General features: G+C 49.2%; 2 protein-coding genes across 2 annotated transcripts in view; one reads left to right on the top strand and one right to left on the bottom strand.

The window, feature by feature from the left end:
* The window catches only part of ZNF286A (zinc finger protein 286A), an 18,963-nt gene extending 8,249 nt beyond the window's left edge, over positions 1-10,714 (bottom strand). Inside the window, exons 1-5 of the mRNA XM_031467568.2 lie at positions 10,665-10,714; positions 10,162-10,337; positions 9,133-9,221; positions 5,393-5,507; positions 4,198-4,290 (exon numbers count right to left, since the gene is read on the bottom strand). Coding sequence (XP_031323428.2) covers positions 4,198-4,290; positions 5,393-5,507; positions 9,133-9,221; positions 10,162-10,198 — 334 coding nt within the window. The 5' untranslated portion in view covers positions 10,199-10,337; positions 10,665-10,714. The remainder of the gene's footprint in view (positions 1-4,197; positions 4,291-5,392; positions 5,508-9,132; positions 9,222-10,161; positions 10,338-10,664) is intronic.
* Positions 10,715-26,308: 15,594 nt separating this feature from the next.
* Positions 26,309-69,891, top strand: LOC105085101 (F-box/WD repeat-containing protein 10). The gene is made up of 20 exons (XM_064494939.1): positions 26,309-28,696; positions 34,759-34,854; positions 36,534-36,767; positions 38,950-39,115; positions 39,568-39,663; positions 42,529-43,110; positions 47,080-47,601; positions 49,390-49,575; positions 50,870-51,070; positions 51,155-51,282; positions 51,955-52,077; positions 52,993-53,102; positions 54,702-54,902; positions 57,589-57,710; positions 60,116-60,264; positions 61,049-61,191; positions 63,605-63,763; positions 65,392-65,657; positions 66,381-66,551; positions 68,736-69,891. The coding sequence occupies exons 1-20, from the start codon at positions 28,145-28,147 to the stop codon at positions 69,563-69,565; spliced, it is 5,037 nt and encodes a 1,678-aa protein (XP_064351009.1). The 5' UTR covers positions 26,309-28,144; the 3' UTR covers positions 69,566-69,891.
* Positions 69,892-70,663: the final 772 nt, after the last annotated feature.

Genomic DNA, 70,663 nt, shown 5'->3' with positions numbered 1-70,663 from the left:
AAATATTGGTGTGAGGCTGGATGTTCTTCACACAGGTCAATGAAAACGCCACATCACAAGAAACTGCGTCAGAAGCAGATGAGAATACAGCTGTCTCCCACCGAGCCATCCATCAGAGACACCTGCAAAACTGCAGAAAGGAGCCCTTCTTTTCAGTACCCTTTTTTTGTCGTTGGAGAAAAGTTGCTTTTTATTAGAATTGTGTTGTGTTAACATGTAATGGGTTTATAATTGTTTAAAAATTAATTATCCAGTAGTTTAAAATCTTTCTCACTTTTAATTTCTAATATAGTGACTATTGGTACATACAACACACATAAACAGTAGCTCTTCAGGGTCCTCAATGATTTTGGGAGTTAAATTACGTCCTGCGATGCTAAAACCATTAAGAGTTGCTAAGAAAGGGTATAAAAATATGGAGGGAGACTAGGTATGAGATAATGCTGGAATAATGAGTAAAGGACAGATTTTTGCAAGGTGGTGTAGGCCTCAAAGATTTTGGCTGTTATCCTAAGAGCAATGAGAAGCCACTGACATGTAAGCAAAAGGGTGATAGCATCTGACCTGTATTTTGAAAACATCACTCACTGCGACGTAAAGAATGGAGCTTAGGGACGAGGGTATGGCTCAGCGGTAGAGCGCCTGCCTAGCGTGCAGGAGGTTCGGGTTCAATCCCCAGTACCTCCATCAAAAAATAAATAAGCCTAATTACCTGCCCCTCAACAAAATTTTTAAAAAAGTAAATTAAAAAAAAAAAGGAGTTTATGGGGGTAAAGGTGGAATCAGGGAGATTATCATAGGAGTCCAGGCAAAGGAAAGGGAGATGGAGGGATGTTAACAGTGAAGAAATATTTAGACCTTGAGCAGATGAACACAGTGATGAACTGGATAAACGAGGGAGGGGCAGTTGAAGGACTGTCCATAGATTTCTGGCTTATGCAGTCTGATAAGGTGGTGAGTGTCATTAAGACAATTACTAGAAAAAGATCCTGTTGGGGGGGATGGAGAATGTGGGCATATATCTGGCATTCAGTTTTAAACATGCTGAGAACAGGAGCCCCAAGGGGAGGTCTGGGGTGGAAACACCGACCTGGGATTCACCCAGGGAGAGAGGGTAATTGGGTTGTGGGAGTGGACGAGTCGCCCACGGAGGAGGCAGAGGCTGCACACAGCTGACCAGCTGGACTAAATGACCCTCAGGTGTGTCTTGACTGGCCCACACTGTTTATACAATTTTTGAGACCAACTGCCAACACTTAAAAATAGCAAGATTTCACACAGAAATTCAAATTTTGAGCCTCTTAAAAAAAAAACAAAACTGGAAGCATGCAGAGTGATGACCAATTAGAGCAGAGGCTGCCAACTACTGCCCACTACCCAGGTCTAAATAAAGTTTTATTGGAACACAGCCACGCTCCCCACAGAGCCCACAGGACTTACTGCCTCTGCTTTCTGTGGCTGCCCCGGGCAGTGGGGACCCCTTTCCGTCGAGGCACGCGCTATTCCAGCTTCCGAGGCCCCACCTCCCCGTCCTCCTCCACCCCAGTCCTGTTACCTCCTGACCTGGGCAGCCACTCAAGGCCATGGTTCCAGGTACTGAGGGGAGGGGGATTCCAACCAAAGCTTGAGTAGCTCAAACATTTAATGGTTCAGAAGAGACAGCCAAGCAGATAGAACCAGAGAAGTAAGAGGCAATTCCAAATGGATTAAAGGTTTAAAAGGGGGAAAGAAAATGAAAGGACAAAAGAAGAGAACGGAAGCAAGTATTTTTGTAATCGTGGCATGAGAAAGGACTTTCTAAGCGCTAACAAAAGACAGGAAACACAAGACTGTGATACATTAAGTCTGTATGTTAAGAAGCACAGCCAGATGGAAAGGCAAAAACTACAAGGCGCATCTGTAACAGAAAGGTTAACGACCTCATACATGACGAGTTATTGTAGATCACTAAGAAAATGACAGTATTTCCCACAAAAAAAAGAAGGGTGGCGAACACGCAAGTCACGAAACAGACAGGCCTCCAAGGGGAAACAGACATCTCTGTCCGCAGGGGCGGATGTAATAACTCTGTATTCAAAAGGACACGAAGATTTAAAAAACAGAGTATTAAGGGAAGATTTTCTTTATGAGAGACACATACTACAAAGTGTAGTAATTACAACAATAGGTTATCACAGCACAGAGAGCCAGGTAACCAGGGACTCCAGAAACAGACCCAAGTATGCATGGGACCTGGGTTTACCTAAGAGTTAGCACAAATCAGTGATGAAAGATACATTTTTCAATAAATGACATTGGACTATTGGCTTTAAGTAGGAAAAACAGATAAAATTAGTTCCCTATTTCACATCATATACAAAAAAAAATACTATCTTTAAAACAAAGCTCAAGCATTTTAGAATAAAGTACAGATTATCTTCCTGACATTGGAATAAGGAAGACAATTCACAAAAAGCAAAAACTATTAAAAAAAAGATAAATCTTCTAACATTAAAAATGTTAAATTACGCTTGTATAATATACCATAAAATAAAATAAGCCACAGACTAAGAGAACCAATTTTTTCTCACTGATTTGTAATGGTACCTTTGCCATCTATTAGTATTTAAAATATATAAAGAACTCTAAGAAATCAAGAAAAAGATGTGGATGGCCCACTTTCTAAAGCACGCAAAGGGTAACTGCAGGTAATTTATAAAAGAGGAAATGTGAATAGCTAATAAACACAGGAGATACTCAAACCCACTCGTAACCAGAGAAATGTAAATTAAAGAAACATGAAACGTCATTTCATATCCATCAGATTGACAAAAATTTCTAAATCTAAGAGCATCAATTATTGGCCAGGACTGTGGTGGGGCCTTGGCTGATCATGTGATACTTCAAGGTCCAGTGCTGCGTATTCTGGTTATCTACCCTAACCCAGCTCTCGAGGTGAACGTAAGGAGTCAGTAAAAGGATGATCATTGCAATTCTTTTACTAATTAATGGCAAAGAAGTGAAAATAAACTTCACAGTTTACTCACACAATTGGACTTATTTCATAGTAGTTAAAATGCATAAACACAAATTATATGTGTTAATAGAGATTAATATCAAAATACAATGTGAGGTTTAAAAAATTGGGTTGTAAAAGAAAAAGTACACTGTATGTACATATTGTTTTTGGCGTGTGTGTGTCCACACACACACAGACATTAGAATGACTCACACCAACTGCACCAACCAGTTATTTCCAGGGGGGAAAGAGAATGTAAGGACTCTAAATCTGTAACCTTTCTTTATTTCTTAAAAACTGGAAAACAGACATTTGTAAGAATGGCTAAAATGTAGAAGCCAATCAAGTGCTGGCGAGGATGCAGAGTAAGGGGAACGCACCCGCTCCTCCCTCCTGCTAGTGGGAACGTGGTTGGCACAGTGACTCTGGAAATCTGTTTGGTGAGATTTACCAGAAGTGAACAGCACCTGCCCCGATCCAACAATCCTACTCGTACGCACGTGTCCGACAGACGGGCGCGCCCGCGTCCACCGAGGGACGCGGGAAACAGCGCACACAGCAGCGCTACTCAGACAGCCCAAACCCGGAGACGCCCGCGAGCCGCCTCGGGAGAAGGGATAAACAAGTGGGCAGGGTGACGCGACGGAAGACTGGACGACACTGAAAATGGACAGACTGCAGCCACACGCGACAGCACGGACGGACGTTTCAGCAACGTTCCGGGAAGGAGGCCAGACACACGAGCACACACAACGTGACTGTCTAAATAATAAAGGTCAAGAACAGGTAAAACTGATCTGGCATCAGAAGTTAAGCAAACCTTGGAAGGAGGGAGGTAACTTAAAGGGGCCACAGGGATGCTTTCTGGGGTGCTGGGAAGTTTGTTTCTTGATCTGGGTGATAGTTTCATGAATGTGTTCAATTTGTGAAAATTCACAGAACTGTACATCTATTTCACATTACAAAAAAGGACGAAAAAAGAGAAAAGGCAAAAAGAAGCAAACATTAGCATGTGTGTGATCTGGTGTTATTTCCTTGACTTTTGTATGTATTTAAAACGCGACACAATTTACCATAAGACATTTAGAAAATAAAAGCACGTCGGCACTCCCAGCGTTCTCTCTCAGGCACTGAGAAGTGCCACTTCCTCAGTGTCCCGCGGGGCTCTTCCTCCTGAAGCCCCCGTCTACCTGACTCACCTGAACAGCTGCTTTTGGGCGCTTTTCTCTCAAGCACCAAGGGATCTTTTCCATTCTCCAAATCGTAGTGCTCAGCTTTGGAAACTGGAAGCCCTGCTCGTTAAAAAGAAAGAGAGAGAGAGAAAAAAAGGGACTTAGCTATGTGTGATGGGCACCAAGGTCGATCCTAGAGCGCAGTCCCACGTCCTGGAGCTACAGAGAAGACAGGCTGTTACAGAAACACCTGGGACGAGGGAGGGCAGGCCTCTGAGTGAAGCTTCAAACAGGTGTGGCCAGAGTCTGGGCCTAGTAAGGAAGCCTACATGCACTTGAGTAGACAAATCTTTGCACCTGTAGAAATAGAAGAGACTTTCTCTTTATTTCTTTATTGCAGGAGTTCCAGCGAGACCTTGCAGATTAGACCTCAGCTTGGACTGAGGAAGAAGTTGGGCAAAGGGGGACTTCAGTGGTACCACCACGTGGCCGGGACTGTGGAAACCAGTGGTTGTCTTCTGATGGTTTTCCCTTCTTCCTTCTCAGTTACTGGAACCCACGTTCGTAGGGAATGTATTACATGAGGTTTGGGAGGAGCCAACTTCGCTCTCTCCACCCCTCATGTGAACACATACATGTACCTGCACATGTGCTATGCACGCACGCCCACATGCACACGCGTGCGTGTACACACACACACGTGGGCAAAGGATCCAAACTGGCCAGAGCATACTCCACCTCCCCGATTCAAGTAATTGTTTCACTGATGGACACGTGGCCCAATTTCCTGAATCTCCAGAACAGAAGCACTAGCTTTTTTGCCTCAGTGCTCTAACTGGAAGAATCATGGAATCCCAGAGTGGCCAGGGGCCATCTAGCCATCCGGGGAGATCCCCAAGAATAAAGCCAACAAGGGGCAAAGCCAGCCATGTGACTGAAAAATAAATAAACAAAAGAGATTCCTGACAGTATCCCTGGGTCCCTTTTCAACTAGTGTGAGTCTGGTTTCTGCCACTTGAATCCAAAGACTCCTGACCCAAAGCAAGCACAGGCATTTCACCAAGAACCTAGAGCAGAAAGAGATTTCCTCTGGGCCCAAAGGGATCAACACCTTCCGACCCCCGGATGCCAGAGTGAAGGCTCTGTTCAGCTACTTCACTTTCAATAAAGCGCTGATGCCCTCCCCAGCGGGTTGCAGGTCGCGGGGAGAGCCCGTCCTTACACAGCGAGACCAGGCTCCTGTAGTTCTCCAGCATCACGTCCCTGTGCGCCGGGTCCAGCCTCCCCCACTCCTCTGGGGTAAAGTCCATGGCCACATCCTTGAACGTCACAGGTGCCTAGGACACAAAACATGCTTTTGTTCACCGTCTCTCACTCAGTCATCCTCCTCTCACCCCCTTGTTTCTCTTGGCCCTGGAGCAGAGGCACAGATAGATTCAAACAGGAGAGATGACTGTGATAAATGACAAGCATCCGAACTTGTTCAGATTCTGAACATTCTGCATAAAGTCACTGGGTATCAATTATGTGCCACGTCCACTGTCAACATGAGGACTGTAAGAAGGAAGAGCAGGGTTTCTCCATGGAGAGACTGCAATTTTTCTGGGGAATAAAGACTTAAAACATGAACCACTGGGTCAACAACGTAGTCTGGCAAAGTAAGCAAAATGTAGGCAGAGGGGAAAAAAGGCATGCATGAATCATTCTCCTTGCGAGTCCTCAAGAAAAATCAATCTCTACAGAACCTGTGACTGGAGAAGTCATGGAATGAACAGACTGACAGCGGGCATCTCTGGTGAAGCGCGGAATCAGGTCAAGGCACAGAGCATTAAATCGGAAAATGACAGCAACAAATTAATTAAGGGTACAGATAGACCAAATAAATGTTTACATGTAAATACCACAGAATTAAGTTTATATAACACAAAAAGTACAAAAACTATATGGACATAGATACATGTCAGCACTGAACGTTTCTCTTTCCATAAAGCCAAAGAGAATGGGAACAACATTCCAGGTTGTTGAAATAAATATACACCAAATGCTACAGCTGGATAGAAAACATCTTCTATTTAAATATTCATGAAGCATTTGCAAAAGTGACAAAGTAAATGTTAATAAATTCTAAAACAGAAAGGGAACAGAGCAGTAACTGATACTGAAAAAAATATATCAAAATTTCAAAATAATAATGAAATAAAATACAAAAATCAAAGCCAAATGGCTGAAATTGTACTCAAAGGAAATGTTTCCATTTCATTAAAAAAATGTGATTAAATGAACAAAGCACACAAGTCAAATTAGAGAAAGAACCTAACAACTAAGGAAAGCAGAAAGAATTATAGGGTAAAAGCAGAAATTAAGGGGAAGAAAAACAAGAAACTATGACACCTGGGAAATCTGAATAAGAGCAGTAGGTTATAGCACTGTGCTAATGATAACTTCCTGATTTGGGGGAAAAAAATAATAAAGCGAGGTAAAATGCTAAATTTTGGAGAATTTGAATGGAGAGCATATGAGAAATCTTTCCACCATTTGCTACATTTCTATAAGTCTAAAATTATTTCAAAGTAAAGTTTCCAAAAATGGAAATAATCTGAGATTTAAAAAATAAGAATTATCCTTGTAAAATAACATAAAATGTAAAAATCAGTAAGTAGCAACTAAGTAGACAAGATATTATGAGAAAAAATGACTTTGATCCTACAAGCTGCATATCTAGAACTAAACCGACACTCAGTGGGAATCAGCTTCCAAATCATCAAAAAAAACAGAATAACAAAAATACAAGCTACTGCACAAAAGGCTGACAAAAATACAAAAGAATAAACAAAGCATAATAAGCAGAATTATAAAAATCACATGACAAGAAAAATGTGAAACATACACAGAATCATATTAATGTGAATAAATTAATTTCCCTTATAAAAAGGCTTCTTAAAATAGCCACGTCCTCTTTACAGAAAGGAGACCCAAACAAAATCTCCAAAGTTGGGGCTGGGGGAATGGAAGGAAATACAGTATACCACATGTCTAAATATAGTAGTACAAACTCAACAAAAACATGTGGAAAAATATACACCCAACTGTCATCCTCAGTAGGCAGAGGGGACTGAATTTGGGGAGGTAAGTATGAGTAATACACTTTTATATTTATAGGTGTCTATGCCATTTACCTGGTTACAATGAGAAAGAATTAAAACTTTAATATTTTAAAAAATCTAGTAAGTAAAAGATAAATAGCCCAGGCAAATTCGAGTAAGAAAAAAGTTGGAATATTAGCAAAAACAAAATCTAATGCAATGCAAAAAGGACAGTTTTAAAAATTTCTGTAAAAGGTTTAACCCATCCTGAAGCTGTGACAAGTCTTGAATCTAATACCAAAGTGCTGAAATGCATAAAGCATTCCCCCTTCTTCTGGGACCTGCACCTTGATTTTCCTGGGGCTGCTGCGCCTGGCCACCTTTAGTCCACGCAGTTCAGGGAGCACTAACTCCAACTCTGACCCACGGGTGGGATGTGCATGTGTCTGCAGGTTATTTCCCTACTCTGACCATTACACCCAGATTCGGCCAACAATGGTCCAAGAACGGGGCTAATGCCTGTTAAAGAGCTAACCTCAGGGCTTCTGAAACGACCAGGAGCAAAGATACTCTTTCTCCCTGATCTTCAGTATGGGAAGACGTGAGCCTAAATTTGTCTGGGGCCAGCCGGCACTAGGAGAAAAGCCTGCTTGAGAGCAAAACTCACAGGGAGAAAAGGAAAGGTCCGTGAGACGGGGAGAACAGGCTGTTAGGTTGCTGCTGGAGCTCAGTTTTAGCCAGACCTGGAGTTTTCAGTTATATTAGTCCATAAATACCTCCTTAAAATTTTATTTTATTTTATTTTATTATTTTTTGGGGGAGGGCAGGTAATTCGGTTTGTTTGTTTATTTATTTATTTTTAATGGAGGTACTGGGGATTGAGTCCAGGACCTCATGCATGCTAAGTACATGCTCTACCACTGAGCTACACCCTTTCCCAGTAAATACCTCTTTTTGCTTAAGCTAGTCTGAGTTGAGTTTCCATCAGCTGCAGCTTAAAGCTTCCCGACTAATGAAGTCTTCAATATTAACATATGGCCTTCGAGAATCCAGTGGAGGCACATAAGAACAGAAGCATCCTGAGAAACCACTTTTACAAACAGTAGCAATGTGCAATGCCTACTTTTTACACTTTCGGTTAAACTGTAGCGAAGAGAGAGGCCAGCTGAGGAAGCTTTGGGTTGTGATGACACACACATCACAGGGAGCTCTTTCCTCCTACCCAGCTTCGTTTAATAAAAATATTCAGACATACAAAAAGTGGAAAGACAAATGTACTAATCACCCACAGACTACAACTACCGCTTCAATTCAACAATCCTTAATACTTGCCCTGGGGGAAGGGGGAGTTTGCAAAGTAAAGCTGCAATCTGGTAACAGTCCACCTCTTAAATACTTCAGCATTCATCATCTCAGAGGGCTGGATTCTAGCTCTTTAAATTAAGCCTTGCCTAGGCTTCCTTTTCCAGCATGTCTTTGAACCACCTGAGCACTGAGTATGTTCATAATTCACTCCAGTACTTAAGGCACTTTCTTAAACCCCTACTTAACAGTCATGTGCACGCTGTTTCCCCAACTGAAAAATAAATTCTAAGGGGTATGAACCACACTGTCTTTTAAATTAGTTTCCCAAGATACCAAGCACAGAAACTAGCTTCCATGCCTGTTTAGTGACAGTAAATACTAGATGGAGAAGGTACCAAGAGGAAGTAGAAAACATTTTCCACTGAGTCCATTATTCACTTGCGTGGTCTCTTAGCAGCAGAACTCAGCTCTCTCGATGGGCTCCAGCAGACACAGAAGCTCTGCATCAGAAAGCAGGGAGCCCGCCTGTACTCCAGAAACGAGGCGTTTCAATAATCAGCAGAGACTCTCTCACCTGGGACCTGGCTGTGAGGTGCAGAGCTGCCACTTCTCCTTCTTCTGTGCTCTTCTCTTGGGAGAATGGAGACTCCTGGGAAGACAGAGCTAAGGGCAAGAAAGCAGTAATGATGGGGCTTGGATCTATCTTGTGACTCAGATTTACACATTTAAAATTGCCGCCACCACACTAATGGTGCTCCCTACAAACACTGCGACTGCAAGGAGCCTGAAACAACCCAGGATCATGGAGAACGTCCAGGAGTGTTGCTACCTGGGGCTTAAATTCATCTAGTTGCCAGAATCATAACACATCCTGGAAGACGGCGCTGTCTGGTCTGGACATTAAGTTTTTTTTCTGAGCTTAATTTACATTAAATTAAAACGGGAAAAACAGGCTAAATGATTCTGAAAAAAAATCACCCTGCATGCTTAGTTCCAGTGTAGGTTGCTGGATCCCAGTCACAGATAATTATCATTAGTTGAGCCTGGGGTACAATCTAGAAATCTAACAAGCCCAGGTCGGGGCAGGGTGTGGATTCTGGTGCAGGAGGTCACAGACCAAACTTCCAGAAAGGCTGGTCTAGGAGAGCCTGTGTCAGTCAGGGACTCCTCTGTCTGTTTTCTCCTACGGAAAACAAAAATATCTGCTCTACTGAAACCATAGGGTTATTGTGCAAAGGGGAATAACAGGTGGAAGATACTTTAGCCAACCAAAAAGCTAAATTCTCAGACCCACTGACAAAGGTTAAGATGGTTATAATCACCTGGGAGGAGAAAGGTGTGAGGAAAAGTGAGGCTATGCTCAAGTCTCGGAAGCTAAAGTTTCGCATACATTTTGGGAGTGGCTTTGGAGGGCCCACTGTGCACCCTGCTGGCGTGGAAAGGGAGGTGATCCCACACTAAGCCCTCCATTCTCTCTCAGAGAGCCCGGCCATCCCCAGACAAAGACGGCAGCGCTCTGCCCAGAGCCCTCTCCACCGACTCCCGCTCAGGAGGCAGAACCTGGTCCGGCCCACAGCTCAAGTTCGGCACCAGCACCTCTCACCTCTCTTCCCGGGCATTTCGGCCACATCTGTCTCCATGGTGACCACCTCCTTCCGGCCCCCCCGGGCAGACCTCTCCGGACAGAAGAGTGGAAAGCCCCGAGGCCTGGTGGTCCTCCTTCCTGCCTCCCCTCTGCGGGCTCCTCCGAAAGGCTTCGCTCCGGTCCCGAGCTTGAACCTGGAAACCCGGGACAGCATCCCTGAGGCCGGGTGCTCACACGCCCGGCGCTGCCGCGCGGAGCTGCTCGGGGACCGGGCGGCGGGAGAAGCCGGCGCCGGCGCTGCAGCCGAGGCGAGGGGCAGGCGCGCAGACGCAGCCCCCGGCCCGCGCCCACCCACCGCCCGGACCCGGACCCGCGCCGCCCGGGGCCTCGGGGGTGGGGCTCGTGTCTGCCCTCGACGCCCCTTCCTCCAGCGCGCACTCCAGCCCGGCTCGGCGCGGACTGACGCCCCGGGGCCGCCGCCGAGGCCGAGCGCAAGCAGTCGCACCGGAGCAACAACTCACCTCCCACCCCGGGCCTGACAAAGGCTGCCAACTTCTCGGGCCAGCGGAGCCGCGCATGCGCAAGAGCGGGGGCACGGCTGGCGGGCCGCGTCCGGCCCGGAACTACGCTTCCCAGAAGCCCCCGGGCGTGGCCCGACTCCGCTCCTCAGCAGGTGGGAGCGCGCGTGGCGCGCTTGGGAGACTCGGGGGAGCCGCGGTCTCCGTCCCTCTCGCGAGAGGAGCGGTCGCTTCGCTTGTGCGGGATCCCGCGGACAAGCGAGAGCGCGAGCCGCGGAACCGCGTCTTTGTCGGCGCCGCGCTTGGTCGGCACGTGGGGCTGTGAGGCGTCCTGCCCAAATCACTCCAGTGTAAGAGTTACAGCACATGGCTTTCCTCGTATCCTTGCCCTCCCCAAACTCATCCTTTGCCTTCAAACAATGTGAGAGGCGTGCTGTGCAAACCGATGTTCATGCGGCCGCAGACTACCCGGTGACACTGAAGATTCACGTGCGAGACAGGTGAGTTGAAGATTCAACCAGTTGCAACACATCTGAGCAACAGGTTCTTTGCAAACGTAAAACTTAAATTTATCAAGAGATACTCTCTCAAGGGAACGAGGTTACTCTAATTCTGTTTTGGACAAACGTACCCACTTCAAACTGAGTATGTTTAAACCGCCCCCTCGTCTCAGTGAATGATGTCATTGTCCACAAACGCATTTGTAAAAGCCAGAGCTGGAGTATCCTCAACCCTCACTGTCCATTTATCATCTAATCCTATTCATTGTGTTTCTTGAAAAACTCTCCAGTTTGTCCTTCTTTCTCTTTTCCCATCAGCATCACCTTAGTTCTAGCCACCAACATTTCACTAGGATTACAGAACCAGCCTCTTAACTGATTTCCCAGACTCAGATTTTCTTTCCCTCCAATTTCCACCCACATTTCTGGCCGGCAATCATTCTAAAGCAAGAATGAGATGTCACTTTACCGTTTAAAACTCTTCAATGGTTTTCACACACTTTGGGAAAAGACGATTTTTAGTTTCCAAAAGAAAGCACCCCTTATGCAGTTCCCATTATCCTATGTGGTATGCATACCTTTGTGTAACCCCCTCCCTCCCCTGGAGTGTGGGTAGGACCTGTGACTTACTTTTAACCAATAGAACACAACAAAGATGACATGATTCTAACGCTTGTTTTGATAGAGAAGTCCTCCTTGCTGGCATTGAGGAAGCAAGTATGATGTTGGGAAGACCCAGATGACAAGTAACTGTCAGTCAACAAGAACCTAACCCCTGCCAACAAGCCCCAGGTGCTTGGCAGTGGATCGTTCCTAGTGGAGTCTTCCTTCACATGAGAACCCAGTCCCAGCTGACACTCTGGCAGCCAGCTGCAGAGGACCTAGCTAACCTATACCCAGCCCTTCACCCACAGATACCGTGAGTTAATAGGTGTGTGCTGTTTTGAGCCAGCAAGTGTATAGTTATACTGTTACACAGAAAAAAGATAAATAACACAGCATCCTAACATAAATGGCCAGCTCCTTGCCCCAAACGCCGGATGCCTCTGGAAGGAGGGAGGTTGTTGGGTTGAGAACGTGCCGGAGCCAGCCGGCAGAACGAACAGGTCCGAAGACGCGGTCACCACAACTAGGAAAAAAGAACAGACACACACACAAAGAATGGGATCGAGAGGGACGGGTCTTGCAGCCTGCCGAGGCAAAGACCAGACACCGCCGCCGTGGTTTATCCAGCAATTCTTTTTATAATGCTTAAGAAGAAAAAACATTGCATACCAAGGAGGATTACATAGTGTGCCTCAAAATCTTTTACAATGCTGTTTTGGACATATTTATTGTAGTCATAAAGTTAAGATGTCAAGCTTTCCTTATCTTGTCTTCCTTGGGCAAGGAGCAAAGTCCAGATCCTCTTCCAGGACAGACACCTGTTAATCCACAATCTTTAAGGTGGGGTGGCGGGACAGGGAATCCTTGCAGAGCGAGTGTCCCAGGGCTGTGTCTTGCATACAGGGTTGTTAACCCCTGAGTGCTCGACCCTCAGTCTTTGAGGCAGCTCCCCGCAAGAAAGTATTGAAAAATTGATTGGAAACCCTCCGGGAGACAGATGACGACAGTGGGTCCTAGGGGGTGTGTGTGTGTAGGTGGGGAGGGAGTGGCAGCAGCGATGGAAGCCTCCAGATGCCACAAGGGGGCTGCAGGGGGGCGCTATAGGGAGTGGGGGTGCTTTCTGGTGCTTTGTGTGCTCCTTTCTGTTCACTGCCACATTCCCCCGGGGAAATCTTTGCCCATTCATTCACCTCTGCACTGGGTAGCCTCAGAGCTGGGCTGGGAGAGGAGTGGGTACTAACAGACACAAGAAGATGCATCTCAAGGGGTTTTATCCACCTTTCTCCCACCCTGATACACACAAACACCCAAACACACACATACACGTGCAGGTACACAGGCAGTGAGCCAGATGATTCCTGCAAAGAAGAGATGGAGGTAGAGAGGTTCCTTGTGGGATAAGATCACCTGGTAGGGAGGAAGGTGGTAAATGGACACTGATCTTGCCCCAATTTTAACACCATAGATTCTCTGCTTTGAAAATAACTCAAATTTCCCTAAGCCCCGCTCCCTTCCCCACATACATACAGATATTTCATCCACAGCTTGTGCCCTTCCTGGTGAGTTGAAGGAGGTATAGGAAATACCCCAGGATTTCGGTTCCCTTCCCTCCCTACATTACCAGCTTATAACCTGGGCTTGGGGAATATAGACCCACAGGGGGAAAATAAGATATCTGATGTATTCTATTGCTATAAAAGAGAAACGATGGTCTGAACGACCTGTAACAGATAACACAGAATTAGTGGGCTGCTTAGAATAAAAAAATTTTTTATACTGAAACTGCTTTACCGCTATTTATCAAGGGGTTCTCCCCTTTGTTTTTGAGTCTCTGTGTACAACTACCCTTAGTCAATCAAGACTCAAAGACAGGTGTTGTATCTCATTTTAATGGCTATTCTGAAAGCTTTTGCTCTTAAATCTGGCCATCTCTTCCATCACCGAGTATCCAGTAAGCACCTCCTTACTGTTTCATACTCCTCTATCCCAGAAAGCTCAAGATGTATGTATTTTAAAAAAGATACCCTAAAAGAGGTTAAAGGAGGATATAAGAAATATTAAGCAGGAACCCATCATAGTGGTCAATACTTGATTGGCTAACAGAATGTGTGAAACTGAACAGGGAATTGAAAGCTGGGCTATCAGGTTGAGGAACTCTACTCTTCCATAAGAGATCAGGAAGGGAGAGAACCTTGAAAAAATGTGAAAGAAACGTTAAGCAGTATGGAGACTGACTAGATATTCATATAATGAGAGTCCTAGGAAGAAAGAAGAAATAACCAGGGAGGGGAAAATATTTTAAGAAATAACAACCAAGAATTATGGAGAAATAAAAGTTACAGAACTTAGATTGACAGTGCTTGTAGAAAGTCAAACGGGAAAAGCATGAAAAGACACCACATGTTATAATAAAATCTAACAACATAAATGTGGGTTTGCAACCTCAGGAGTTCCTGATGAGCAGCAGTAGTCTCTAGGGATGAAGCAGCTGAAGGGGTCTCTCTGCACGAGTGGTAGCTCAGCCAGACTCAGTGGTTTGGTACATTAATAGTATGTATATTTCCCTCCAGCAGATGACAATCCCCTTCTCAATTAGACAGAATATAGTGAACGTATCATGGGATTTGTCAACTAAATGGTACTGGGCTCTTGGCTCAAACGTCACTTTTCCTTTGGTGTGACTTTGGGCTATTTACTGCAACTCTCTAAGCTGCCACTTGTTTGTCTTTAAAAAGAGATGATTCCACACGTGAGTGATGTCATATGGTATTTTTCTTTCTCTTTCTGGCTTACTTCACTTAGAATGATGATCTCTAGGTCCATTCATTTTGCTGCAAATGGCATTATTTTATTCTTTTTTTATGGCTGAGTAGTATTCCATTGTATAAATATACCACGACTTCTTTGTCCAGTCATCTGTCAATGGACATTTAGGTTGCTTCCATGGAACATCGTGTAGACTTTGCGTGAAAGTGGGAGTGCGTGAATGTCCAAGACCCATGCATCTGCATTGTGAGAAACTGGTCTTGCTCAGGAATGTGGCCATGGGCAACTTGCTGAACTCTGCACCTCCCGTTCCTTATCCGTTGAATGAAGTTTATTGTCCCTACCTTGAATGATGGTTGTGAGCATTAAGTGGAATTTTCATGTGGAACATCAGAAAACAGATATTGGAGAGAAGTCTTATGAAGATAGGAAAATGTGTAGCTGGAACTCATGCCATCAGAGTGTTCACAGCAGGAGGGATTATAAAGTGCATGAAGGAGCCTTAATTCGGAATACACCATTTACTCAACACCAGAGAATCCCAAACGCAGAGAAGCCTTATGAATGTGGTGACTGTAGAAAAATGTTCCATGATTATTTGGGTGATGCACAGCCCTTACAGTGCATCAGAGAATTCATGCTGGAGAGAAACCTACGAATGTCATGAATGTGGGAAAGCTTTTGTTCAGATAACTTCATTCAACCCCAGCTAATGCCGGCTGGAGAGAAACCTTATGAATGTCTTGAATGTGGCAAAGCCTTCAGTCACAATTCATCCCGTATAGAGCATCAGTTTGTTCACACTGGAGAGAAGCCCTGTGAACGTCACAAGTGCGGGAAGGCGTATAGTGACCCGTCAGTCTTCATTCAACATCAGAGAACTCATACTGGAGAAAAGCCTTACACATGCGGACAGTGTGGCAAAGCCGTCAGTCAGAGCTGAGCTCTCATAAAACATACACGAGGCCACACCAGAGAGAAACCCTACCCCTTCAGCCAGAGTTCGTCCCTTACTCCGCATCGGAGGGTCCATGCTGGAGAGAAACCATCTGAGTGTCGTGGGTGTGGGGGATCCTTCAGCTGAAGCGCCCGACCTCCTCCGCTTAGAGGATTCACACCCGACAGAAGCCCTGTGAGGTCAGGAAGGCGGCCGCCCCTTCCGGTGTAGCTCAGCCCTCATCAGGCATCAGAGACTTCACAGTGGAGACTTCCTCTGAATGTGTGGACGCTTCACTCTGTTAGATACCAAAGAAGCATCCTTCCAAGGTTGGTACAGTTGTGGTACTTTTATCCTGAGGACAAAATCTCTTTTGCTTTGTCATCTCCTCTTTCCTAGAATCTTCTTTCTTTATCCTTCCCCCAAGGCTGCAGTTATGACTGTCACATCTCAGAAAGTAAACATTATTTACCCTGGAATCTGGCAGCCTAATCCAGCTTCCTGTTTCATACAGTTCTGACAAGGGAGTTGGGGTGGTGGCGGGGGGAGGCAACTGAGCCAGTATTTTTAGAAAACATTTTAGGGAAAAATGTAGCCTATGAACTTGTACCATACCCTCATCAGATGAGATTACTTGGGGCTATCTGATGAAAATTATACGGCCTCAAGAAGTTTTACATGTACTTAATGAAAACATGTATTATTTGTTGGTCACACCGTGACTTTATGCATATGCGCAGCGTTTTTCTTTCTTTTGACCCTTCCTAAGCTTCAGTTGATCTTAAGGCCCCTTTTTAGGTTTCCATGAATTATTTCCTCTTCCTTTCTCCCCTCTGTTGGAGGCGTTTTTCAGTTACCCAAGAGGATTGTTGCATAGGATTGGAGTCTGTTGACTTCCCCATATCTTTACAGATTTACCAGCCAGAACTTGAGATTTCCCTGCTGTATGTTTTTCTCATGAAAAGGGCTATTCTGAACTCTCCATTCTCACTGAATTTCTAGCCTTTCCCTTCGATTTAAAGCACCTACAGTGTCAGATACCGCTTGAAGTTCAGCAGGGCTTGAGTTTCAAGCTGAAGAGCAGAACTGGAGGGAGAGGAGGATTTGTGTTCTGAAAATGAGCTGTGAGACAGAGGACTCTGAAGGAACGGGGACTTCTGGAAATAATCTCCGACATGCCTGGAATCCTTAGTAAGTTTTAGAAATGTAAAGGGGGCAAAAGAGTAATCTGAGTGTCCATCATTAGACTCAGACCTCTTAAAATACGTTTGTTAACTTAAGAAAGTCATGTCACAGATGTTTCTTCCTTGGAGCCCACTGGCTTCGTTTGTGGATAGACCTTTGCCCTGCCTTCAAGGCCCCGTCTGGCAGAGCCTGGTTTAGAGCTGAAAACTCAGGTCAGGTGTCCTTGAACAAAAGGCCTGTCCTAGAATGGGTGGATCGCATGAACTTGTGTGTTTAAACACACACACATGTGCACACACTGCATTAGCGTGGGCTGCCCCCCAGACGGACTCTGAGACAAGAGTTTGGGTGCACGCAGTTACTTTGCAGTTGATCCTAAGACGCGTGGTGAGGGAGTGGGGGAGTGAAACGGAGGGCAGGGGGAGAGTCATTAAGAGGCAGTTAATGAGCAGGTGACCACTGAGGCTCCGTGTCCCTGGGGACCCCCTGAGGCTCTGTAGGACTCATCCCTGACTTCTCCCAGTGAGGGCCCGGGAACCTGCGTATTTATTCACCACCTCCCTTTCTCTTGGTTGAGGTTTACTCTTGGAGCGTTAACTGCCTGGCACTTCAGTACATCTTTGATTGTATCTTTAAGACACAGTTGCAGAAGTGGAATTTCTGGGTCAAATAGTATGCATGTTTCAAATACACATCATCAAATTGCCCTCGCCCCCCGCCCCCGTTTGCCTTCCCCAGAGCGGGTGTTCCTCCCCCCGCAGTGGAAGGGCTGCTGTGACAAGGCGGCCTCCGAGCGTAAACCAGCAACCGTGAGGCCAGGGGGCTGTGCTGGGGTGGAGGAGAGGCTTTTCACCTCCTACTGTTTCTCAGAGGGCAGAGACGGTGAGCTGTGATAAAGTCAGTGGCAGTCCTCTTTCCCCTTATTTAGACACTGAAGGACAAACACCCGGATTTTTTAAAAGAACAATATGGCGAGTGTAATTCCCATTTAAAAGGGGATGTGACCTCTTTTTCCCTTGCAGGGATGCAGCCTCTCTCTGGGAGAGGCACAGGTGGAACTTGGGGTACCCAGTGGTGTGCTGGTGAATTTTCAGCAGCTGGCTCTCTGGGGCGGGGGCTCGGTTTGTAGTATTTGCCGTTGTCTGTGGTGTAAATACTCCCACCATGGCTGACTTCAGGCTGCCAGCAGCACTGACTGCAGACTGGGGAGGAAAGGGCACACCTGGCTCTCATGAGTGGTGAGGATCCTCCCACACACCACTGGGGACTTCTCTGTTTTATTGGAGAAATAGCTGTTAGTCCCGTTCTGTCCATTCCATCTATTTACCATGACGACAATAGGACACTTCGTAGGCATTTCAAGTACCTTGAAATTTTCCTGAGTGTCTCCATAACCCAGACTCTCAAAGATCAATTTTCCAGCTCCAGCTGATCCTGTTAGCAGGACCGCTATTAAAGGATTCCCAGTGACATGTGCACCGTAGTTTGTGTGAATAGCGCCCCGTGAAGTCACATGGAGGACAGCCTCCAAATAGCAGTGGAAAGATCTCCAGGGAACGTCTCTTTGGGCTCCCCGTTTGGAAAAGACTGTGGAGATAACTGGTTAGAAGTGCATAAGAACAGTCTAGGACAGATGCAGAGAAGTCTTGTCCAAGAGGCATGCTTCAGGTGATGGACAGTCCTCAAGAAAACCCCCAAGTTGGATACGTGCCAGGAATATAATTTTAACATTAAATTAAAAATCTCACAACATTGTAAAATGACTATAACTCAATTTTAAAAAATGAAAAAAAAGGCTGTTCCTCTCCTAAAAAATCAAATGTCACAACATTGTAAATCAACTATACTTTAATTAAAAAAAATCAGATACTACTGCTTAGCTCCTAAATAGGAGGGTGCACTCAGCCGTTATGTATTAAGGACATTACGTGTAACATTAAGTACGTGTGTGTGTGTGTAGAGATCTCAGGCATTTCATGTAAATGAGATATCTCAGCATCAGAACTTAAACTAGAGAGAAGCCATGCAATGCAGTAAGTGCGGGAGGGCCCTCAGTAATCCCTGACACTAATTTGATATAAAACAGTCTATACTGGAAAGAAACCCTCTGATTATCTTAAATGTGGGAGCACCTTGGCGGTGACAGGCCCCCTGCAATAAAAGATTATCCCTCCGCAAATGGCCACGGTGCGGAGGTTGGGAAACCCTCCGAGAGGCAGTCGGCCATGGCGGCATGTGACCACCAGGTGGCAGTCATGTCTGCTGCCGAGCTGTTAACCCAAAGGCGTTCACCAGCCGCACAGTTAACAGTCCATCACTCTTACGGCAACACACGTGCACACAAGTTATTTTTAAGTTGCCAAAGTGAAATATTCTTTGCAACAGATTCAAATAATATAGGAATGTATAAAATAAAATGGAAGGGTTCCTCAGTTCCCCCTTCAAGTCTTACTGTTAATTAAAGAATTAGGTTTGAATCTTTGTTATCAATCCAGATTCTTATGTATGTGTTTGTGTGTGTGTATATCTATGTATGTGTGTGTGTCTGTACACTCATGTAACTAGGATTGTACTGTTTCTTTTGTTTTGCAGCTCACTTTTAGTTCTCAATGTGATACAGTGGACGTCTTTACAAGGAATTTAGAGCCACCTGACTTTTTAAATGGATGCATAGTGTCGTGGTGTACGGATGTGCCATGATTTATTTATATATCTTTTTACTGATGGGCATTTGAGTTCATTCCAGTTTTCTTGCTGATTCAAGCAGCTCTGTGGTCATGCTGCTATTTCTGTAGGATAGATTCCTGGAAATGTGATGGGTCAGGGTGTATGAACATCAGAATTGTGGTGAATCGGCCATACTAACTCATGCTCTAACAGTTTCCCCACACTCTCAGCTACACCGGACACCATCAATATTTTACTATTTTTAGTTTATATCTTACTATATTTCATCCTTAATGGGGTTAGATGTCTTTTTGTATGTTTACATTTTCACATGCTTTTAAGTCCATGAATTGTCCATTCATTTCCCTTTCTCATTTTTATATTAGGTTTTCTTTTTATCAACTTGAAGTAGCTCTTTATATATTTTTCTTATTAATGCTTTGTCTGAATTTTGAGTTTGAATAAAGGATGAGTAAGGGATAAAACTTTATATTTTCTCAAATAGCTAGCCAATTGAACTAACAGCCTTTATTAAATAATTCCTTCCTTTCTCGTTGTAATGAAATGCATGCATACCCGGGCCCAGTGTTAGACACTGTTCTGTCTAATCTTGAGCTGGGTTCCCAGTGCTTTATTCACTGTCTTGTGGCTGGTGCAGAAGGAGGGGGGATGTTAGCCGTGTACTGAGATGTACAAAAGCCACGCGGGAGGAGAAAACACGGCAAGGGATTGGAAGAGCCAGAGACTAAAGGAGGAGTGTGGGTGAGAGGAGACGGGGTGGCGTCGGGTTGTGAGTGGGCTCAGAGTGGTCAAGGCACTGCAGGCTGCTTACAACTGGATCTTTATCCTTAGAGCCAGGGAGCCATGGAACGATTTTAACTAGAGGAATAATATGATCAGATTTATATCTTACTCTGCTTTCTCTGGGCTTCTGTTTCCACCCACGATGGAGTAACTGGTACCAGACTAGTCCTCCCACTGCAAACTTGTGTAAAATTTGACAAAACATAAGAGGTAACTATTTTCAGGCAGTGAGTGACAGGCAGCACGAAGGGCCTGATCCCTGACAGCAGGGGGAGCTCTCGCGGTGCGCCCCGTGGCCGCCCACCTGCCGTCAAGGAGCCATTCCCCAGCCATGACACACGGAGCTGGAGTCCGGCAGAGCCCGGTGGGCCTGCTAAGCTGAGCGTCCAGAAGAAATCAGGGTCCCAAGCAGCTGAGGCAGCTAGAAACTGTGGGGCGAGGCACACAGAGGAGGGAGTTGTGCTGAGGAACCCAGTGCCCCACCGCATGTGCATGACGGCTCAGTAAGGCTGATTCAAAAAAGCTTTCCCCGGATGCGCCGTGGAGGAAGGATTGGAGGGAACAGTTAGGGGGTGGATGCAGGAATTCCAATTTGGAGGCTGCTGCTGTAATGCAAGTGAGAGACAGTGGTGGCTCTGACTCCAGTCATGGGACACAAAGGGTGAAGGTTCCTGAGATCCTTGGGATGGAAGATGGTGATGGAATGGATATGGGGGTGAGGGAAAGGCACGCTGCCCGGGTTTCTGGTTTGTAATCTGGTTGGGTGCCAGCAGCAATCTCAGAGGAAAGAACCACGAAGAGGGCCAGATTTGTTGGGTCGGGATCCAGAAAGGTCGTAGGTTTAATTCTGGTTGTGTTCGGTTTGAGGTGACTGTGAAAGTGAAGTTTTAATATTTAGAATGTAGTTGCAGACAGAGCTCTGAAAGTCTGAGCTGGAGACATCAACGTGTGCCAGTGGTAACTGGAGTCCTGGGAAGGGAAGAGCTCATCTGGGGAGAGAGAATAGCTTGGGAAGAGGATGTGGTCTTGGCATGAGCTTCAAAGAGCATCTCATCTTTTCTTTTTTTTAATTTTTTCCAGGGGAGGGTAATTAGGTTTATTTATTTTAATAGAGGTACTGAGGACTGAACCCAGGACCTCGTACATGCCAAGCACGTGCTCTGCCACTGAGCTGTACCCTCCCCACAAAGAGCATCTCATCTTTACCAGCCAGAGACTTGTCCAGTTTCCCACTACATTATCTTGTTGTATAATGTAGAATCTTACAATAGCCCTGAAAGTGAGACAAAGCAAGTACTCTCTAATCTTATAGGTGGAGGAACTAGAGACTCGGAAGGCCAACGGCATCTGACAGTGGCTAATCGATGGCTGAGTGGAGGTGCAAACCCGCCTTCCGACTCCTGAACCCTGGGCGTCTCTGCTCGGAAGCCGACCACTGGGCTGCCTTAGGACTCCCGCCCACAAACACGTTTACTTTTTAAAGTTCCTGTTTTATGATTTTTGTACACTGTTAAGTTGTTATTTTAAAAAGTTGGAAAACGTGGGAAAGCACAAAAAAGTAACTACGTGCAGTAATTTTATGCAGCTGTCCTCCGGCTGTCTGCACGCATTCACAGCTGGACACCTAAAGCTGTTCCTTTTGACATAATTCGTCTTACAGTGTACAATCCATTTTATGCCCTGCTTTGAGAAGCTTAATATATGGTGACCCTTTCCTCATGCCATTAAATAATGAATAACTGGTTTTGAATGAGCTGTTGGGCAGAGTCTTAGAAAAGCAAATAGAATGACTTGCCAGAAGCAAACAAGTCTTGTTGGGTGGATGACTTTCAGTACCACCCAGTGGTCTTTGCTCTTTTTATACACTTTTCATTGACCATTTTTTCCCGCTTTTTGGAATGAATGGTGATGTAGGAACTAAAGTCTCGAGGTTTCCTGGCAATTTGCATTCCTTCCAGAAAAAAGGCCAGTAGCAGCTGGAGGTGCAGCTTGGCCTAAAGTTCTCGTGGCAGAAGAGTTCAAGCTGGTCTCAGGCATGTGACTTTGAAAGTATTCCTTTGTCAGGGAGGATGTTTCAAGTTACTTGCAGGCCAACCCAAACATTTTAAAATCACAATGAAACATACAGAAAGTGGACCAGCTGGATCCTGCAGCTCAGTGATGCCGAGGGCCAGGTCCTCTGGGTCTCTCTGCCTTGCCACGGTGAGGGCAGCATCCTAAGCTGGTCTCTTCATGTCATGGATGGTTGCCAGCAGCCATGCTTCATTGTCCACCTCCAGAGGGAAGGAGATCTGTTTCCCAAGTGTCTCTCTTAAGAGCCAGGAAGACCCCAGCAAACTAATTCTCGAATATCATTGGCCTCAATTTGCATAGACCCCCCCCATCCCTAGTGTGACCAACACCGGCCAACAGGCTGGAGCGACCAAGTCTGGTGTAGATGAACCCAATCAGGCGTAAGGAAATACAGAGCATTCTTCAACCTTCTAGTTTGCAACAGTGAGGTGGGAGTCAAAACCATATGAGCAAATGGGTGTCGGCGGTGGGGAAGTGGAAGTAAGACTGCAGCTTCCATGGTTCCTGTAACACGGCATCTTCCTTTGGCGGGGACTTCGATGAGGAAGAGAGTATATTGTGTATTGAGAAAATGACCCATTGTCCTCTGGCCTGGCCACAAATAATCCCTGGGGAGGGGGGCAGATTTTGGCTCTCAGATGGAAAATGTTTTTTCCTCCCTTTGTTCAGGAATCTAGGTCACTAGTCCATACTTATTATTAAAAAAAAAATAAGTAATTAACCAAGAGGAGCCCATTCCAAGATTGCTGGAGGAGCATTAACACCGTGCGGTGTGGTCACGCGCATTGTAATAGAACCTGTAGCCGTGTCCCGGTTAGCGTTGTTGAGGAGGAAGGTATTTCCCTCTACTCTTCCAGGTTCTTCGGGCTGGTCTAAGAATTAAACTGACGTGAGACAGATTAACAGGAGGAAGTTAAAAGTTTAATAACGTGCACGTGCAAGAGACTCAGGAAAACTGAGAAACTCACCCAAATGGTCAAAACCCTCTTCTTAAATACCACCTTCAGTAAAGACAAAAGAGGGTGTTGGGGGCAGTGATTTGGGACTTCAAAGGGGAGGAAGGCAGTTCACATAAAGATGGAAAAGCAAATGTTTGGTAAACAAATGTTTGCTGGGCCAGCAGAGACAATGGGACTCGGAGAGGACTCTTAACAGACAAACAAATGTTTGCTGGGTTCCTCCCTGTCTGTTACACCAGCTCGCACAATAGTTATATCTGGTGAGAGCGCCTTTCCTGGAGCAGGTCCTCATTCTACATTCTTTTAGGCAGTCTGGGGAGGTAAACAGAAAGACTTCCTGAGCCTTCTTAAAAATAATCAGCCTGAACTAATCCGCATGCCAAAGAGACACACTTTGGGGTCTAGTCTTGCTCCCCTACAGCATCAAGGGGTCTGAGTCAGCCTCCTGGGTTCAAACTCCAGCTGGTTCAGAACCCAGGATCTCTGGGCAAGGTATTTAACCTCGGAAGGCTTGTTTTCCCCATCTGCTGAACAGGAATAGTGACGGCACCTGTCTCAGGGTCATTGCGAAGACTCGCCCATAAAATGCATGCAGAGCCCTCAGCATTGGTGCTGGTGTTTGTGTTATCAGCCGTGCACCCCTTTGAGCTTCACCAAACTCCACGTGCAGAGATGCTCGAACCACAGTTACTCCACTTAGATTTTTTTTAAGATGCATTCTTTTCTTCCATGGCTAAAGCAGATAGATGTACAGTGTATGCTTGACAGGCCACAAAACCAGCTGTTCTGATTAGCACAAAGTTTAAGTCAAATCACGTATAAGCCAGAAATGACTTCCCCTTACCTCAGTATGTGAAAGTTTCCTCTGTCATCTTCTTTTGATTGCAAGTATTTTGATAAAAAATATTGGTGATCAAAATATTTGTCCCTCAATGCCAGAGTGGTTGCTGCCTGCCCTGGGTCCATCATGTCCCTTGGTGCTAGGCAGGACACCCTCGGACATAAATTGCAGCAATATGTTTTTGGATCTGTCTCCTAAGGCAAAAGAAATAAAAGCAAAAACAAACAAATGGGACGTAATTAAACTTAAAAGCTTTTACACAGCAACAGAAACCACTGACTAAATGAAAAGACAACCTACTAAATGGGAGAAAATATTTGCAAATGATGTGACTGATAAGGGGTTAATTTCCGAAATATGTTAACAGCTCATACAACTCAACATCAAAACAAACAAACCAAACAACCAACCGATTGAAAAATGGGCAGAAGACCTGAAAACAGCATGGAGTTTCCAGAAATCCTCCTCTGGGTTTTCGTACGCATAGTTCTTAGCGTTGTTACGGAGGTTGGACAGAGCACAGTTCCAGGGCTGTGTTAAGCACGGGCCACATGAAATGTCATGTCTTTGGGTCTGGAATTTTTGAGAGTAACTGGAGAGTTCAGTCGGGTTCCTGAGCTCTGCCTTTCCAGGGCGCGGAAGGACCCCCGGAGGTTCCTGGGAGGCCCAGCTGCTAGTTCTGGCCCTGGGAGCCTGGCTGGCTGGAGGAGGGCTGACTGAGGGTGGATCAGGGCCACACCTGTGGGCGAACAAGGGGGACTGGGGAACGAGCCAAAGCCAGACCTGCTGTGGCTCAGGGAGGAGATGACCCCGGGGGCTCCCTGCAGGTGCTGCTCACAGGTAAGGCAGACTCTATCGGAGCTCACAGTCTTGTTTTCTGAACCAGCGTGTGTGTCCCCAGTCTTTGTGAAGAGAAGGCTCGGGCAGCACCCGGGGACGGCCCCTCCTGCCAGCCTCGACCCACGGCGACAGGGCTTGGGGGCGGGGCGGGGTGGTTCCGAGTCTCGGAGCGAGTATCGTCTGGGTCGGTTCTCCTCTCCTTCAGTTTGGTCTCTTGTTTGGCAGTTGTTAATCACCAAAACGGCCCACGAGGCTGTCTTCTCATTTTATGAGAGAAGCAGGGCTGGGGACCAGTTTGCTGATAGTGACCCCGGCCAGAACGGTCCCTGGGCCCACCCCCCGGGTGAACCAGGAGAAGCCTGGGCCGGTTTCTGGAAGAGTGATGCAGCTTCCAGCTCTGGGTCTCGGACTCTGGGTTTTACCAGGAAAGCTGGACGGTGAATTTGGAGGACGAGCTTAGGTGGGGCTCTCCCAGGTGACTCTACCCGCACTGCTCTCACCGTGGTCTCCTGAACATGAAGACTTTCCATTCCAGACAAGGGGGAGGGACACAGTCTCAATGAAGTATCATCCCTTAAAATCGATCAAATTTAGACATATGACTTGTTAATTTTATTATTCTTATTTTCCACACAGTCTGATTGCCTGCTTTTTCTTAATTTCTGCAGGCTGGCGGACAAATACCACCTATGTTTGTGGATCACAGCTCTGCACGGCTTCACAGAGATGCAGATGGAAACTGCTCAGCGAGATTTTTGAAGCTATTTACTTAGGAGGAAAACTCAGGGGCTTCCTTTAACCTGAAATGGCCAGATAGAGTCTTTGGGTTAAGAAAGCTCTACTTGAGTTCTTCCAGATTCCTCAAGGTGATGGCATGAAACCCACAAATTGGGAGGGGAGTTGCAGTCACTGTTCACGGGCCCTTAGGGAGTTTGTCAGCTTGTGGGATAGTTCATCACAGTCCACTGGGTGAAGGATGAACGATTACCAGCCTGCCTGCCTACAGTTACCTCTCACATGGTTCAGTAGAGTTTGAGTTCTCAGAATGCCGGGTGGGAAACCTCCCTTAGTTCCGGGAAGGAATCCCAAACCACGGCGTGGCCCTGGTGTCTGTGGCGGCAGGTTTGATTCAGGAAAGCAGGAAATTACATCCATTTTGTGAAATAGACACTTGCTTCATGCAAGGCTGCGTGCAGGGAGGCTGGCCTGGAGGGGAGGAGAGGGTGGTGTTGGGGGGCCGTATGACATCAGAGGGGCAGGTCTGATCTTGTCTTAACTGAGGTTAAGAGAGGACAAATGATTTTCCCAGGTCAGGCTGGGACCGAAAATTCAGATTTCCTGTTTTCCACGCTGCTGTGGAACGTCTGCTAGCTCAGGGCTCCAGTGGGCCACCGGCTGGGCTGAGTGAGCCCTGTGGGGTCAGCGGGAGAGAATGGCGGGCAGGGGAACCATTCATGAAGGAGGGGAGGGTGGGCATGAGATGGTGCGGGGAGAACAGGAGATGAGTGAGAGGCTGGCTCAGTACCCCCAGTGGGAACCTGAGGTTGTGGAACCGGTCAGGCAGGGCGGCCAGGCCACCTTCCCTCACCTTCCCTCACCTTCCCTCTCCTTCCCCCGAAAGATCAAAGGCTCTGTGGCACGTGGGTGGACCAGTTCAGCCACCAGAACCAGGGCATTCTGAAAAGCAACCCTATTCATGGATGTTGGCGAAAGCCCCAGACCGGTCTGGGCCAGGAGAAGCCGGCTCCTTTCTCTCCTGGCCGGAGGTGTAGAACCACGAAATGAAATGCGGGAGGCCCCTTCTGGGCGCCTCCAGTAGTGGGGTCTGGGGTACTCAGGAAACTTCGCGTTGCTGAAAGGGCCAATTGAGGCGATCATGATGTGCGTGTTCGGGGCAGGTGGACAACAAGCAGGCCTGCATCTGGATAGACTATTACAGTCCCCCATGCCATCCAACGCCATGCAGCATTTCTTGGATTTCTGAAATGCCTTGGTCAGTGACAAGAATCGCGCCTTGCTTTATCTGGTTTAATCCGGATCCTGCAGAACCCAACCAGGAGTGGACAGCCATGGGGAGGGGGATGTCTTGGAGACACCCCAATCCCCAATCTCAGGGGCGAGCTGGACCAGCGCCCCCACCCCCCAGTTCCCTCTCTGTTCCAATAGCTTTCCAAATCCACTTGAGCATATCTGAAGAAATCCTGGGGGGAAGCTATAGACCCTCTCTAGGACACAGAAGTTGGGGGCCAGGTATCCTGGAATAATCCTGGGTCCTTTGGTGCCCGTCTGGCAAATGCAAAGTGTGCTGTGTCCCCCTTCCCAGCGAGGGGGTCTGGGAGCACTGTTCTTCGAAGGAGGTAGATGCTTATCTCATCCCCTGGCCATCGATTATGAGCTGGGTTGTGCCCCCCGTTCATACATTGAAGCCCTAACCTCCTCTGCCTGGGACTGTGGCTGTATTTGGAGACTGCGCTTTTTAAAGAAGTCGTTCAAGTAAGACGAGTTCATTAGGGTGGTCCCTAATCCACATCTGACTGGTGTCCTTATGAAAAGAGGAGATTAGGGCACAGACGTGCGCAGAGGAGAGACCATGTGAAGACACAGGGGGAGGACAACCGTCTACAAGCCAATGAGAGAGGCCTCAGAAGAGACCATCGCTGCCAACACCTTGATCTCGAACTTCCAGCCTCAGGACTGGGAGAAGACACGTTTCTGTTATTTAACCCAGTCTGTGGTGCTTTGACCCACACACCACGTCTAGGAACACCTTAGTAAGTGAGCAGGGCCCCCCCGTCCCCCCAGGAGCCCCCGGGCAGGTGTGCAGGTGTCTGAATGGAGCTTTATGTGGAAGGAGACAAGGTTTTCCTGACTCTCCCGATCGCCACTGAAAACCCACGTGTAGCCTGTCTCCTGGAGATGGAAAGGATGAAAACCTGTCCTGTGGCTGAAGTCCTTACATTTTGGGTCCCTTTAAAACCTGAAAACAAAAAATGGAGCCAGTCAGGCCACGTAAAGCAGCATGGGCTTTTGCCCGCAGAGCTCAGGAATCTCCGGTCTTTTCAGAGCGGGCCTGGTGGCAGGGCTGAGTCTGTGGGGGACTGACTCACACAGGAGTCGGAGTTCTGGGTCTGGGCAGGAGGAGGGGCAGGGCCGGCCACCCTGAGCCTGAGCAGTCGCTCGGCCTGTGTCACTGCCGCTGGCTGGTGTTCAAGCTCGAGCGGAGTAATGACTGCGTGAGCTCCCCAGGGGGAGGAAACAGTTAAAACTCTGCAGCAGCTGCAGTCATCTGGGCGTGGCTCCCTTGTATGACTCGCAGCGGGATCCTGGGCCAAGGGGCAGACAGACAGATGGACAGACAGCGAGCCTTCCACATGGCCGAGCTGGATCTGATGGCTCCAGGGCCACTGCCCGGGGTCCCCGCTCACCCGCTGACCACGCTCAGCCCAGACTCTGGGTCGGCCAGCCCGGGGGAAGGAGAGGACATGGGCCCCCCGGGGACCCCCCCGGAGGGGACAGTCTCTGCGTGGCCGGGCAGGCCCGGGGTGGAGGCGGAGGAGGAGGTCCTGTGTGACTTCTGCCTCGGGGCCAGCAGGGTGAGGGCCGTGAAGTCCTGCCTGACCTGCATGGTCAACTACTGCCCGGAGCACCTGCGGCCGCACCAGGAGAACAGCAGGCTGCATGGCCACCAGCTGACCGAGCCCGTCAAGGACCAGGACCTGCGCGTCTGCCTGGCCCACCGCCGCCCACTGGTCGCCTTCTGCTGCCCTGATGGGCAGTGCATCTGCCAGGAGTGTGGCCAGGGCGAGCACCGGGGTCACGCTGCGGTCTCCTTGGACGCCGCCCGCAGGGACAAGGAGGCGAGTGCTGGGGTCCACCCGAAAGAGGGAGGTGGGGAGACCCTGTGCCCAGGGAAACTGGAGTGGGTCACTCTGTCCCAGCTCGGTCCTGCTGTCCCTGTGCCCGCTCTGTCCGTGTCTGTCGCTCCTCTTCCTGGCAGTCTCCTGCTGTTTCTCACTCAGCTTTCGGTGACTGACCCATGTTTGGGTGTGGTGCTGAGGGCAGAGGTGTTTCCCTCCGGCTGGATCTGGGTGGCAATGAATGAAATGCAAACTTCGGCAGGAATTCAAGAGCAAAGAACAAAACTTCCCCCTAATTTCTCTTCCCCGCTTTACCTGAAACGAGAGGTCAGTAGACAGGGCCCCTCTGAGATACCGCGTGTGACATCCAAGGGCTTGAACGGTGCTGAGGTAACAGAGAACGGGAACCTTCCCTCCAGGTACGACGTCAAGGATGGCTTACCTGGGGAAGTAAACCTCATCAGACAGATGTACCGGGAGAGCCTGAGAAGCACTGTGCTCCTAGCCTGTGACTTCATTCCCATCAGACAGGGAACCTGTTTCCAGAACAGCTGGCTTTCCTTGGCCCTAAAGCCGAGAGCCTGGAGAAGCTCCTGGGCTCGGAGTCACTGGCTGTTTCTCATACGTTGACTTTCCAGGACCACTTCTTTCTCAGTGGGGGGTGCAGTTGACTTTTGTCCCACGCGTCTTGTGTTCACACTCCCTGCAGCTCCCTGTTGGCACTGACCGCGGCCGCCGGGGCCCGAGGCAGCTTCTGGGCCCAGGCACCCTGGGCCGCTGGGGAAGGAGCTTTCCAAGGACAGGCTGCTTGCCGGGGTCCCTCCTCCATGCCCTCCCTTTGATTTCATCCAGTGTTAGTGGGAATTCTTCTGGAAAGCGCTGTGTTCCAGGTGCCAATGAGTCACGTTTTCCGGCTCTACAGTCCCCTTGCTAACTGTTCCCAGCACCTCCAAGGTCGGGGAATGTCCGGTCAGGAGAGCAGGTCACTGCCACTCACCCCCCACACTCACAGCTGAGACGAGACTCTGGGTCATCAGACAGGTGAGAGGACAGCGGCCCGGGTCCCTGAGGAAATCCGTCTTTGTGGAGCGTTGCCAGCTGCTAAACGCTTTCCGTGGGTTTCCCCATCCAGTCCTTGAATGACTCAGTGAGGTGGTGACTCCTCATCTCCACTGCATTTGTCCAAACTCCTGCAAATGGCTAAGTCAGGAAGTGAGGGATGGAAGCTTCTGGAAAGCCGCCCACTGGAGGAACACAGGCGAAGACCCCAGGATCACGGTATTATAGCCTTACTTTTTGTTTGTTCTTTTGCACACAAAACCCGCCACTCTTAGAGTAGCGAGATGAAGGCGAAGTGTACTGCTCTTCCCTTATTCAGGGTGTAATATCTGAATTCTATGATATTTAACTGGAAAAGGGACGTGTGCACACGTTGAGAAACAATCTCTGTGAAATCCTGCAATGGATTTTACCCAGAAAAGGTCCCCCTCTTGCCCTGGGTGCCCCCACCCCCGTCCTCAGAGGCAAATGCCACCATTTACAGTTTCTTCTGCGTCCTTTCAGAAATTCCGTGCGTGTGGTGGCACAGGTACAACGTGAGTTTGAAACGTAGTGGAAGCTGGTGTGTGACGGAGACTGAGGGTGACTGTAACTTTGAGCAGGGGGACTTGTGTGGAACCCCAAACTCAGACATCTTGGGAGAGCTGTGTGTGGGGAAGCACAGACAACTGGGTACCGGCCCTCGGGCGGTTTGGTGCTGAACGCACTCGAGGTTATAGGTTCAATGCAGCGGCTCTGTGCCCCAGGTCCCTGGAGCTGGCCCAGGTCCCAGCCTCTGCTCGCTGGTCTGCCTGTGAGAGTTCGTGCCTTTCCATCCTGCCTCCTTGCTTTCTATGCAGGGAGTAGGTATGCTCGCTAAGTACAGCCAGGCTCTAGGTGGCCCTGCCCCATTTTGGAGCCCGAGAGACCAGCTCAGAAGACACAGTCGATGTATGCGACAAGGCTACACCTGCCACCAGGGTTATTTTGAAAGTTTTGTTAGACATCAGTAAGGCTCCGGAAACTCAGTCTTTCCTCCAGCCAGCCCAGACCTGCTGGAGCTGCTTGCTGAAGGTCACTGTGGACCACGTTAAGGGCTGGTTACTCAGGCAGGCCTGTCGTGCAGCGGAGACTGAGACTGGAGGGGTCAGCCGTGAGGACACGAGCAGCTGGGACCCTGCATCCGGTCCGCAGAGCAGCCAATCGCTCAGTTCGTCGACTGAGCCCCTTCTGAAGCTCCCACACTGTCTCGCGGGGCCAGTGGGCAGACCCTCTGTTTGGATCTGGGAGTTCTGGGTGTTCTTTGCTTGTTTGTTTTGTCTGCTGGGCTTCCAGAGCCCAGCTCTCCCCAGTGGGGACTCAGCTCTTCCTCTTGCCCAGGCCAGCTTCCTGAGGCCCCTTAGCATTTTTTTGTTAATTGAAATACAGTTGATTTACAATGTTGTGTTAGTTTCAGGTGTACAGCATAGTGACTCAATTACACACATACATATATTCTTTTTCAGATTCTTTTCCATTGTAGGTTATTACAAAGTATTGAATATAGTTCCCTGTGCTGTACAGTAGGACCTTGTTGTTTATCTATTTTATAGTGGATCATATGGTAACTCTATTTTTAGTTCTTTAAGGCACCTCCATACTCTTCTCCTTACTGGCTGGGGCCCCTTAGCTTTTAAGAGTGGCTGGTCTTAACTTCTCTCGCCTTCCCTGACCTCAGGCTCACTGCCGTGGAAATGAGGCTGTGTGTGTGTGTGTGTGTGTGTGCGCGTGTGCGTGTGCGTGTGTTTTGGGAAATTTGCACTCCTTCTGTGGCTGCCTTTCTGTTTATTCCGACCCATCAAGTGCATGTGACTCATTCCTGTTCCTCGTCAAGTTTTTCAAACACCATCGAGCTTTTCCCATGTGAGGCTTCCCTGCCTGTCTCGGAGTGTGGGCTCGAACCAGGGAGCCCGGGCAGGTCGCTGGTTCCCGGGATTCCACAGGGCTGGGGAACACAACTGTCCTGCTGCGTGTTCCGAGGAGGGAGGCCCCCACAGTCAGGCCAGGGCGGGGATCTTGGAGAGGGAAGATGTGAGCTGGGCCCTGTCTGAGATTTTGACGTCCGTGTGTGGCGGGTCATTGTATCCAATCTCAGCATTCATTCCAGAAGGTTCGGGACTGGTTGCTGACTGCGGACCCAGTCCCCAGACAGAGCAGGGGCCAAGTTCTGAGAGCCACAAGGCGTCGGGGTTCGGGGAGCAGCTAACCAGCATTGTTCGTGGCCCGTTGGCTGCCAAAAGGCGGGTGCTCTGAGGCCGTTCAGGAAAAGGATTTCCCCTAGAATTTCTGAGGAATGCCTTGGACTCAGTGTTGTGTAACCTTGTTTTTCTTTTCTTTCTTTTTTTTTTTTAAACTTTTTTTTGATTTATAATCATTTTACAGTGTGTCAAATTCCAGTGTAGAGCACAATTTTTCAGTTATACATGAACATACATATATTCATTGTCACACTTTTTTCTCTGTGAGCTACCATAAGATCTTGTATATATTTCCCTGTGTTGTACAGTATAATCTTATTTATCTATTCTACAATTTTGAAATCCCAGACTATCTCTTCCCACCCTCCGCCCCCTTGGCAACCACAAGTTTGTATTCTATGTCTGTGAGTCTATTTCTGTTTTGTATCTATGCTTTGTTTTTTTTGTTTCTATGCTTTGTTTTTTTTGTTTGTTTGTTTTGTTTTGTTTTTAGATTCCACATATGAGCGATCTCATATGGTATTTTTCTTTCCCTTTCTGGCTTACTTCACTTAGAATGACATTCTCCAGGAGCATCCATGTTGCTGCAAATGGCGTTATGTTGTCGGTTTTTATGGCTGAGTAGTATTCCATTGTGTAAATATACCACATCTTCTTTTAACCTTGTTTTTCTTACACATCCTCCTGGGCTGTAAGTGTTTCAAGAGCAGGGAGGGTCTTATATACTGGACTGGCACATAGTGGGTTCTGACCAGTGACCGAGGAACAGAGTCGGCCTGGGGTGGGGGAACTCTAGCGTTCCCAGAGCAGGCTCTCCAGAAGGGAAACACAAAGGAACTGACACCAACTGGGATTTCCTCTCTTCTCACTCCCTCTGCTGTTCCTGACCTGGCCACCAACCTCTGGGTGCCCCTCTGCCCTGGATGTAGAAGCAAAAACAGTTCTGCTGACATACCTTGTGGCACCAGAGGAGACTCTACACGGTGCGATGAGGGTCGTAGAGCCAGCGGGTGGCAGGTGTTTGGACCCCAGATGCTGTGGCTTTTACACAACATCTGTTGTTACCCTGCTGATGCAGGCAGGACTCTCCGTGCCCTTCGACGTGGAGCCATCCCCGCTCGTTGGCACTGCTGTCCTTTGGTGCAGGGCCCGCCCTGGCCTGAGGTGTGCGCACTGCTGAAGTCCTGGGAAACCCCAGAGCCAGGGTCGGAGACACCCCGTCATTTTCTGGGAACAGGAATAACTGGAGATACTGGTCTCCCAAAGTGGCCCCACCTATTGTGGTGATGGGGAGTGCCTGCTCTCGGGGTGACTCACTCAGAGGTCCCCATCAGACTCCGGAGTCCTTTTCTCCTTTTATGGCATCTGCAGACAGAGGGGAGACGCCCCCCCCTCACTGGACACCCTCTGGGGGTCCCTGGATCATGCTGGGCCGGCCGCTTCAACACGATCTCACAGCCACGTTAGCTGCTGCCAGGATTCTGCTGTGTCTTCCATCTCCTTCGAACAAGAGTTCATGTTTTCCCGCTACCGTGGAGCAGGTCACTGGGTGGGCCTTTTAGACAGACCAAGACCCCACGATTGCCCCCTAATAGGCCAGGCCCTGCCGCCTCCCCTGCCACCCCACTTCCGGGCACCAAACCTCAGGTCTCGGGGTGGGAGGTCACCCGGGCTCCCTCTGCCCCGATCCAGCGCCCCAGGGCCTGAGCAAGAGTTACCTGCCTTCTGCAGGGTGAGGCGGGTCCGCCGCCTGCCTGGGCTCGCTCCGGGGCCTGGGATTCCCGCAGGCTCCGGGGGGAGGAGGGGAGCAGCCCTCGAGTTAGGGCTGCTCATGCACAGCGACTCACAGTCGAGCGCACGTGCACGCTGCTGTTAAAGGGGTGAAAGCTCTGCTCTGTGCTGCTGCGGCCTCGTGTCCTCCGCAGCCAGGAAGGCGATGGGGCCTGGAAGTCTGCAGAGGCTCGGGTTTCGTGCCTTGGCAGGCTTCAGAAAGTGCTCAGGGAGCCCTAGGAGGCAACACAGGAGCTGGGTGGTGGGGTCTGAGCAGGTGAATCCAAGGTTCTCGGCAGACACTGGCCTCGGCCGGGAGGGTTCGCTCCGCCGGCCTCCAGGAGAGATAGGGTCCCTGATGGAAAGCAGCCAGGGGATGCCGGTGACAATGTCGATGCGATAAGGGCACTGCTGACGTTGATTACACTTACAACACGCCCACCACTGTCCAGAGTTCGTGTAAACACGCATGGTCTCATCCCGTCCCCAGTGACCCCGTGAATTAGGCCCTTTAGCGTCTCCCCATTTCATGGTTGGAGAAATGGAAGTGTGGAGGCATTAAGGTGATTTTTGCAAAGTCTCAGCTGCCAAGTGGAACCTGTGCGATCCCTCGCCCCAGCTCCACGCCTGCGCTGTTCTGAGGCTGGAAGGCCGGGGCTCAACTCCACTGACAACTGCGTGACCTTGGATAGGTGGCCCCATTTCATCACCTGTGAAATGGAGATGATGGATTTACGCGCCCTGGGCATGGTTGGGATGATACATGGTAATGCACAGAGATGGCCGGTGATGACCAGCGCAGCGCAACGTAGTGCTCCCTGCGTTCCAGCCGGTTCAGCCGAGCTCAGCCCCGGAGGGGACCCTCTGTGCCTCTGCTGAGGGCTCTCCAGGCTGCCTTCTGAGAGCAGCTTCTGAGGCAGACTCAGATGGACGAGGGGCGATGGTGCTGTTGCCCCTGGGATCCCTCCCCGTGCCCTGGGCTCCCTCCTCTGTAACGCTGTCCTTTCCTCTTCCCAGGTGGAACTTCGGGGCACCCAGTTAGACCTGGAGCGGAAGCTCCAGCTGAATGAAAATGCCATCGCCAGGCTCCAAGCCAACCATAAATCCGTCTTGGTAAGGCTGGCTGGGCCCCCCTGCTGGGCTTCAGCACACCTGACTGCTGCTGCACACTCAGCCAGGCACCCCCGGGTTGGGTCGTAGGGGATCCCTGCCTCGCCCCTGCTGAGGGACCGGGTAGAATGAAGGTTAAAAGAGCAGGCTCTGGAGACAAGAACTGGGCCCAGCTGTGTGGTCTGGGGCAAAGCACTTAATTCAGTGGTGCTTCAGCTTCCTTACCTAAGAAATGGGGCCCATGATGGTGCAGTCGTCCCTCGGTCTCCACGGGGACTGGTTCCAGGACAACCCCAGCCCCCACCATGGTGCCAAAATCCACGGATGCACGGGTCTCTTACATAAAACGGCCTCGTATTTGCATGGAACCTGTCACATCCTCCCAGATACTTTAAACCACCTCTGGGTTGCTTATAATAGCTGATCTAATGTAGACACTGTAAATGATTGTTGGCTTGGCAAGTTTGAGTTTTGCTTTTTGGAACTTTCTGGTATATTTTCCCCCAAATATTTTCCAGTGGTTGGTTGAATTTGTGAATGTGGAACCCACAGATACAGAGGGCCATCTGTACCTACCTTTTTGAGGTTGCCATGAGATAATATGTATGCAGTGCTCAGAACAGTGCCTGGCACATGATAACACACTGTGTGGCTGTTATTCTGTTACTATTTTATGTAATTAAAAAAGTGACTAGACAGGCAGCAGGACTCCAAGAGGAACAGAAAACGGCACCTGGAGGGGCCGTTCAGAGAGCTCTCAGATGGAATGGGTGTGGGGCGCAGTATGGGAGACTGAGGCAGGCCGAGAACGGGCCCCGGGCTGTGGAGCGGGGTGGAGGGAGTGCGAGCACAGGAAACGGTACCCAAGACCATGGCATGAAGCTTAACAAGGTCATTTCGAACTGGACACTGTCAGGGGGAGCTGTCAGCGCCAGGACTTAAAGCTGCCACAGAGAGAAGGAAACCGTTTAAAACTCAGATTGATGATCTAAATATGATATGCCTGAAAGCATTTACAAGGGATGTTCACCCTGTGAAAGGGCTGAATCCCACATGCACAGGTGCCATTGCGTGGACCCTCAGTATGGATCGTGTGGAGCTTGTTTTATACGCTTTTGAACATAGCAGTCCATTCTGCACAGGTGTGCTCGGTCTGCAATCCTCAGGCGCTGTGGTCACCTGCACACGCCCTAAACATTTTGTGCCTGGCATGGACACCGTAAGATTAGACGTGCTTTTGGCACAGATAGACCCAGTGGGCAGTTTAACCGGGCATAATAAAATGCTGAGATAGGCGAATTCGTGCTGCTGATTGGTACAGAGAAGCCAGATTATTAATGTACCACAAGAAATATAACTATCAAGTGTACTGCATACACACCTTGCCCCAATAGGAAAATCAATTTCAGAAACTCAAAGAGCAGCCCGACTGTCAGAGCTGGACCCAGAGGTCAGATAACTCACTCTCCCATCGGATGGATGAGGGACTAAGTTAACAATGGTAAAGAGTTACTTACAGCCTGGAGAGTCCATCCTTTTTTCCTGGGAACCCAGGATTCATATGAGCATAAAGTCTTCCATTTACGATAGAAAATTGCTCCCCAATATGCAGGTTTCTCAGGTTTGCTTTGAGACGGCTGGATGCCTGGCTCACAGGCTCTTCCCCGCCCGCCCTCCCCCAGGTATCGGTGTCCGAGGTGAAGGCCGTGGCTGAGGAGCAGTTTGGGGAGCTCCTTGCTGCTATGAGGAAGGCCCAGGGCGACGTGATGCTTTTCTTGGAGGAGAAGGAGCAAGCGGCTCTGGGCCAGGCCAACGGCATCAAGACCCACCTGGAGCACAGGAGTGCGGAGATGGAGAGGACCAGGCAGGAGCTGGAGCGGATTTCTGCCATCGGCAACACTGTGCTGTTCCTGGAGGTACTGTCAGCCATGCCGTGGACACCAGGGGACACCCTCTGGTTGGAAGGGGACCGCTCCTTGATAAATGGGGTGCACAGGGAGTTCTGGGACAGAGGGAAGCAGGTCTTGACTCGGCAGAGGACAGGAGGACCGGAGGGAAGGCTTCCCAGAGTGGGGCGGCAGGAACTGGGTTGTGGAAGATGAGTCACGTCCCAGGATAGGGAACCGCGTGTGCAGAACCAAGGCGGAGAGGTTTGTGAAAGCACAGCCGATCTGGGGAGCTAAGCGGCTTTCACAGGATGGGGTCGGGGTGCCGGGCACAGAGTGAAGGGAGGTGAGGCTGGCGGGGCCAGGCAGGTGTCTGGCTGTGAGAGAAGTTTGTTCATCCTGAAGCCACAGCAGCTGGGGGAGGACGTCAGATGAAGAATGATGAGCTCAGGTCTGTCTGCTCCAGAGACCACCCCGACTGCTGGGCGGAGGCTGGCCTGGCTGGGGTGAGAATAGTCCTGCTGCCTTTCGGAGAGGGCTGCGTGTGCTGGGTGACTGCGGAGTGACTGAGGACGGTCCAGCGGAGGAGATGGGGCCTTTCATTACATGTGCTGTTCGTTGTAGGTTAAGCCACAGGCCGGCCCTCAGAACCAGACCCGAAGGACACGAACCTGCAGGGAAGGAAACTAGGTTGTGAATTCCATCATCCTGGGTCCGTCGCTAGAGCGCTGTGTAGTTTTTGGCAAGATGCTTAAACTCTCTGGGTCTCAAATTCCTCATTTATCAAACAATCAAGGCAGAGTCAATCATTTCCGAGGCTCCTTCAGCTCTAATATTCCTAAACACAAATAATTTTGGATTGTATGTTTGAAAAAATTCCCTTCTAGTTACAACAAAATGTTTGTGGTGAAAAAAACACTTGGAAAATACAGAGAAATATGAAGGACACAATCCACACTCCCACCACCCAAAAATAAGCATCGTTAACCTTGTAATGACTTTGAGAAAACGCAGCAGGCAGAAAGGGAGACGGAAACGCTGAAGGCTGTCCTGATCCTTCAGCTTTCAACATCAAAGCAAAGGAACTATGTCATGCGTTTCCCCAAAGAGTATATAAATAATTTCTCCTTATTTTTTCCTCTTTTGTAACTTTAACATAAAAACTCTAACAAAAACATATTTTAGTGCAGGATAACTTAGTTTAGTTAAACATAACTTCTTTTTGCCCCAATTCGCAGCCATTGGAAATGACAACATGTATTGTCCGCCAGTAATTTAAAGTGTTACTTTTATCGTGTACGGTGCTAAATCTATATACAGCCTTAAAATGTTTATTTTTCTGTCACGTCTCTGCCTTGGACTTTTTCTTCCATTAATCTAACCATTTTGGTACAACTGTTTCCATCACTTTTTCTGCTGTATCCAGTCTGCAATTCAGTGCTTCAGTTGCCTTTGAATTTTGATAACATGTTACATCTGAAAGCAGACTATCCTGATCACTGCCGAGTTTTGAAGCATAAACGGCTTAGTGAGAAAAAGCATTTCAAACTCCAAAGCACAGAATAAGAATTAGGGAAAACTCTGTATCAGATTGAGCCGGGAAGAAAAAGGCAGCAAACTTTCTTGTCTGAGGATTTGTCTGTGATCTTCCAAGTGCTGCACCAGCTCCTCCATCCCAATCGTGGCTTGTGTTTAAGTTATTGCAAAAAAAGTACTGAAGGAATGAACGTTGCAGGACTGCTCCCTGCATCTGGGCTGTTGGCATAGCATTTTGTTCTTTGGTTCCCTGTCTGGGTTGTGTGTTGCAGCTGTTCTTGGGTGTCTAGTATCCCTTGATTTTATTTATTTATGTATTTATTTATTATTTATTTATTCATTTATCTATCTATCTATCTATCTATTTACTTTTGGGGCTTGTCTGATATTTTTTCATTCTTATTTTTAATTGAAGCGTAGTTGATTTACAATGTTAGTTTCAGGCGTACAGCAAAGTCTCCTGATTTTTAAAAGCCCGCTTTCCCAGTTTAAAAAAACAATAAATGCTTCCTATGTTGTCAGATGCTGAACTGGACACATAACCTGCACTCTCTTTGTGAAGTGCATGTTACCATGAGCCCATTTTACAGATGCGGGAGGTTAATATTGAGGAGGGCTGCCTGGATTAAGGAACGCAGACGCCAGGGCAAGTGCTGTTGTGTTTCCTTCCCCGCAGGAGTACTGCAAGTTCAAGAACGCGGAGGACTGCGCCTTCCCGAGTGTTTACATTGGACTCAAGGACAAGCTCTCCGGCATGCGCAAGGTCATCATGGACTCCACCGCGCACTTGATCCAGCTGCTGCAGAGCTACAAGGAGAAGCTCCAGGAGAGCTCCAGGGAGGGTGAGGAGCCGTGCTCTGTGGTGTCTCTGAGCGGTCCACGGGGGAAGTGAGAGAGTCGGGGCAGGGCAGAATCGGGGCAGGGGGGCCTCATCTTCAAAGCCATCCTTCCACTAGACTGTGGTGCTAATGGACACTTACCTTGATGATTTTATTTTACCATGGAGACCCGGAGAACGTGATGTAGTCACATCATGCGATTGGCCGGCATCTCCAGGACTAGTTTCTGAGGTTGCTAATGCCTGTCCTTTCAAGTGAAGTCCAGGTCAGGCTGGCACCTTTCCTCAGCGCGTCTTACTTCATGGGCCACTGAGCAGGGTCCTCTGAGACGTGACTGGTCTCCAGCCCCGTCTTCCCACTGGAAGCCCAGGGAAGAGTGGTCGTGGGGGGGCCCTGCTTCTTCGAGTCCCCTGCCCACCTGGACAGGTGTGCACTCACAGCTCTTGATTTTCTAGAGGAGTACGACATCAGGACTCAGGTGTTGGCCGTCACTGAGCACAGACATCGGACCTCGAAGCCAGAGCCCCGCACCAGACAGCAGTTCCTGCAGTGTAAGTTGTGAGCAGCCCCTCCCCAGCCTGGCGGTCCGAGTGACGCTTCGGAAGCCGGCACGCCCCCTCACATAGCCTGCGGGCTCTTGCAGCCTCAGGTCCAGCCTTAAGTGGCACACTAAGACAACACTAATTTAAACAGATTTTGAACTTTTTACCTTGAGACAGTTTCAAACTTACAGAACCACTGCCAAAGCAGCACCAAGAGTCCCATACACCTTCCACCCAGCGTCTCCAAACGTTGGCACTTTACGTAACTACAAGGTGTGGCCCCAAACCAGGAAGTGAATAGCACTGCTGCAGGGGTGTCCCCCACCCGTGGAATTGAGTCAGGTTTCACCACGTGCTCTTACTAATGTCCTTTTTCTGGCCGGAAGTCCGATCCAGGGTCAGAGATGTTTCCTTGTCTCCTTGGCCTCCTCCAGTCTGGGTCCAGTCCCTTTGTCTGTCTTGGCCCTTTTGAAGATCCTGGCTAGTTACCAAATGGCTCCCTTGTAAGTCTGAAGTGGCCAGAATCGCCCAGCCCATTGTCCTGTCATTGTGTGGGCTTGTCACGGTCTGTTAGCATTTTAGAAAAGGCTGTGTTTCTAATCAGCACTTCGTTATGGTTAACAAGGCGGGAGGTGCAGTTCCTCGTGGAAGGATGGTGTCTCTGCGGCCAAGGCCATTTTTGGGCCACGTGGCTACTTTGTCTCTTCGGCACGTGCCGTTGAGCCCTGCTTCTGCTTGTTTTCTGGGGGTGACCGCTGACGGGCTGACCCTTGAACCCCCTCTGCTCCGGTTACGACGTGATGGCCACTTCCTATTCTTGCCACAGCTCCACATTTTCCCCAGGACCTCTGGGCTTCTCCATAGTTTTTAAAATCATTTATCCTTTCCTGCTTCCTGACAGACGCACATCTATGTTTCGCAAACAGATAGAGTTAACACGAGGAGCTAGACACCCCTTATTCTTAACATTAAAATAAAAATGAAACAGCCTTTTTTCACACACGATGGTAACTTTTCCTCTTTGAGTATTGCTATGGACTTTTAGCCTCTTTTGGACTCAGAGTGTTTCACGGGTCCTAGTTCCATCAAATTGTCAATGTGACCAGTGGGGAGCCACTTGTCAGCCGGCCTCTTTGTCCTCTGAGCGCTGACATTCCTCCCTTGGCGTTCTTCAAAGTATCACGGCGTTCTGGCACTAACCGACTGTCCCCGGCTCATTCTGGTTTTCTCGACCCAGGGCATGGCATCACCTACTCTGCAAGGAGTCCCGGGTCCCCTTAGACGTGAGAGTATTCTCGTGCTGACTCACTGGGCCAGTGTTCACTGAGCATCTTCTCGGAGCTAGAAGCCCAGGGTAGAGTCCTGGATAGAACATGGAGCTTACAGAGTAGAAGGAGGACACGTGTGAAACACACAAATAAGTAATTACACATCGTGACGAGTACCACGCAGTTTAGAGGGTGGGGTGCTCCGCGACGCAGTGACGGGGTGGGGGCCTCCGAGGAGTGACTCGCAGCAGCAACCTGAACGGATCAGTCGGGATCTCTCAGACTCGGTTGGGGCGATGGCCCCATCATGGAGGGAAGGGTCTGTGCCAAAGCCCGGAGCCGGTTCAGGGTTGGGTGGGTCTGAGGTCAGGGGGCTGGAGCGTGGAGGTCAAAGGGGAGAGGGCAGGAGACGAGGCTGGAGATGCAGGCAAGGGCCAGTCCCCAGGGCTGTGCAGGCCAAGGTTGGGGGTCACTGCTTTATCCCAAGGGCAGGGGCACCATCAGAGGCGACATGTAGGCCGGGTGACATGATTTAGCCCACAGCACCCTGCTCCGCCAGGGAGAAGGTGCGGGGTGCAGGAGACGGAGCTGCTGTGCTGGCTGGGCGGGACTTGGCGGCGGCTTGGATGGGGGTGAAGCGGTCTGCTGAGTGGGTGGGAGCCAGGGCTCAGCTGCTTGTGTATGTGGCAGGGAGGGACCAAGTGAGGGAGGATTAGGACAAAAGAAATGTCAAAACTGACTTCGGGGGTGGCTTGAGCAGCTGGGTGCACGGGGGTGCTAATGTCCTCTGGGACCAGGAAGAGAGTATGTCGAGGGGACTGTTTGAGGGGAGGGACTGTGTGTGGTGGAGTCTGCCCCACGCCAAGCAGTTCTCCACCAGCTGGGTGTCCTACAGTCGAGCTCAGTTCTGACACCGTCTCCCTGGACATGGACCCTACTAGACCCCCCCCCCCCCCAGATGCCAGTCCCAAGCAGTAGGTCCCCAGGTGACCCACACCTTCTGCCCGACTTGGCTGAAGTCAGAAATCCCCAGGGCCCACCTGGAAGCTCTCCAAAGCCCTGCTGTTGGGGTTTTATGGAGACTTCCTCATGCAGGTGCCAGTGGTCATTAACTCCAGTCCCAGCCCTTTTCCCTTCTCAAGAGAGTAAGTGTTAGGACTGGGGGACCCAAGTTTCTGGTCATGACTTGGTCTTTCTGGTGACCAGCCAGCCCCTCCAGGAGCCGGCCTGGAGTTGCCTCAGTAGAACAAAAGACACTTTTATGACCCAGGAAATGGCAAGGGTTTCAGGAGCTCCGTGTCAGGAACTGAGGTCAAAGACCAAATATTAGATGCTCCCAGGGGTCTTGTCACTCAGGAATGAATTACAAGGTGCTCTGTGCTGGGAACGGGCCACAGAGACCAGATACGTGTTTCTCATTGTCAATCACAACATCACACTTGCGTTCTGTTTTCTGGTTTTCACTCACCTCTTGTCCGGGGCGGGGACCGCGGCTGGGTAGACGGGGACCAGGAGATGGATGTGTTTGCGGGCTCTGGAGGCCGGCCGGCTTCGAAGGGCTCAGTCCGAGCTGGCTGTCGGTCCCTGACCTTCCGTATCCCCTCAGATGCCTGTGACGTCGCCTTCGACCCCGACACGGCGCACAGGTACCTCCGGCTGCAGGAGGACAACCGCAAGGTGACCAACACCACGCCCTGGGAGCACCCCTACCCGGACCTCCCCAGCAGGTTCTCGCACTGGCGGCAGGTGCTGTCCCAGCACAGCCTGTACCTGCACAGGTACTACTTCGAGCTGGAGCTCTCCGGGGCCGGCATCTACGTGGGCCTCACCTACAAGGGCATCGACCGCAAGGGCGAGGAGCGCAACAGCTGCATTTCTGGAAACAACTTCTCCTGGAGCCTCCACTGGGACGGGAAGGAGTTCAGGGCCTGGCACAGCGACACGGAGACCCCACTCAAGGCCAGCCCTTTCCGGAGGCTGGGGGTCTACGTGGACTTCCTGGGAGGGGTCCTCTCCTTTTACGGCGTGGAGCCCGACGCCATGACGCTGGTCCACAGGTTTGACTGTAAGTTTTCCGAGCCCGTCTACCCCGCCTTCTGGCTTTCCAAGAAGGAAAACGCCGTCCGGATCGTGGATCTGGGAGAGGAGCCCGGGAAGCCAGCGCCGGCCTCGCTGGAGGCTGCTCCCTAGACTCCGCGTCCCAGACTCGAGCTGACCACAAAGACGGGGCGGCAGCTTGGCTTTTAAGGCTGGCTGGGGGGCCAAGGTCCCGGCCAGCTGGTGGTAGCTGGCTTTAGAAGTCATGGGGGTCCCAGAGCGAGGGGAGGGGTCTCTGGCCACTGCCCTGGGCTCCACGCTGCACTGTCTTCTGTGTCGGTTGTAATCCTCGGGGCCCTAAGTTCTCCCATCCTCTTCCAGCGACGCTCTCCTGCCTGCTCCAGTGAGCGGCACACTGTGCCCAGAGCTGGCAGCCGGGCATCTTCACAGCCATCAGACACCGCAGAGGAGGCACAATAAATCGCTCACTTCACCTCTCGTTCTCCACCTCCCAGACTCTGTTCTGAGTACTTCCCCTGCGTCCGTGGGTGGAACCCCCACAGTGGCCTCCCCAGGGTGGGGTAGATGTTCGCATGTCCCCACTTTGTGGATGAGGAAGCTGTGGTCTGGCGCGTGCAGGGAGGGCGGTGGTTTACCTGCTCAGGGTCACTGTGGTCACATGATGAGTGAGCGGCAGAGCTGGGATTCAAACCCGGGGGAACTTTAACTACCACCCACCCTGCCCTTCCCCTCAGGTCACGGGCGTTACGTGTAGGGGATCATCACATCATGAACCACAGATGCGGGGGTGGGGTGTGTCGCAGCCTCCATCTCTGCGCCCCTGCAGGGCGTCCACGATCACGTGCCTTCCACAGATGAGGAGCAGTGGGGGCTCAGAGGGTCTCAGGGCTTGCCCAGGGCCACAGCCCTAGCACCAAACTGATGGGATTCCATCTCTCTCTGACTCCCAAGGCTGGGGCCTCCAGTGTGCAGTCAAGGCTGAGCTGGATTGTGTAACTGCTTCCTTGCTGTCTGTCAGCCTCATGGGATTAACAATCCTAATTTATTTGGACCTTTCGGAACCGGCTCCTCTCAGTTTGTAGCATCTCTGGGGGTAACATGCCCCTCATATCCTCAGACACTTTGGGCCTCCTTCCTCCTGGTGCCCCTCCTTTGTCTGGCCTTCCTGGTGGGTTAGATGCTAAGCCACTGTCACCTTTTATCCAGGTGTCTCAGAAGGGCTTGTCCTGTTAGAAGTGGTCGCCTTCCCAGCCTGATTCCTGTCCCCACCCCAACCTTGTATGGGACTGTCACTGCCAACCAGCCCGGTGATGACTTTGGTCACCTTTCTCTAACAGTGGCAGGTCTCTGGCGTGGGCGCTGGAAATGCTCACAGTATTGCAAACCTTTTGGTTGAATCGAGGGTAGTAACAGTAACAGCAGCAGAGACACGGGTCTCACATATGTGATCTAATCCTGAAAGGCAGCTGTAGCTTTTACTATCTGGCTTCATCTCTGCTGTCCTCATCATCAGTTAGGTGGAGAAGTGGAGGCTCAGAGAAGCCAGGCAGCTCACTCGAGATCCTGCAGCTCCCAGGTACCAGGATCAGTGTGTGAGCTAGTCCTGTCTAAAGGAGACTTGTCCCAGTGTATCCTCAAAGCTCTTTTCTGGGCTGCCCAGCATGTGCAAGGGCCCTGTGGTTGCAGTGGTGAGCTGGGGGCTGTCTTCAGGGAGTAGGCTGTTACAGTCATTTTACCTATCCTAGCAGTGTGTTTTTATTAGTTACTGTGAAAAGTGTCAAATCTATGAAAAGCTGAAGGGATTGAGAAGTGAACACTCATAGGCTCTTCACCCGTGTTTGCCAGTTATCAGCATCTTGTTACATTTGCGCACTATACACATACACAGTATGTGTGTGTGTATTGTGTGTGTGCGCGTGCGCACACGCATTTATTCTTCTGGCAGAAACTTCCAGGAATGGAGAAGCACAGACACTTCACCCTGAATATGCCAGCATTTAGGAGTGATTTCAAACTGTCTTCTCTGGAAGCTGGGTTCTCTGGAGCAGCTATTAATTTAAATTTTGTGGAGTTTGAAGCCTGTGTAAGACAGTCTCTGTCATCTTTATCCTCACTCGAAAGGTCTTGTTGCCAGGAGAGCTCCGTTGTCCTGAATGATCACCTTCCTAACAAGGCAACATTTGAACTTACAAGTTTTCACTAAGAGAATATCACTATGTCTATGTTACATAATGTGCTTTCACAGAAAATATGACTTGCAAACAGGTTTTGCTCTAAAAAAGTTTTGGAAAGCCCAGTGAGCTCTGGGCTCCTCCTGGGTCACCACTGCCAGCACTGCCAGCAGAAGCCTTCGGCTGGGGACCCCGGGGCTGGGGACCCCGGGGGCCTTGCGCACTCGCAGGTTTGGCTGTCACGGCCTGTCATCACTCGTGAGTGGATCATAAGCTAGGGCCAAAGGGTAAAGATCTCATGAATCAAGGAAGTCATTTTCATGTCATTTTTCCTTTAAAGAACTACGCACACCCTCGTTTCTTCACATGCATCTCAGTGTATGTACGTGCGCACATATAAACATTGTCGTGGACGCTGGTTATTTGGCCACCCAGAATAATGATCCGCATGACAGTAACGTTGATAAGGACACTGCAACAGTAGTTGGCATTTACTGAGGGCTAAATGTGCACCAGGCAGTCTTCTGAGGGCTTTGCATGTCATACGTCGTTTAATCCTCACACTGGCTCTCTGAAGTAGGGACCACTGTCGTCCCCATTTTACAGACGGGGACACTGGAGCATAAAGGATTAAGTTGTGAATGAAAAAAAAAATGTTGCAGCCATATCAGTAAACAAAGGATGCTGTGCCCATCAAGTCATCAGCCGCTACCACCGCCCCCAGCAGTGAGTAGGGGGAACTCTGTGCAGACAAGCAGGCAGCCCGGCCTCTGCTGCCTCCCCCAGCCCTGCCCACTGAGGGCACTCAGGATGTGGAAGAACAGGGCACAGGCCCTAAGTGTCTAGGTGCAGGTCAGAGGAATGATTCAGTGAGCCCAGACCTTTGCACCTTCCCATACGTAGAAAATCACTGAATTCCTTCACTTGAGATGTCTGGTTTTCTTTAATCAACAGTAATCCCTTGATGTTCTGATTAGCTGGTCTTGGTTGCAAAAACTCCTGTATATCCTGGCTTCTCTCATGCCTCTGAAACATCCACTTAGAGCGATCGGAGAGATTTCCTCCCGGGCTCGAGTCCTCAGGCCTGAATCCCCAGAAAGACCGCCAAATAAAACAGAATTCTCAGCTTTCAGGTTGTGCATTTTATTTCAGTGACAAAGTAATGTGCCTGTGTTCACAGAGCTAGTAAGTAGCTGGGCTGGGCTCTGAGCCCAGGAGTCCGACTGCAGACCCCACACTCTTCACTGCTCAGCTGTGCCGTCTCCCAGACACCTGGGTGGGCGTGTGATTGAGGCTGGAAGTTCCCAGACATGTTCTCAGGCCCACTTAAATTTTTTCTACCAAGAATTTTCCCTGCAGGGGTTTCTGGTTAGCATTCAAAAGCAGTCAAGTAACTTAAATACATACAAAACATTTGTGTTTCCACTCTGATGATGAGTTAAGAAGATGGATAGAAACACACTCAGGATCACTGGGACAGCCACCGTATAACCCAAATCCCCAAACCGAAGAAGGTGCCGTCTAATTGTGTATTCACAAATGTTTAAAAGTCATTAACAGCAGCACAGTGGTAGCTCAACACCGGGCTCCACCACATTTTTTTCCCGTTCAAAGGGATCTGGACTAACTGTATTTCTATGGTCCTAGAAATGAGATGACCAGCTCTTTCAGAATATACAGCAACTGCCTCCACCTAAGCAGCGCCAGGCTTAGGAGTTTTACGGTAAAGCCATGTTTCCAAGGAGGTCAGTACAGAAAGCCAGAGTCTACCGGCAGTTTCTGGGAGAGAGCAGCTTTCCATCCATCGCAGCGGTTAACTTTTCCTTTGGGAGATGTTTATAATAGCAAAGGCTCAACTGGGATATTTATCAGCCTCTCCTGTTCCTCTCGGGTTTGGTGGCGTTGACAACGGGCAGGGATAAAATGAGCCGATCATCTCGGGACCATGGAAAACCTGGAATCGAGGCTCAGGAATGCCCCCTATTTTCGGTGTGAGAGGGGGAACGACTCTGTCCCCGTGTGCCAGAAGTGCGAGGCGTGCGTCCTGGCCTGGAAGGTCTTCTCCACCAAAGAGTGGTTCCGACGGGTGGGCGAGGTGTCCCGGAGGAGGTTTCTGGTCAGCGTCCTGGCGCAGCTGGATAGCTCGTATTTGTTGCACTATTTCCAAAACATCCTTCAGACCACGCAGGGGAAGGATTTCGTCTACCACAGGTCCCGGGTCAACGTCAGCAAGAAGGAGGGGAGAGTCGTCAAGTCTTCCTTGAACCAGGTGCTGGACAAGACGATGGAACAGGAGATGAGGGAGATCTTGCGCTGGTTTGGGAACAGCTCCCACCGGACGAAGGCCAGTTACACGCTCTTGCTGCTGCAGATGTGCGACCCCAAGTTACTGCTGACTGCCGCCAACGTCATCGGAGCCCTGTTTCTGAGAGAGCAGGACACCGCCTCAGGTAAGCACGGCCACAGGTGGAGAGGGGGGCCCCCGGAGACCAGGAGGCCGGACCGCAGAAGCCTGTAAAGCGGCAGGAGGGGTGGACAGGCCTGGGTAGACGGGGGTTTTCCAGGCTGCGGAGCAGACTTCTTTGTCCTGACACCCGATCCTGTTTGCCAAAGGCGAACCTGCTGAGTATGTCTTCCTTCCGGAAAATTATGAAATGACAAACGCAGGAGGAACTTTCAGCTGGCCTCTGGGATGGACGTCTGCGTCCCTTACACCCAGAAATGGCTGCTTTGTGCGTTTGCTGCTTATCTGGTGTGGGTCCTGCCTCAGCTGGTTCGGGATTGAAGCTGGTGAGGGACTGAAGTGGGTTTGTGGGGACGCAAAAGGGACACTGCTGAATTGTTTTGTCCTTCCATTTGCACCACACAGAGACCAGGCAAAGAGGTCAAAACCTGGGGCTTTTCTTCATTCGTTCCACTGTATTCCTTGCTTGTGCATGAAATCCAGCCTTGAAGTGGAGTTTATCCGAGGCTGGAGGTGCGGAGGGGCTGCGTGTGGACATTAGGAACCCCCGCCCGACCGCCGGGGCAGCCGTTCTCAGTGGTGCTTGTGTCAGAGTCGTTGCGAGGGCTTGTAACACACAGGTGCCCGAGGCCTTCCCCAGGGCTCCCGCCCCAGCAGGTGTGACGTGGGCCGAGAGCCTGCGTTTCTAACCAGTTCCCAGCAGACATGGATGCTGGTCTGAGGACTTCACTCAGGTGGGACAGTGGCCTAGGGTGTCGGTGAGAAGATCTTGGAAATGTTGGGCCAGCTGGACCAGGGCAGCAAAAGCAATCATAAAGGAGCCAAGGGCCTGGGGACTGCAGGGGGTCTGGGAGGGGAGTCCAGCACGGGACGCAGAGGCGTGGCAGGGTGAGAGGGGCTGGCTGGGACATCAGACGGAGGGGTTCTGAGTTTGAGCTCTCGAGGGCGGGGGATTCCTAATGTCCATGAGACCTGATCTGCGGACTAATAGCATCCCAAGGGAGTTTAAAGTTACCTGACTTTGGGGGCAGCTAGATCCTGATCTATGCACCTGATGTCTTCGGTGTGTCTTTGGAGGTAAAGGAATGATCGTCTGGAATGCAGAAGTGGTGGGAAAACCAGAGAATCGTTTTAGTTAGATCAGAGATTGACCAGGTCCGACTCCTTCACGTTATAGGTAAATAAGCCAAAGTTCAGGGACCCTGAGGGACTTGGCCTTGGTCACCCTGTCAGGGGCTTGGAAACCAGGCCTCCTTTCCTGAGCATCTCCTGCGAGCGACACTACCCTCCCGACAGGGCGTCTGCCACGCACCTGCCGCCGGCTGTGGTTCTCCCCACCCAGGAGTCAGCTCCTGGTGTTAAAGGTTGTGTAAGTCCAGTTACAGACTGGGGTAACCTTCCCCTTTCCCTGGGAGAGTTTGTCTCTTAGAAAGTTCACTTTTCTAATTTGGCTCAAGGGTGTTTATTCATATTGTTGCAAAACATTAAGCAAGAGCTTCAGGAAAGCAGCCCCTCGTCCAGCGCCTTCCTTCCGCCCGCAGGGCTGGCTCCTTCTCTCCCCGCCCCCCGCCCCACCGCCCTGTGTATGGAGCTCTGATCAATTTTGCATGCAGGTGGGCTGGCAGAGACTAATAGGCTTTCTGTGATTTTTGTGCATTTTGTGTAACTGGCCTGGTCCATTCTGTGTAGATTTGAAAGAACCCAGTAGAAGTAAAACCACCTCTCTCCACGCACCTCCTTAAAGAGCCCCTCGTCCTGCTCTTTTGTTTTTCAGGGTTCGGTCATGACGCCAGCAAAGTGTTTTTCTTCCCTGAGAAAGGCTGCAGCCCCACCCCGCCGTGTGAGGCCTCACAAGTCTGCGGGGCAGGCAGAACCAGGGACACAGACTTCCCCTTGTCCACCAAAACCTCAGGAAAAGCAGGCTTGCAGGAGATCATGCCGGGGGGAGCAGCCGCTGCAGGTAAGCCAGCTTGCCGCAAGGACGCTGCTGGGAGTGACACGGGGGTCCCAGTGGAGTTGGGGGTGGCAGGGCAGTAGCATCTGGGGAGGACAGATTTGGGCAACGAACATTCACTTTGGGTTACAGTGGGCTTGTTTAACCGCACACATGGTCGGGGAGAAGCAACGATTAAAATCAGTTGGTGTGACCCTAAATCTCCGTCTGCCCCGGGCCATGCTCCCTCACCCAGCCCCTGACCTCTGGCACCCAGGAGCGGGGACACCTCCAGAATCCAACCCACCAGCATCTGTTTTTGCAGCACTGGATTCAGTCCTGAGGTGGAATTGGAAGCAGTGGGGAATTGGGCCCTGACCTCAAGGCCATCCTCAGTTGGTGTTTGAAGTAAGACGTATACGTGAAATGATTACAAAAAACACAAGGCACCGATTCTAAAATGCTTTATATATGGAGAATTTCAGACTTCAGATGCTCACCATCGCCCACGTAGCCCTCATCCTCAGCCTCAGTGATTATCGACATCTTATATCTTATTTCAGCTATACCCCTCTTTAAAAAAATTTTTTTTTTATTGACGTGTAGTTGATTCAGTGTTAGTTTCAGGTGTACAGCAGAGTGATTCAGTTACACATTTACATGCACGTATATATTTTCTTTTCAGATTCTGTTCCATTATAGGTTATTACAAGAAATTGAATATAGTTCTCTGTGCTGGACAGTAGAACCTTGTTGTTTATCTATTTTATATGCAGTAATGTGTGTCTGCTAAGCCACAAACCCTAATTTATCCCTCCCCACCCTCTCCCCTTTGGTAACCAGTTTGTCTTCTATGTCCGTGAGTCTGTTTTTGGTTTGTAAATAGGATTTTTATCTTTTTTTTTTAAGATTCCACATGTAAGCGACATCATGTGATACTTGTCTTTCTCTGTCTGACTGACTTCACTCAGTGTGATAACCTCTAGGTGCATCCATGCTGCTGCAAATCATCCCCCTCTTTTCAAATTAAGCCTTTTTCTGGTTGGGATCATTTAAAGGGAGCTGCAGACACAGCTGTTTCACCAGCAGGGCAGTCGGCGCGGCAGAGATGGCCTTGAGCTGGGAAGGCTGAAGACGGCTCGTGCGTTCGGTTCGGGAAGTTCTGTTTCCATTTTGGCAGAAGAAACGAGCAAACTCCAGTGTCCTGAGGGTTGACCCTGATGAGCTCTATTTTGGGGAGAGCTTCTGGCGAGGACTTGCTCTTGCCCTGGAGTCTCACGAAGCCACCCCAACCGTGCCCCTTTCTCCGGCTTCTCTCTAGAAGGGCAGTGGAAGAGTTCACTCCAGTGCACTTCCAAGATGAACAGACTGTTTTCTGGAAAAGCAAGGGTGTCCAAAGCAGGGTCGGCCCCCGACGACCTGCCTGTGGACCTCCATGCTGTCCGGGAGCTGTCGTCCGGGGTCAGCCGGTACCGGGACTTCATCCGTCACCTGCCTGTCCACCTCTCCAAGCGTATCCTAAGTATGCGGGGCCTTTTGGGGGATTTCTCAAGAGACCTCCCATCCCCAGTGGGGGAGGTTCCCAGGTCCCCCTCCTGTTTTCCAGGCATGCTGGATAAGAACAGCTTGAACAGATGTGCGTCTGTGAGCCGGCACTGGGCGGCGCTTGTGCAGCAGGTCAGGGCGGACCTGTCAACGCACAACTTCATCCAGCACCAGATCGCCTTCCTACAGGTACTTCCCCGCCGAGGCCGGCCTGGCTGTGAGCCTTTCCACCTGCTGTGGATGCTGAGCTGGCCTCCTGCTCCACGTTGGTGCTTCCTCACTGTCTTTTTGTCCCATTTGCCCTCCCACTGTCAGTGCACCTGGCAGGGACCACACGTGCAGAAACCTTGCAGGAAGAGAGACACAGAGCCTTTCTGAGACCTCACAAAGCAGGGACTTTCCGCAGGGAGCCACATCGTGGCTCATACAGTAAGAGAGCCTTGTGTGGTACACGGACGTTCACAAGGCCACAAAGTCTACTTTTAGGTTAAAATGCAATTTCCTCCAGATACTAACCATCTCTGGCAATTGTACTTCTGTTTCTTGCCTGAAGCCTGAGCCTAAATCATGGGTTCTCGGTAGCCTGGAGTTTTCCCAGCAGAGAGAGCTGACAGGAGACGGAGGAGGCAGGCCAGGCTCGGGAAGCTGGGAACTGCTCGCCACCTCTCGCTCGCCCCCCCCAAGACCTTCGGTGTCGTTGTCCTCCTGAGGCCTGTCTGCACGCACCACTGGCCTAACTGGCCGGGCCCAGGCCTTCCTTGGCCAGACCTTACCCGTCTTTCAGATCTTGCCAAGCACTGGTGTTTCCTCTCTCGGAGTGTAAGAACTAAGAGTAGCCGTGTTCTGTTATTTCCCACCCAGGGGTCCTACACCAGGGGAATAGACCCTCATTACGCCAACAAGGTCTCCATCCCGGTTCCTAAAGTGGTGGATGATGGGAAGCGCCTGAGAGTGAAAAATCAGAAATGGAAACTGAGAATGAAGGTGGGTTCCAGTGGCATCTGGGGCAGGCGATTGTGAGTGTCCATTCTTATTGGGCACCGAAGGCTGAAGTCCGGCCCTGGCCCTCACTTAAGCATGTAGGGCGTGCGAGGACATGGCTATAGCATGTGGATATGTTTTTGGCTTCCTGCTAGCGTGGCTGCTAGTTCCTGTATTTTGAGGTTGAAGAGTGTGGCTGGGAAGAAAATTGGAACTGGAAGTCTGGTTGAGTCAGCTGTGCCAGAATTTAGCACTCCTGGGGGCCACAGCTGCTCAGGAAGTGAGTGATGGAAGGAGGGAGGGAGGGAGGAAGGAAGGAAGGGAGGAAAGATGGAAGGAATATTGGAAAAGAATGAGGAGCACCCTGTTTAGACTTGACAAAATTGGCTTCCCCTCTCCGAGGCTCAGATAGCTTATCTATAAAATGATGAGAACACTTCGGGGGGCAGATGATGTGCTTTGTGAAGGCTGCAGGTGTGCAGAAACTTTGCCACACAAGTGCATGGGGTGTGTAGGCGTAATTTCACATGTGACTTGAGTCTCTCCAGACCGTCACGAATACACAATGTGACTGTGAAGCTGCAGTGAAACGGCCAGTCAGGGGGCACCTGCGACTTTACTGTGCATGCATCCTGATTTCCTGGTTGTGAGCTCATCTTTGGAAAAGTTGTGCTGTTGCTGACATCACAAGTTCCTGAAATCAGAGGTGGAAAAAGAATTAGGACCCTTGACTCAAAATTTTCTCCTTCGTGGGTTCCTTGTGCTCACTGGCCCCCATCACCATGCAGCAGCGTCCACAGCCTGAAGGAGAGGAGTTGCTGGCCCCTGGCCCCTTGCCAGGGGAGACTCTCAGGGATGTGTGTCTGGGCCCTGGGTCAAGCTGCCGCTGTACTTTGACTGCAGATTTTCCCTTGTTAGAGTGACTACAACCTGTGGACCGCATACCAGAGCCAGGAAACTCAGCAGGTCCAGATGGAGGAGAGGAATGTCTTCTGTGGGACTTATAATATCCGCATTCTCTCTGACACGTAGGTACGGGGGCTGGAATTCAGGTCTCCAGGGACCCCTGAATTACCACACTGGCATTTTAGGGTCCCCACGACCCTCACTCACTTGGAGAGGCAGTGGTTCCTCCCCCCCAAGCTCCAGCTCTAGAACAGCATGAGACCCCATTTGGGGAATAGGTGCTTGATTATTGCACCTTTCCTGGCAGCGGCTGGAGGACGCTCTCCCCTTGTAAACTTGGGGTGGACTGACCAACGACCTTTTGCACACACACGAAATATTTTAAAACTGTATTTATTTCTTTATTCTAATGTTAGAAGTAATATATATTTATTGGGAAAAAATCCACTAAAAGCCAGAAAATGTCTAGAGAAAAGGAAAGTTGTCCCACGACCTTGCCATGTAGCGATAACTACCATTAATATTGCTGTTGATCCTCGAATTTCTTCTTTGCGTGTATGGACACATATTTTAAGGAGATGCGGGGCTGTGCTGCACCCCCACTCCAGCAGAGCTCTGGGAATGTCTGTCCATGGTAAATATGAAAATGGCATTTATGATAACTGTGGAGTGTGACTTCATTTAAACAGTCCAGAAGAAGCCCCATTAATAATCAACCTTCTGCTCTGCTTTAGACCTAGGACTTCACTTTTTATTCATAAAGTTTTGGGAAGGCCATCTCTGTTTTATTTTTGGCCGTGAACCTCACTAACAAGTTGCATTTTGACCAGCCAGGAGGGGGAAGACAGAGCAGGCAGGGGGAAGGCAAAGTTGAGTTTTTACGGAGAGCATGGTGATACGTGCTCTTTAGAAGAGAGGATGACAGCTCGAACTCTAGAAATGACAAGTGGAATGAGGACAAAAACATCAGGATTTGCTCCTCATATTCAGGGTGACTATAAATCCCTGTTTACTGAAACAATCCCACTTCACTCTGTGGTCCTTGAATTAATAATAGTGTCCCCTTTCACAATGAAAAAAAACTCACTTTGGACAATAAATTATTCAGTCATCCTGCTCATATTCCATCTATTTGCTAATAAGCTAATGATTGGAAAATTAATTCCACTCACCCTGTTTCACAGACTATCAGCTCATTGAGGGGCAAGGTCCATCCATATCCTATTCATCTTTGAATTTCCCATTAGCACCTGTTGGCCCAGGACTTTGCTCCTAAAATATGCCCAGTAGATATCGGTTAAAGGGGGGGAAAAGATGGAAACAGTGGGATGTGCAGTGGGTGTAGGGCTTCCCAATCGTGTTCATCTGAGGTTTTCCATGAAAAAAGGTTTCCACAGTCTAACAAGCTGGGAAACGCTACGACTCTTATATCTCCCTTGGGGACTTGTCATACATTAGCAGAATTAAAAAAAAAAAAACACAGTCTGGCCTTTTGTCCTTAGGTTTTAAATCCACCTGAAATGGGCTTTTGTTATGGCGTGAGGTAAGGGCTCCACCAGGGCCCGCTGACATGACGTCTTGCCTTCTGCTGCCTCCGGTGTTGGAAGGCCCTGGGTTTGCCATCCTTCCACTGCTGCAGGTGACAGGCACTGGGCTGAGGGAGTTCCAGGAAGGACACCCACCCTTCCTTCAGGACTCATCCTTTCCCCCCCGCAACTCAGGTGGGACCGAAACAGAATCATCCACTACTCTGGGGGAGACTTGCTAGCTGTGTCCTCCAACCGGAAGATCCAGCTTCTGGACATCATACAAGTGAAGGAGGTCCCCATCAGGCTCCGAGGCCACGCCGGGAGCGTCCGCGCCCTCTTCCTGTGTGAGGAGGACAACTTTCTTCTGAGCGGGAGTTATGACCTGAGCATCAGGTGAGCGGTCCCCAGCACCCCCAGGCCTGAAGGCGGCTCGCGGAAGAAGCATGCATGCTTTTACCTTTTCGTATTTATGCAAAAGTTATCCTAAATGGTACTGACTTCTAGAACAACCCACCTTTTTTTTTTTGGCAAGATAAAAACCAAGAATTTGTATATTGTTTAAACTTTGAATGAGATAAATTTATAACAATTTTCTAGCTGAAGACTGAATCAGAAAGTGTCTTCTGTTTAGCACTCTTAGATGAAGGCATATCTGATATTTCTTTTGATAGATTCCTTCAAGGGAAAGCAGTTTTTTGTGAGTAGAAATATAGTATAGAAGCAAAGTAGTGTTTAAAAATGTATATATACATATATTTTAAAACAATATAATAAACACCCATGTGCTCATTACTCAGGACAAGAAATAGATCATCCCCAGTCCCCAAACCCCACTGTGTGCCTTTCTCTTACTGCTTCTTTTTCCCTCCCAGCCCGAGGTAAGGGCATCCTAAATTCATGCTAATTATTCCCTTGTGTTTCTTTATAGATTTGCCGCTGATCTATATATCTCCAAACACATTAACTACTTTTGTCCATTTTTTGAACATAACATAAATGGAATTGTATTTTAAAAATTCATCTCCACTTGATTCTTGCACTGAACTATGATTTTGAGATTCATCCGTATGATGTAGGTAGCAATAATTAATTTATTTTCACAGAGATACAGTGTTTGATTGGATGAATACATCATAACTCATTAATTCTTCTGTTGATGGAGGTGTGCATTGTTCATAGTTCTTTATTCTTTCGGAGATGTTCTTGGATGGGCTCCTGGGACCCATGTGCGTCAGTTTTCTATTGTTTATTGACGTATAATTGACATATAACATATTCGTTTTAGGTGGACAATATAGTGATTTGATATATGCGTATATTGCATAATGATTACCACAGCTTACTTTAGTTTCATCCATCACTACGTATAGTTTTACAATTTTTTTTCTTGTGACGAGAACTTTCAAGATCTACTCTCTTAGCAACTTTCAAATATACGACACAGTATTGTTAACTATAGTTCATGAGTGTTTTTTATTAATTGTAGTTGACTTACAATGTTATGTTAGTTTCAGGTGTACAACATAATGATTAGTATTTTTATAGTTTATACTCCATTTAAAGTCGTTATGGGGGGAGGGTATTGCTCAGTGGCACAGGGCATGCCTAACATGCACAAGGTCCTGAGTTCAATTCCCAGTACCTCCATTAAGAATAAATAAATAAATTAAAAACCTAATTACTCCCCCGCAATATAAAGTTGTTACAAAACATTGGCTATGTTCCCTGTGCTACACATCAACACATGAATGAATAGAGAGATGTGGTATGTGTGTGTGTGTGTGTGTGTGTGTGTGTGTATAGATATATAATATTACTCAGCTATAAAAAAAATGGAATTTTACTATTTAAGATCCATCTGGAGAAGGGAGAGTTTTTCCATAAATGGTATGTAGATAACTGGATATCCAAATACAGAGAGGAAAAAGAAAAATAAATGGGGCCCCTACCTCATTTGATAACAAAATCAGTTTCAGGTAGATTTAAGGCCTAAAGATGAAAGGCAAAAGTATTTTTTTTTAATTTTAAAGAACACATTCCTGAGTAATGTCTTTATGACTTTAAGGTAAGAAAGAGTTTGCTAAACATGTCAAATCAACAAGGTCTACTACATTTAGGTTAAAGATTTCTGTCCATCAAAAGATACCATAGATGGGTCTTAGATGGAAGAATAAATTTGCAGCACAAAGATAAAGAATTAGCTATCTAGGAAATCTGAACACTCCTATGAATTAATAGGAAAAGGATAAATAAGTCAACAGATACATAGACCAAACAAAAAACAAGAACATGAAAACTGAACAGGAATTTCATAGGAGAGGAAGCACAAATGGTTCCAGAACATATTGTGGTGACAGTTCTTACCCCGAGTAATGCCCCTTGTCTGGCGGTACCGCAGTTTGTTTATTCTTACATCTACTGAAGGACATCTTAGTTGCTTCTAAGTTTTAGCAGTTATGAGTAAAGCTACTATAAACATCATTTGCAGGGTTTTTTCTATTTTTGTGGGAAATCACCAACTGTCCTCCCACGCGGCTGTAGTATAATTTTGCTTTCCCACCTCCATTAAAATAGAAACATTAACAATAAATAAATAAGTAGGCCTATGAACCCCCCACCAAAAAGAGGAGACTTCTTCTCATGGGGGCGGGCCTGTGCTCCGGAGGGTGTTCAGCAGCATCCTCGGACCCTACGCGCTACATGCCAGTGGCACCTCCCCCCCGACTTGTGCCCACCAGAAATGTCGCCAGACATTGTCAGAGGTCCCCCGGGCGGGGAAATCACCCCGGCTGACAGTCACTGCATTCGTGTATTTACTCCTGCACAAAAACCCTGTGAGGTGACTGCTATTATTATCGTTTCCATTTCATCAGTGAGGAAGTGAAGCGCGCCTGGAAATGAAGCAACTTGCCCAAAGTCACACCGACTAGGTGCTGCAACCAGGACTCAGATCCAGGCCTTGGACTCATGAGACTGCCGCCTTCCAGCCGCCTGCTGATCTAAAGGAGCCCTAGACAGGATGGTCCTCAGAGAGTCTCAAAAGCTTTTTCTTTTTTTTTTTTTGGCCTGATTCCTGCAGATACTGGGATCTGAAAAGTGGGGCTTGCATTCGAATCTTCAATGGCCACCAGGGCACCATCACGTGCATGGATGTGTATAAGACCAAGCTTGTGTCTGGAGCAAAAGATTGCCAGGTGAAAGGTGAGAAAGAAATGGCTCACAGCTTCTAAGAAGCTCCCCCAAGTCCGTGGATTGCCAGAGGACTTGCTTTGCTCATTCCTAGTTCCTTTCTTCTTTGTTTGTTTGTTTTTTGGTGGGAAGGTAATTGGGTTTATTTTTAAATTTTTTAATGGAGGGACTGGACTGGGGATTGAACCCAGGACCTTGTTCATGCTAAGCACACGCTCTACCGCTTGAGCTATACCCTCCCCTTGCTTTGCTCATGTCTATAGGCCGTCCTTCATCCTGCCATCTACCCATCCATGTATCCAGTGATCCACTCACTTATTGGCTATTTGCTGAACACTAGATGCCGTGGTAGGTGGTAAGGGAGGAAAATAAACATGATATGGCTCTTTTGACGTGGCCTTTAATCTCCTCCAGAGGCTCCTGGTGTCTTAATGGAGACAGATAAGTGAATATATAAGGGGGGACAGTAACATGTGACAGTACAATAGTAAACATGTAAGAAATCCCAGCCCCACCCCCAGAGCCTCCATAGGGAAACATGGCCCTGCTGACACCTTGCCTTTAGCCTTGGGAGGTCGTGCTGAACTTCTGTGAGCTAATGCATCTGCTGTCTTCAGCCCCTAAGCGGGTGGCAGTCTGCTACAGCAGCAGACAGAACGCTAACACGCCGAGTGTGGGATTCCCGGGCAGAAGCAAGTGCGTCAACGTGGAGGTTATCCATTATAATAAGACGTGGAAGCCCAGGTGTGGGTGAGATTTCCTCTGCAACGTAGGAGGGAAGAGCGAAGAGAAGGGAAGCCAGGGCCCCGGAAGCCACTGCATGTTAGGAGCGGGTGGAAGGAGGTGGTGGGAAAGGGACCATGGGTGGCGTCACCGGTGCCAACGCTCAGTCCCGCCCGGGAGCCTCACTCCCGACCCCTTCTCCCTCCTCAACCGACCGGCAGTCTCCTTGCCTTGACTGCCTTGAGGAGTGCGACAGGAAGGATGCAGGATGAGGGTCTGAGGATGGAAGGGCGGACAGGGCCTCCTACCCAGTTGAGTGAGTCTTGGATGGGGGGCACCAGCAGGGCCGGAACTGGGAAGGGGCAGTCAGGCCCTCACCTCTGGCGCAGAATTTAAGGGGACACCAAAACTCTCAGTAACCAAGACACATATTTTAATGCAACATTTGAAAAGTCAAAATTAACAAGCAAAATACATGATGAAAAAACAACCCGAGGACCTCTCACTTCACCCTAATCCTGGCCCAGCTCCCAGCCTGCCTGCTTCCCCTGGGCTCCCCCTGCCTGCCAGGGTTCCTGAAACAGAACAAAAACAGAGACAGTGAATTCTTTAAAACAGGGCGCCCTCCCAGTGAATCTTTTAATTCATCTTCAATTTTCCCATTTCTAGTTTGATAAAAGGGTCAGCACGTAAGTAAAAAATTAGTGCAGAAAAGCGTGCTAACGTAGTTAGGGTTCATGGTTAAGAGCGTGGCCTCCGGACCCAGTTTCCCTGGGTTTGAATCTGGCTCGATCTGCTTACCGCCTGTGTGGTCTAGAGCGGGTTCCTGAGCCTCTCTGTGCCTCGGTTTCCTCACCTGTCCAGTGAGGACCAATAAGAGCACTGGCTTGTGGAGAAGGTTTGCTGCACATCAGGCGCTTGCAGTGGCGCCCGGTCCACCGTCCGTGCGGGGTGGGGTTCGGCTGTGGTTGCTCAGTATTCGGTCCGAGGTTACACATTCCGTTGCCTACGGAAGCAGAAGGGACTCTGGGGGCTGACAGAGCCGACTTCAGTGTCCTCACCCCTGAATTCGGTGCCCACTCTCAGTGTCTTCCTTCAAGCTCGGTTCTCCCACCCTGCCGTCAACCCGCACATCCGCCCAGCGCTCGCAGTCCGGGAGGCAGTGCTCCAGCCCCGTCTACGGAGAAGCAGCAGTGAACCTGCCCCTGTGATGACAGTCTCTCGGTAGTAAAATTCCAGAGTCAGAATCAGAAATATTTAAATGCATAGGAGGAGAGACAGCTTTCTTCTCTTTGGGGGCCAGAAGGTGGGGGTCAGGAGAGTAGCGTCTGGAGGGATGATGACACCACACATACGCTACGATTGTCCTGAAGTCTGAGTGTTTTCCAGGCTTGAGGAGGAGGCCCAGTGGAGATGAGCTGTCCAGCTCTCAGACCCTGAGGCTAAGTTCCAGGGTCAGAGCCAAGGTCTATGCCCGGCTGGCTCTCCCAGGGAGTGTGACTGGGGGCTCTGTGTTGCAGGAACGCAGACTAGGGGTGAGCCTGTGGCCTGTGCTGGGCCAGGTGAAGCCTTCTGTGATCTGACCTCCTGGGCTTGGCTGGTCTGAGCTTCTGTGATGGGGTGTGGACCCCCAGCATCACCCTCTCCATGCACCTGTCCCCCTCCACCTTCCTCTCTCTCCCTCTCCCTTCCAGAGTGGGATGTCGAGACAGGGAGGTGCCTGAAGACCTTTAAACACAAAGACCCCATTCTGGCCACCAGGATCAATGACACATACATTGTGAGCAGCTGTGAGAGAGGCGTGGTCAAGGTGTGGCACACCGTCACCGCCCAGCTGGTCAAGGTGAGAGGGTGGGGCATGGGGGTGGGGGCACCAGGGGTGAGGGACGGGAGGACACTGATCAACTTCCTCCAGGTAGTGCCCCAGACCACCCTAGAGCAGCTGAGTACAGTCGCCAGAAGGGTGGTCTGGGGAAGGGGCAGTCTCCCCACCCCCCAGGTAGGGGCCATTCTGAGACTGAACAAAGCCACAGCTATCCTCCTTACTGTCTCATGAGAACATTGACTGCCTCAAAAATTATTAAATGTTCACACCCCAAAACTGTTCTTGCTGGATTTGAAACCCCCTGGCCCTAGCCGGTGGTGGTGAGACATCGCTTGTGCCAGGAACTCAGGGTCACAGCAAGCTGGTCTGACTGGTGGCTTTTTTCCACTGGTGATGTTGCCGCCGCAGTCTGACCAGCAGCTGCAGGCACCGGGATGCCCCAGGGGCCTCTGGGTCCTGCCGAGGAACCAGGGACAGAATCCTGTCCCCTTCCCTGTCTGGCAGCAGAGGAAGGGAAACTTTAACCACCTCTGGCACTCCGGGAAGACGGGGCCTGCCCCGCCACAGACCCGCCGGGAGCAGCTCTCTCCCTGATCACATTCCTGCTTAACTGGGGGAGAGAGCTCTGCACGCAGGAAGCACGGACGCTACTGGCCTTCTTAGAGCAAAAGTCAGGTCGGCTCAGGTACACACCGACTGGGTGGTCATCACGGATCGGTGGAGTGTGGCTCTGGGATTCATCTGAAGACGCCCCCAGTCTGCGCTGAAGGCGGGCTGAAAACAGGGGCATGTTTTCTTGCAGACTCTCAACGGCCATGAGGGAGCCGTGAAGTGTCTATTCTTTGACCAGTGGCATCTCCTCTCGGGCAGCGCCGACGGCCTGGTCATGGCCTGGAGCATGGTGGGGAAGTATGAGCGATGCCTCATGGCCTTCAAGCATCCCAAGTAGGTGCCAAGGAAGCCCTGGCCAAAGTCCTGAGCCCTCCTTTTCCCTCAGAGCCTAGATGGTGCCCTCCGGCCAATCGGTCCCTGTGCTGGCCTTCTGTCCCTCGGCTCTGACCCGCTCCTGCTTTCCTCCTCTTATACCTGTTACCCAGCTTGGCCGCCCCTTCTCCTGCCCTCACTTGTTTCTCTTAAGAAATCATAATACTCGGTGTGGATTTTGAGAAGTTACTGAAGTTTTATGCTTATGGAACACGTGATAAATGTGTATGTATTAGATATCAAATGTATGAATATTGGCAGTACCGTCCCACATGATGCCAGTTCCAGTCAACTTAAAATTCTTGGAACTGGTCTTTAGCCCAGGAGGTTTGTGTTCACAAAAGCTTAAACTTGTCCAAGTGCCAGAAGTTTAAAAGCCACTTACGGGCTTAGAGAAGGAGCTCCCTCAAAGCCTGTGAGCTAGATTCCATTCCAGGACAGCAAACGGATTCCGTTTCACTGTCCCAGTCCCGGTTTAGGGGTGGTGGCTGCGTGGAGACAATCGAGAAGTAGGCTGGAGTCACAGCTAAATTTATTCAGCAAAGGTGCTGTGGTCCGTTAGTGGCTGTGCAATGGTCGTGGGTGTGCAGGCTGCTCAAAGCCACTGCTGTTGAGCGTGAGCAATGCTTCTTCCCCTGAGTGCAGGGTAAGGAATTCCAGGGAACTAACCGCGGTCCTAATTGATTGAAGGAGTGAATAGGTCTTCCAGAAGGATCTCTCAGGGGATAGCTATTTGGTGCAACATGGCCCCAGATTCCCTTGCAGCCTCCCAGGAACCTCCTGAACAGGCAGGCTGGCCCTGTGGGTGGGGGAAGGGAACACGCGTGCACGTGTGTTTGCTGTCTGGGGTGCATGGCTGCCTTGCTGACACGTGGCTGTCAGGAAGGGCCAGCGTTCAGTGATTTATCCACCCTCCAGGTGAGTATTGGTAAGCCTCTTAGCATATCACCTGGATTCTCAAACCTTGACCTCAAGGAGGACTCCCCTGAAAATTGTGACTGTACATTTCCCAGACCTTCCGGGCATGATTCGGTAGGACTTAGTAAAGCTGCTGAAAAATAAATCCTTCCCGGCAAACTCAGCAGTTTGTTCTCCATTTCATCAATCCGTGAGCCTCCCTCTCCACCTCAGCTACGAGACCGTCCTAGACCATTTCCACTCCCATCGAATGACAGCCCCAGCACACCATTCACATTGGTTCTTGATACCTTGTGCAGTTACAGCAAATCTGGAGGACACGGTCCGTGATCTCAGCGGCAGGGCCTCCTCTCCCACCATCTGAAGTAGTGCTGTGTATGTGTAAATGCTCAATGAATATTTCTAACTGATGGACAATGAGGACTAACTTGACAGATTGCCTTTCTGGAGAGTTCTAATGAGTGGACTAAAACCCATTTTTCGGCTAAGAAAGAGGTGAAAAAACAGATATATTTGCTCTTGGTCCTTCATGGAAGAAGGACCAGAGAAAGTGGGCTCTTTTCTGTCCTCTTGGGCCAACATTTTTTTCTTCATCCAAAATTAAGCTTCTGCATACAGTGTGGGAGAGAATGGATAAGAGGAATGAAATTAGAGGGTGCAAAGCAGGGCTGACAAAAATGATGCTGCTTAGAAAAGCTTCTGGACTCTGTAGTGACTTTTTTTAAACCTTTATTCCTTAATGTCTTTCCAAGGCTAGTATTGTAATAATGTGTATGCATTCATAAGTGTTATATCTCCTTGATAAATTCACCCTTTTATCATTATTTAATGTTCTTTTTTGTCTCTATTAACAATTCTGTAAAAGTCTATTTTGTGTGATGTTAATATAGCGATCCAGTTTCTTTTGGTATCAAGTATCTTTTTCCATTCTTTTACCTTCAACATATTTGTGTCTTTGAATCTAAAGGGAGCCTCTTGTAGACAGCATATAGTTGGATCATGTTCTTGATCCTTTCTTCCATGTCTGCCTTTTAATTGAAGAGTTTAATCCCTTTACATTAAGTGTAAAATGGACTTACTCTGCCATTTTGCTATTTGTTTTCTATAGTCTTATGTATTTGTTTTGTTTTGTTTTTTTTCTCAAGTCTTCTATTAAAATAGATGATTTAAAGTCTTCGTCTAGAATTTCCAGCCATTGGGCTTCATTGGTGGCTGGCACTGTGACTGTGACCAAATTGTAGGCAGAAGAACAGAAGAACTGTGGAATAGGGAGAGAGAGTATGGCTGTGTGTTGAGGGTTGATGGTTCCCACCCAGAATTAAAAAATGATGACACACATCATTTCCATCGTTTCATGACCCCTGCCTCCCCACCATACACAAAACGCCCCAATGACAGACAAACACAAGCAGTTTACCAGAAGGTGGGTACTGCCCGTTGCTCTGTTCCCTTCCAGGGAGGTGCTCCACGTGGCCCTTCTCTTCCTCCGGGTCATCAGTGCCTGTGCAGACGGCAAGATCCGCATTTACAATTTCCTAAATGGGAGCTGCCTGAAGGTGATGAAGGCCAATGGCAGAGGTGATCCTGTGCTGTCCTTCTTTATTCAGGGCAACAGGTGGGTGGTCGGTGTGGAGGTCAGAGCCCTGAGCCGTTCTGTTTGGATGAGTTTTTCCCTCCTCTGGGACTCTGGCCCCGGATTTGTCAGCAGCAGGAGAGGCGGGCAGTGCTCCCCTCCAGCTTTGGCTGCACTGGAGTAACAGGCTGACTCTACGAGTTGGGGGCTCATTCATGGGACTTTGCACAAACCTCAGCAGTCGGGGATCACGTTACTCCTCCTTTGCTCGGGTGTCTGATCAAATCACGTGAAGGGTGCAATTCGGTGTTGTTGCTACGGGGACCGTGGTTCTGCAGACCTGTAACCCCTGCTGCGCCCTGGCCGTGTGTCCTGCCTGAGAGCTGCACCGGCTGTCTCCTGGTCTCACTTCCGTTGCAGAGACTTACAGGACGGTGGGGGGTGGCACTGGCAGGCGGCCAATGTCCGGGGGGCAGAAGTGAGTTTACAGAAACCAGAACTGTGACTACACGATTTGTACATAGTACTCTGTGTGTTATATGCTTCACTTCACATATGATATTACGTGAAAATACCCAACTATACTGACCTTTTAAATTCTCCCACAGGCTCGCTTGAGGCATCACCTAATCACTTCCAACCACATTGCCTTCCTTTTAATGAAACTTTATTTGTACTTTTTACCATCTTAAAGGACGAGGTGCTAGTAATAAGGCTCAGTAAATTAATTCTTTTCAGATATGAACTAATTAAAAAAAAAGCCATTTAAAAAAGGTCCCCTCTGACCTTTTCTTGTTTGTGACATCCAAAGAGAGACTTCAGCTTGAGTGAAAATAAGTCTGGAAGAGATTTCTAATTGGAATGATTCCCTGAATTCCATTCCAGCTTTTCCAAAAACAAGTCACTTTTACAGAGTTTACGCTGCCAGAGAGTCTTAAAATTGCAGCCTTTTGGAGCAGAAAGGAACCCGCACGTAGCATTTCCATGTCTTGCTTATGGTTGAAAGCGGTGCTCTGTGGGTGCTGGGAGCCCCAGAACCCAGTGGGTGGGTGGGAAGCGATGTTGGGGGCCCCGGGTTAGGAACTCTTTTTCCCTACAGCGGCCTGACAGTGGGGATTAGGGAAGATGGAAATCCTCTTGCTTTACAAAGTGCAAGCGTTCTGTCTGAATGCAGAGCACACACAGAGACCTTGGAGTGACGGAGTGAAGGAGCGTGCCGGTGGGCAGTGAGGGCTTGAGGCCTCCCCATTACAGACTTCTCCACATTCTTCAGGGCAGAGACGCGCCGTGTGGCTGCTGTGCTTAAAAAAAAGGAGTGAATTTCAAGACATCTGTGTGCAGAGTAGTTAAGCCTTCTGCCTTGTGCACCCCAGGTACTTGGCGCCCACTCCAGGAACAGAAATTCATTTAAAAATATTTTAACCCAAGAAGCGAAGTAATCAGAACATGTGTGCCTTGCTCACATTTAATTTTTAAGGAAAACAGCTACAGAGCTAACGACCTCCTGCTGCAAGGCCGGCTGCCTCTCTCCGCTCTAGACCCTCCAGCGACCTGCACCACCCTGTCTGTGGCACTGATCCCTCGGCCTCAGGACTGGGCACGACAGTAGTCCAAGTGCTATCTGGAAGCTGGGCAGTGGCAGCCTCCTAATCTTGTTGCTTTGGTTCCAGGATGGTGATCAACACGGAGAGCAATGTTCTCATGTTCCAGTTCGAGAATATAAAGTGGCAGTACCCCCTGGAACGGGCCAAACAGAAGACCAGGGACAAAGAGGAAGACAGGGAAGAAAACGACCTCACAGAAGTTCTCTCCAAGTCCAGCACTCAGATCTACAGCCCCAGGGACTCTCTATCCAGCAAACAAGTAGCCCAGGAGTCCCTGTTAAGCAAACCTCACAAGTCCCGCATCTTTCTGAAGGCATCCAGGTCACCTACAGGTAAGAGAGCGAAATCCCGGGCAGCCTGAATGGTGCCCAGTGGAGCAGGTGAGGACGTGCCAGGACCAGTTTCTTTGCGGGGTATCTTGGCTAACGGGTTCTTGCTGATATAAATCCCAACCTTTAGGGAAGGTGAGAGCCATTCTCTCCCATCTGACAATTTGTTAGCCGGCTCCAGGGAATCTGGTTTTCCAAGGCCCAAGTTTTCCAACTTATTAGAGTCTTCCTACGGTAGACAAGACTAGCGCACAATACTTGCCATCAAAACAAAAGCCAAACAAATCAACATCCTCCCCCCATGCCCCGAATCCCCAAACATACAGTGCATTAATCATTTGCTTAGGACAGAGACAAGGTATGTTATACTGCAGAAAAGTGTCCTCTGCAGAATGTATTCTCTCTAGACCTCCGATCGATAGCGTGCGTACCTGGAAAATACTGGATCAACAGATCGGCTCCAAGAGTGTCACACCACAAGTGGTTAGGACAGAGGCTGGAGAGTTTTAAATAATGCTTAGAGCTTGATAATCAGTAGGAAAGATGAGTGGTGGCGGCAGGGGGTGGGGGAGGTCAGGAGGTGATCTAGACACATCTTAGGCTCCGGGTGACCACCAACTTTCATGGGATGACACGGTAACAAAGAGACTGTTCGGGTGAAAATCAGTTGAACGATCAGCTACACCCCCTTTATTCATACCTAATTGGATTATGCAATTACGACAGCTTCCCCCCACCCTGATCGTCATTCAGCACCGTTAATGGAAGCACCTCTGAGTCAAGGAAAGCCGAAGTCACCCCGAAGAGATGGCAGGAAGAGAACGAGTCCCAGGGATGCAAACGGCAGGGGTGGCCAGCGGGAGCAAGAGACTTGGGAAGCAAAACCCCTCCCCGGAGGTAAGAGTGGTGAGACTCCATTCATAACCAGTGCGGCGAGATCCAGCCTCTCTCTCTCTGTCTCTGCTCAGCCTGGTTTTTCAGCAGGTCCACCAGTAAGTCTGCTTATCTTTGATTCAGAGTGAATAAAATGCCCAGCTTCTCCCAAGAGTGACTGGTTTCCTTTAACTGTCCCCTTACTACCTTCAGGCCACGCAGAGTGAGAGCCTTTCTCAGAGCTGAGCTTCGAGCTGCTGGCTCTCCGGGCGCCTCCTCACTCCTGGGACCCTTGTGTCATCAGCCTGAGTCAGGAGTGCAGCAGCTGGAGAGAAGAGGCAGCCAGGCTGACTTCAGAGGGCGCTGCAGGGGATTCATGAGGGAGGAGCTAGGTTGGGGGGCAGTGCTATGCAAATGAGATGGGGAGGTGACGGAGAGAGGTGGGGAAGGGGCTTTTAAGAAGAGTCACTGGACACCATGAATGGGATGTCCCTTTGTTGGTTCTGAGCGACTTTGGCAAAGATTTAAAATGCCTTTCAAATATTTTTGGCTGATAAGTAGTGTTTCTTTGAATCAAACTCACTGCAGAGACTAGTTTTGAGGCAACGGTAAGACAATTGAGTTTTATGAGGTCTATACTAAAGCGGGCATCCTTGTATATACCTGTGTCCGTGTACCTGTACAGGTGTAAACCTTGCAGGGTAAAGCCCTAGGAGTGGCTTCGCTGGGCCAGAGGATAATTGCATTTACAATCTGGAAAGATGTTGCCGTGTTGTCCTTAAAAACCGCCTTGTCAGCTTACTCTCTCACCACCACTGCATGCACACTCCCACTGCCCTGAAGCCGACATGGGGTGCTAGCCATCAGTTTGCACCTGCTCACATGACACGTAAAAACGGTACTTGCATTTCTTTAAGGTTGATCACTAACAGGCTAAAGGTCCACCGTGGGCAATCACTAAGTAGATGATGACGAATCTGTACCACAGAGTATTACATGACAGCGAAAAATGGATGAGGAAGTGCATACGTTGGAAAGAGATCCACAATATATCACTATACGAAAAAAAGACAAGTTAATGAACAATGAGCGCATCACAATTCCTTTTAATAGGAGAAGAACTGTGTTTTGTCCCACACATGCACACGCACAGAATCATTTATTCCGGAATTCAAAGGAGAATGGGGAATATTTTAACATCTTAATTCCATTTAGTTTTATATGTTTTAATAAACTTATTTAATTAACAAAGTAAAGACCAGAATAACATTTGAAGTTTCATCCCATCTTAGTATGCCCATACACAGATATCTGGGGATAAAATCTATTTGGTCAAGGAGAATTATACACTGTTATAACAGTATAAAAGCAACACACCATTGCGTTTTCTTTTCTGGTTACAGATTGGTGTCGTACGGTGCAGACTGTACTCGCTAGGACAGACAAGACAGATGACTTCTACTTTTCATGACTCAGTCTTTCCTTTTGTAATATGGGGATCATGTTTTCAGTGTGTCTGTGAGGTATTGCAAGAATTGAAAGGCCTGAATGAGAGGCATAGATTTGCTCACCTATGAAGACATCCTTGCTAACCGAAGGGTCTGGCACCTTGGAGGTCCTGACCCTAAGGTCGTATGCCAGAGTGAATCTCTTGTCCTGGTCAGTGGCTTTTGGAGCAGCAGCTATTGTTCAAAACATTTTGGGAAGTCCTGTTCAGGAACTGTCTTTTGGGCATGTGATCCTTTCCATTTCCCAGGGGTGACACATTATCTGAAGGCAGTTTTGATTTTGAGAAACATCCAAAGATCATTTGGAGTCAACGTTGATTAAGAAGGTGGAGATCAAGATTTACAATATTACTTTTATTTAGAAATCTGTTACTAAAAATTTATAAGGCCTATGAAAGAGGGGTGAAGGTCATTCCCTCAGGGAAGTTTTAAGAATGGGTGGATTACATATGTTCCTTCCAAAATGTGCATACCTAGAGGCTAATACACACCAGTACACAAATACTAGTGTATTTGTTTAAAACTTGTGTTAAATCTGTTGTAATTTTTGGTCTCATGGAGAACTTTTGGTCACATGATGACAGTGTGTCCGCTGGGCAATAAAGACCTCAGTCTGAGGAGCAGTTAGAAGGGATTTAACTTTCTTGCATAAGTACTTAAGGTTTTCATGAAACACTGTTTCTTTCCTTTTTTTTTTTAGAAAAACCAGATGATGTGGAGAAAGTACCAAAAAAAGGACAAGTAAGAACTTCTGCAGATTTGATCACCCGCTCAAAGAAAAACTCCTGGCACGTCCCTATGTCTTCTGACCAGTTGCTCCTGACAGTGAACGCCCTGCAGAAAGCCCATAATTCCAGGGAGTTTGCCTATCCCTGTAGGCCCCAAGCCCAGGTCATTGATGCCTGGGGACCTTCAATTTCATACCCCAGGAAGGTCCTGAGTTTTAAGGGAAAATCAGTCCAACGTGAAGTTGATCGGCTGAGATTCAGCAATCCTCCCATAGATGTGAAACAAACCAGCATTCCCCTCGAAATCCAGAAGCTTCAGCCCAACCTGAAGAATTCTCTGCACAGTCCCAGAGTCCAGTCCACCCTACCCCAGCCCGTGCTCATCCGCCCCAGGCTCGCTGGCAGCGTACAGGGTGAAGACGGGGCGACCAGTTCAGTTGATGGGACGGTGCGCAGCTTCAGTCCCTTAACTAGCATGCAGGTCATCAAACCAAACCATATGCTGGCCCTGCCGGTGGGCACGGCGGCCCAGGCTGCCGAGAAAGATGGGCCTCACTTCTGCAAGGCCCTGGACCCCTTCCGAGTGAACACCCAGTTCATGCTGTGGACTGTGAAGGAGCAGAAGGAGTATGGGGAGGCCATGGTGAAGGAGTATCAGGCCAGAAAGCCCGCTGGAGTGGTCAACCCAGAAAAGGCCAGCAAAGCTGCCTGGATCCGGAAGATCAAAGGCCTGCCCATAGACAATTTCATGAAGCAAGGAAAAACCGCAGCCCCTGAACTTGGACAAAACATATTTATCTGAACCAGCCTTGGGAGGTTACAATATCTTACACTAAATAGAAAACCAAGTGGATTATTGGTGTTTGGCCCCCTTTTTGGGTTTATTTGTCATTTCTCTCTCCCTCTCTTTTTTCTTTTTTGACTGTTCCCTAGCAATTAATGTGGGGGCTCAATTATTTTCCTACAAGCCAAAGAATTGATATTTTCAAAGTAATAAAAAAGAGGGAGGCTGAGTGAGATCAGCATCTGTATTCCCACTGAAAACCACCCAGCGAGACACAGGGAGGCCCACTTTCACTGGTGGGGATGGGGAAGTGGTTTTTGGAAATTAAATACCACTCATCATTACCAGTTCAGTGTTATCATTTCTTCCAGCAAATGAACTGCATTATATTCAGAAAAATGGGCTGAATTTCCCTGGTATTTTTGTACAGAAGCCTGATGAAGGTCAGTGAGTTCAATTAAGAATCTGAGAGAAGCCCTCAAATTGCATCTTTCCTTTCCAGGGCTAACGCCTGTGGAAGAGAATTAAGCACCTTCGCCCTTTCTACATTCATATTGAGTGTGTCGAGGTTGCTACTTAAACCTGCAGAGGCTGGTGTCAGGTACCAGGCAGGTAGTTTAGAGGGTGCAGCCCAGCACAGGGGCTGTGGCCCACTGGAGAGCTCGAGCCCCGTTCAAAGAGGGCAGCTCCTACTCAGCAGCTCAGAATGGCTGTAGGATGGAAACAATCCAACCAGAAAGCAGGAAGAAACCAACAAAAACCCAACCCCACACAACCCCACAACCCGCACACTGGGTGGGCCACCAAAACCCCAGCACAGGCAGAGTAGATACACAGACCACCTGTTCAGTCTCTGTGTTTCACCACTGTTTGCCAAGCTTTCTCTCCTTTGAGATTTTTTTCTCCATTATTAGGATGTCAGGTTTAAAGTAGCACTGGCAAATCGCCATGTAAAAACTGTGATTTGAATGGAAAGAACCTCCTCAATTCAGGAAACACGTTATTCCACGAGCCTTCTGATGGCAGTCTGCCCATAGGCGGGGCAAATAGCATCTTGTTATAAACACAGTTTCAAAGATGACACAGAGTCTCTGAATTTCAGGTCCTTCACAGGGC

The sequence above is a fragment of the Camelus dromedarius genome, chromosome 16, assembly GCF_036321535.1.
Source record: "Camelus dromedarius isolate mCamDro1 chromosome 16, mCamDro1.pat, whole genome shotgun sequence".
Taxonomy (NCBI): Eukaryota; Metazoa; Chordata; class Mammalia; order Artiodactyla; family Camelidae; genus Camelus; species Camelus dromedarius.
This window is presented reverse-complemented; position numbering and strand designations above follow the sequence as displayed.

Bases quoted from the DNA above. Each gene is read 5' to 3' on its own strand.
- LOC105085101 (XM_064494939.1), top strand. From the start codon at position 28,145: ATGACTCGCAGCGGGATCCTGGGCCAAGGGGCAGACAGACAGATGGAC. The intron at 47,602-49,389 runs GTAAGCACGGCC...TTTGTTTTTCAG, and splicing joins AGAGCAGGACACCGCCTCAG to GGTTCGGTCATGACGCCAGC. The intron at 57,711-60,115 runs GTGAGAAAGAAA...TCTCCCTTCCAG, and splicing joins AAAAGATTGCCAGGTGAAAG to AGTGGGATGTCGAGACAGGG.